Source organism: Coptis chinensis, chromosome 4, assembly GCF_015680905.1.
Source record: "Coptis chinensis isolate HL-2020 chromosome 4, ASM1568090v1, whole genome shotgun sequence".
In the NCBI taxonomy this organism is placed as follows: Eukaryota; Viridiplantae; Streptophyta; class Magnoliopsida; order Ranunculales; family Ranunculaceae; genus Coptis; species Coptis chinensis.
Genome location: NC_141459.1, coordinates 53,850,393 through 53,920,562, shown reverse-complemented (window position 1 = coordinate 53,920,562; position 70,170 = coordinate 53,850,393). Strand labels below are relative to the sequence as shown.

At 36.9% G+C, this 70,170-nt stretch overlaps 6 protein-coding genes, 4 long non-coding RNA genes and 2 pseudogenes across 16 annotated transcripts; 4 read left to right on the top strand and 8 right to left on the bottom strand.

Moving 5' to 3' along the window:
• Positions 1-859: 859 nt before the first annotated feature.
• LOC147504009 (uncharacterized) lies at positions 860-2,180 on the bottom strand. The gene is made up of 4 exons (XR_015220323.1): positions 1,924-2,180; positions 1,741-1,831; positions 1,565-1,663; positions 860-1,013 (listed from the first exon to the last, which is right to left on the bottom strand). It is a non-coding gene; the product is annotated as an uncharacterized LOC147504009 (long non-coding RNA).
• Positions 2,181-16,049: 13,869 nt separating this feature from the next.
• LOC147504008 (fasciclin-like arabinogalactan protein 4 pseudogene) lies at positions 16,050-16,870 on the bottom strand (annotated as a pseudogene).
• A 176-nt stretch (positions 16,871-17,046) lies between these two features.
• SVR7 (pentatricopeptide (PPR) repeat-containing protein) lies at positions 17,047-19,515 on the top strand. The gene has a single exon (XM_086557119.1). It carries the CDS (start codon positions 17,095-17,097, stop codon positions 19,141-19,143), a length of 2,049 nt encoding a protein of 682 aa, XP_086413245.1. The 5' UTR covers positions 17,047-17,094; the 3' UTR covers positions 19,144-19,515.
• Positions 19,516-20,753: 1,238 nt separating this feature from the next.
• On the top strand, positions 20,754-26,872 carry PHYC (phytochrome C). Of its 3 annotated transcripts, XM_086557116.1 has the most exons (6): positions 20,754-20,913; positions 21,044-21,164; positions 21,530-23,592; positions 24,229-25,042; positions 25,555-25,851; positions 26,381-26,872. In XM_086557116.1, the coding sequence occupies exons 3-6, from the start codon at positions 21,561-21,563 to the stop codon at positions 26,592-26,594; spliced, it is 3,357 nt and encodes a 1,118-aa protein (XP_086413242.1). In that variant the 5' UTR covers positions 20,754-20,913; positions 21,044-21,164; positions 21,530-21,560; the 3' UTR covers positions 26,595-26,872. The 3 variants fall into 3 exon arrangements, with proteins under 3 accessions (XP_086413242.1, XP_086413243.1, XP_086413244.1); XM_086557118.1 differs by lacking the exons at positions 20,754-20,913; positions 21,044-21,164 and having other exon boundaries at positions 21,859-21,998; positions 22,093-23,592; XM_086557117.1 differs by lacking the exons at positions 20,754-20,913; positions 21,044-21,164 and having other exon boundaries at positions 21,171-23,592.
• Positions 26,873-27,368: 496 nt separating this feature from the next.
• On the bottom strand, positions 27,369-34,246 carry LOC147504005 (Pyridoxal-5'-phosphate-dependent enzyme family protein). Its single transcript, XM_086557121.1, has 6 exons — positions 33,991-34,246; positions 33,808-33,882; positions 29,449-29,592; positions 28,108-28,497; positions 27,786-28,021; positions 27,369-27,715 (listed from the first exon to the last, which is right to left on the bottom strand). The coding sequence occupies exons 1-6, from the start codon at positions 34,201-34,203 to the stop codon at positions 27,493-27,495; spliced, it is 1,281 nt and encodes a 426-aa protein (XP_086413247.1). The 5' UTR covers positions 34,204-34,246; the 3' UTR covers positions 27,369-27,492.
• A 1,248-nt stretch (positions 34,247-35,494) lies between these two features.
• On the top strand, positions 35,495-36,144 carry LOC147504004 (uncharacterized). Its single transcript, XM_086557115.1, has one exon. The coding sequence runs from the start codon at positions 35,707-35,709 to the stop codon at positions 36,004-36,006; it is 300 nt and encodes a 99-aa protein (XP_086413241.1). The 5' UTR covers positions 35,495-35,706; the 3' UTR covers positions 36,007-36,144.
• A 212-nt stretch (positions 36,145-36,356) lies between these two features.
• ATSPO11-1 (Spo11/DNA topoisomerase VI, subunit A protein) lies at positions 36,357-43,414 on the top strand. 3 transcript variants are annotated; one of them, XM_086557111.1, is made up of 15 exons: positions 36,359-36,557; positions 36,636-36,735; positions 36,816-36,883; positions 36,974-37,075; positions 37,161-37,234; positions 37,521-37,537; positions 37,846-37,915; positions 38,001-38,037; positions 38,343-38,390; positions 38,476-38,534; positions 39,181-39,212; positions 42,374-42,479; positions 42,629-42,749; positions 42,847-42,926; positions 43,122-43,414. In XM_086557111.1, the coding sequence occupies exons 1-15, from the start codon at positions 36,497-36,499 to the stop codon at positions 43,161-43,163; spliced, it is 1,017 nt and encodes a 338-aa protein (XP_086413237.1). In that variant the 5' UTR covers positions 36,359-36,496; the 3' UTR covers positions 43,164-43,414. The 3 variants fall into 3 exon arrangements, with proteins under 3 accessions (XP_086413238.1, XP_086413237.1, XP_086413236.1); XM_086557110.1 differs by having other exon boundaries at positions 36,362-36,557; positions 42,847-42,910; XM_086557112.1 differs by lacking the exon at positions 36,974-37,075 and having other exon boundaries at positions 36,357-36,557; positions 42,847-42,910.
• Positions 43,415-43,796: 382 nt separating this feature from the next.
• On the bottom strand, positions 43,797-46,658 carry LOC147504002 (two-pore potassium channel 1-like). 2 transcript variants are annotated; one of them, XM_086557114.1, is made up of 4 exons: positions 46,466-46,658; positions 45,815-45,877; positions 44,788-45,728; positions 43,797-44,217 (listed from the first exon to the last, which is right to left on the bottom strand). In XM_086557114.1, the coding sequence occupies exons 3-4, from the start codon at positions 45,672-45,674 to the stop codon at positions 44,061-44,063; spliced, it is 1,044 nt and encodes a 347-aa protein (XP_086413240.1). In that variant the 5' UTR covers positions 45,675-45,728; positions 45,815-45,877; positions 46,466-46,658; the 3' UTR covers positions 43,797-44,060. The 2 variants fall into 2 exon arrangements, with proteins under 2 accessions (XP_086413240.1, XP_086413239.1); XM_086557113.1 differs by having other exon boundaries at positions 45,838-45,877.
• Positions 46,659-50,328: 3,670 nt separating this feature from the next.
• On the bottom strand, positions 50,329-50,738 carry LOC147504001 (uncharacterized). Its single transcript, XR_015220322.1, has 2 exons — positions 50,572-50,738; positions 50,329-50,477 (listed from the first exon to the last, which is right to left on the bottom strand). It is a non-coding gene; the product is annotated as an uncharacterized LOC147504001 (long non-coding RNA).
• An 873-nt stretch (positions 50,739-51,611) lies between these two features.
• Positions 51,612-53,459, bottom strand: LOC147504000 (uncharacterized). Its single transcript, XR_015220321.1, has 3 exons — positions 53,030-53,459; positions 52,731-52,803; positions 51,612-52,335 (listed from the first exon to the last, which is right to left on the bottom strand). It is a non-coding gene; the product is annotated as an uncharacterized LOC147504000 (long non-coding RNA).
• A 280-nt stretch (positions 53,460-53,739) lies between these two features.
• LOC147503999 (uncharacterized) lies at positions 53,740-56,881 on the bottom strand. Its single transcript, XR_015220320.1, has 3 exons — positions 56,674-56,881; positions 54,798-54,913; positions 53,740-53,822 (listed from the first exon to the last, which is right to left on the bottom strand). It is a non-coding gene; the product is annotated as an uncharacterized LOC147503999 (long non-coding RNA).
• Positions 56,882-59,896: 3,015 nt separating this feature from the next.
• On the bottom strand, positions 59,897-61,177 carry LOC147503998 (uncharacterized; annotated as a pseudogene). The gene is made up of 3 exons (XR_015220319.1): positions 60,935-61,177; positions 60,731-60,838; positions 59,897-60,579 (listed from the first exon to the last, which is right to left on the bottom strand). The product of XR_015220319.1 is annotated as an uncharacterized LOC147503998 (transcript).
• Between the last annotated feature and the right edge of the window lie 8,993 nt (positions 61,178-70,170).

Genomic DNA, 70,170 nt, shown 5'->3' with positions numbered 1-70,170 from the left:
ACTACAAAACCATATATGGAAACTCTAGACCCTAAGCTTGAATGACGTGAACTCGTGCATTTTTGCAATCACAACATTCAAATTTTAAGTGTCGACATCTTTAGCCTAGGTGTATTTATGCATATTCAAAACTGCACACATATAAAAAGGTATAATCCATGAAAGACTGAATTGTTTGAATGGTTCCAAAAAAGTACAACTCTAACACTCCCGAGTTAGAATGGTTCCAATGTTTTACCACAAATAAACACAACATAATCAACTAGAAATACGGAAAATCAGCTCTTCATTTCTTGCATTCTTCTTTTGGATCCCATTTTTCTTGTTGGTTTAATACAATCTCATATGTCAGGTCAACCCTCAATTGTCTTGCGTCTTCTACCGTTATATCTTCCATAGTTTTTCCACATATTATAGCCTTCACGAACATAATGACGAATAATCCACAATATGAACTGAAAATGCCAAAAAAGAAGTTTCAAATAAGAGATAAGAGATTAAAAAGACATTTAAGTTTGGGAAGTTAAGTTCTTACGATGCTCCTTGTTATGGGCATGCTCCAACTTTGATATTTTTCATCAAATCCACATCTGCCAATCTTAGCTCCTGACGCCTACATCTAATAGAGTCCACCACCCTCTCTTGCTGCATTAAATTAAACAAAAAATTACTAAAACTATGTAAATATATAAATATATATACGTAAATCTATATTTACATAGTAACTGATCTATGTAAACTTAAATTTACATAGCACTTACCAAAACTTCAGCATCTTCTAACGGAATGTATTTCCTGTTCTCATAGTTTTTTTGCCTTAAAGAGTCATAGTGTGTCCATTCCCAATTCAGAGTATCAACATAAAGCAAAGTCCAGTGATGACCGTCTTTGTACTTTCTTAACTTGGGACTATTTATGATGAAAAACAGATGGGCGACCTTGCTGTCCAACTGTTTTAGGACATCTCTAACATAGACCCTCATGCCTTGTTTCTGTTGATCTCTTAAAGCCAGCTACAATAAATAAGAATGCATCACTAAACAATAATATTTTAACACTTTACACGTTTTACTATGCACTCTGAAATTTGCATAGTAAGAGTGTTATGTGTTATAATTGTGTTGGGCTAAAAGTTATATTACTATGCAAACTTAAATATGCAGACTAAAACTACTATGCAAATATAAAAATGCAGAGTAACCACAGACTACATCTTCAGAGATTTTGTGAATTTAGTCTGCAAATATATAAATGCAGACTAACCATAGACTACACATTCAACTTCAAGACTAAAACTACTCTGCAAATATAAGAATGCAGAGTAACCACAGACTACATCTTCAGAGATTTTGTGAATTTAGTCTGCAAATATATGAATGCAGACTAACCACAGACTACACATTCAACTTCAAGACTAAAACTACTCTGCAAATATAAGAATACAGAATAACCACAGACTACATCTTTAGAGATTTTGTGAATTTAGTCTGCAAATATAAGAATGCAGACTAACCACAGACTACACATTCAACTTCAGTAATTAAATTACATGGAAGATGCTTACCCATGCAAATGATGAGAAATATAGACACTTTGGTGGAGAATATCCAATTAGCTTCACCACTTCCTTGGGGAGGTGGAAGAACACGTACCAATCAATAATCTACCATAAACAGTAAGAAAAATAAGTAAATTGCAAGTTTTTTCATTTCAAAAGATTTAAGTAATAAAAAGATTTACCTTATCACTGATGAAGAAGTTCAACATCATGTGGTTCAATTGTTCTCCCTATATTTTCAAATGTGTTTGGATGTCCATCCACGCAATTGTACTGCAACATACACGATCAAAAAATTTAGTGCAACTACATAGATGATAAGAAAACAGAAAAGCTTACATATACTTTGAAAAAATAAATTTTACTTCTGGTTTGCTTTTTTGAAGAAGCTTTCCACTAACGACATCTTCTCTTTATCAAGTAGCCTCCACAACTTGTTTGAATGTGGTTTTGACATAGGTTTTCCCGCGCGTAGTGGTGGAGTCTCGAAATCATCTACATCAATCACCGGTTCAATAACTTTAGTCTTCCTTTTTTGCTTCTTAATATCTCCGAACTCATATATCGTTGATGTTTTCTTCATCCTCTCCCTTTCCTTAACTTTCTTAAACATCGAGTTAGGTTCTCCCTCACCTTTTTCCTCCTCTCCATCTGATTTTGTGTCTCCGATTTCCTCCTCTCCATCTAATTTTGTATCTTTCTCTCCTTTCTCCCCATCTTTACTTGTTTCTCCTTACTCCTTGATAAGCGCCCAAAACTGTAATATGAAACCCCATTGAGACATATAAATTTGGTTAATTATGTGTTTAATAATCATGAAATAAATATATTTTGTACTTTTGCAGGTATTCGCAGTAAACATGAAAATATTGGTTAAACCTGCGTTAAAGCACAGGGAACGACGTATATATGAATTCTTCCAAATCAGCCAGGTAAAGCCTAACAAATCCGCACAGAAGCATCAAACTTCCGAAGCTCCTACCAGGACTCCGAATGCGACAAGTGAGCTGCTCAGACAATCAGGGCGATGAACTCTACGTATAGGCGGGAAGTTGTAAAATTGCCAAAAGACCGGACTGCCACTGGACTGCACGTGGACCCACTATGAGGGCCAGCAAGATTTGATGAGTCATCAATCATGGAGCATGTCAAGACAAAAATGTCAAATTATTGGTGCAAAGTTGACACTTTGCATGTAATTAATTAGATTAGGTGTTAATAGTGAAAAAAAAAAAAGGCAAGGTGTCACTTTGTTTTAAATGTGGTGGATAAAAATGAAGTAAATGTGGTTTGGTGTTTCACGTGGGAGGAAATGAGATTTCTCTCAAATGGAGAAGAAAACAAAACAAGGGGAGACAATCCATTTACTCCCTTGACTTCTTTTCCTTTACCATATATTATTTTAGTTCCTTAGCCTTAGTTTTTCTTTAGTTTTTGGGTTTAAAAAAAAAGCTTGTAATAGTTTTAATAGAGAAAACTTTGTTTTCTTCTAGTGGAAATAAAATCTAAATGCAAGTGAGTTTTTATAGTTAGTTTTCTTTTTGTTCTCTCTCCCTCTTTTTACATTCTACATTAGTCATCTTTTAGCCCAAGGACCATGAGCTAAACCTCCCCTTTGTGGGGAGTTAATAATACTCATGTGAGGGAAAATCTTTGTTATTTGGTTTAGTAAGTTGTTTAGGAAGAACAACTAGACCTACATCCTATCCCAAAATGATAGTTGGTGTAATGCCTAGTTAGGGATCAAAGTGATGAGCTTAGAGATAAGTCATTGCTTTGGTTCTACATGCTAGCATGTATGAGCTTAGAGATGAGTCATATATGTTAGGGATCAAGTTTTCTTTTATTAGGACTTGTCTAAGAGTTCTAAGAAGATTAGATGCACTTACTAAAATCAAATAACAAAAGTTATCTTCACATGAGGAGAATTAACTCTCCACTTTTGTTTTATTAAAATTTTATCTTGTCTTAGTTGCATGTTTACGTAACTTAATGTTTTAAATTTTTGTGTAGTAAAGAAACCATGTATTTAGTATTTATACAATCATAGCTAAACTTACTCATTAGTTTCCTAAAAAAGTAAAACCAAGTTGTAAGTGGTCCTAGAATTTAGGTTAGTTCAAATCCCTACTCCAAACAATATGAACACGAAGATCGTGAGTAAGGAAAAATATCTTTGAATTCGCACTTTGGCTAAAGAAGATATTCAAATCTCTAATATAGCAAAAAGGTGAATATCAAAATGGCGCCGCTGCTATTATAAAGACCCAAGGACCTATGCTTGCAAACTGGAATTGCTCCAAGGGGAAACCCCCCCACGCTCATCCTTTCATATATTTCTTTTTCTTATGTTTTCTTCATTTTTTTTTGAAATTTTCCGCATTTTTGCTACTGATCCAAGATAATCTTGGTTTTGGTTGTACTGACAGGTTCCAAATACTAGGACCTGGAAACTAGGCTACAACAACCACTAAGCTTACTGTAAAATATTTGGTCTGCTGTGCACGTTTCTTTTATTTGGTGGACGTGCTGGAAGCTTGCAGGTTCCAAATTTTCAATATTTTTGCATGCTTCACATGTATGTAGTTATTATGTCGTAGTTAATGGACTATATTTTGCGTATTAGTTTAGTAATATGCATGAATCATGTGAATACGCCTGTAAATATATATATGTGGTTTAGTGGTCATGAATTACATATTAATGTATATATACATACAAATGGTACTGTTTTGCATTACATGTTTAGCATATATATTACCGTATGAGTGGTTATTTGCATGTTGGCATATATAACTTAGGTGTTATACATAGTAATTAGGGTGTGTTTTGGTATTTTGGACATAACTTTGGCTACGGTTCTCTGAATCACTCGTGTGAGCTCAATTCGGAAAGATCTCAATGGCGCGCACGCTCTCACCACCGAGCAAGGTCATTTTCAAGGTCAAAATCAACTGTTTTCCCCTCCAAAATCATCATTTTAGAAAATTGTGTTGTTTAATAAGTCGATTTTGTCATGAAAGAGGAGAACATTCCAACGAGGGTTAAAATCTAAGTTGGGTAAGTTGTTTCTAAACCCTAAGGGCTGAAGCTGCTCTCTATATGACACTTGCAATCTCAATGAGTATTGACGAAATCGAATTATTATGCAATACAAAAGTCGTATTTTAATCTAGGTAAAATACGTCGCCTGTTTAGTTTACGTTTTCACATATTAGTATATATATATATGCGTCGTTATAATATTTTCACATGCTACCGTATCTAAATAACGTTATGAGTAATTCAAATTTGCCTCAGAATCAGATATATCGCCTACGCAATATCGATTTACAAATTAGCGTACATGTCACACCCCGAATTTCGATAAATCAGATAATATAAATGATATCCGACTCCTCGATATCCGAGATGTGACACCAACCTCAAAACCCAATCTATATCATAACCCTTAATGAATAATAATACATGCGGAAAACAAATCCAATAAAATACTCAAAACAATCCCCTCATCATTATGAATGCTTGTGGTCAGAATAAGTTACAAACTTCTTCACTTAATAATTCGGAAAAAAATAAATTAAACATATGTCCCCAACAAATTTCCACTACATCTCTGAGGAAAAATGAAACAACATCTTATTGAAAATAAATGCTAACATCAATCACGAACAGCCCGCCACCTTCTCGAACATCAGCTAACCCTGTCCAGGCTGATCGACTATGTTCATATAAGAACACACCCGATTAGCAAACATGCAAATCGGGTCAACATTATAAATAATGTTGGTATGAGTAGCCTTAGAAAAACCATTTAGACATACATAAAATTTCATTCTTTACATGGCAGGTAGTTCCTCCATCGAGGCGCCTTAGCTTAAGGTAGTTAGTTCCTTCATAAAGGCACCTTAGCTTCTAACTATGAGTAAATAACTTATAGCATCCTAATACTTACCGTTATGCATGCTCTATCACAGAGTGGGTCCTCTCTGCAAGAATAATTAGTTTAACCCACTCTCCTGCAAAGCAATTTGTGATAATCATATTATAAATTGAAACTTAACTTGCTAACCACACCAAAGGGAATAGTAACATATCCGTAACATTTATCAAGTGTCCCTAATAATACGTCGTCTCTATGTTTTACCTAGTTTTCCTAGCTACCACAATCGCTACCCAACGCCGAACATGTACATCCACATGCCTCCCCTTACATAATGAACCACTCCGTGCGTAACTACCCTGAGCGAGATGCCGCACACCAGGTAAATCCTCACACGGAAGCAATTATGTAAGTAATGCCACTATTCGGCATAAAATATTGCGCATCATCATTCTATTTTGCGAACGGAATATATCAAGCCACTATTCGGCTGCGCCAGAAGGGCCGCCCGAAGGCCATTCAGATTAACTGAAACGCCAGAAGGGCCAAATGACATGAGTTGTGGTAGCTAGGTTCTAGGATTTTCGTTACGTAGTTTATTCAAGGGTATATATATACACCGTAAAATCTCTCTATCTTCACGTGCCAATATTTACACAAGATCAATGTCAAATCTATATTAGATACTGACAAACAAGTTTATACAAGAGTCACCCACATCCTATCATCGGATGGGTCCATAAATTCCATCTATAACATTTTTGGAAAAGTCAACAGGTCAACAGTCAACCCAACAGTCAACGGTCCTAACCGGTGGTCCTTCCACCCGGTCTTCACCCAAACCCATATTTAAAAAGAGTTCAAACGCTGGTCCTAAGCGACTAGCTAAACTGACTCGGTTTAACCCGGCCCATAACTGACTTGGCCCAACTTGAACTTATCTAGACTCAACAGATCTTAGAACAGGGAGAATACTATCCGGTCCACTTAACATTCTATGGACCAGCCCACACAAACCTGGTAAACCGGCCCAACTAATTAGTCCTAAGTCCAAAAACTACACAGCGACCTGGAGCACTGGATCGCTCTCATGGTCATCCCTTCCGCAGCAACAGCTTCTCCTTCCAGCCACCTCCAAAAACCTTCACACACCACCCAAATCTATCTAAGCGAAAATGGAGTGGGTGAAAAACCCCACCACTTTGCTTCACCAAGCACCCCCGATTTTCAGTTAGAAAACACTTCAAAATTTGTTAGATCCGACCGCCATAACTGTTCTTGGGAGTTTTCGAACCCCCACAAACTCTCTACCACCACCATACCTCAAACCAACAACCCTCCCTACCAAAAACAGCTCAAACCCGCACCAATAAATTCACAGACAAAATTTTCTCAAGATGCGCGGTAATGGCGAAAATGGCGCTTTTGACAGAGGAGGTTAGGGGCTCAGCCCCTTCCCCACCACCTAATGGTGTAGGCAAGTACTAACAACTCTTCGTATATCTAACATGTACAGGAAAAAATCCATGGTTGTTCGAACAAAAACGGCATGAAAAGTAATAGAACGGTGGTTCTTCAAGAATCAAAATGTGGTCTCGTATGCGTGGTCTAGATCGAGAAACAATCAAGAATAACCACTCACAATAAGAATAATCTTTGCAGAGAAAAAGAGCAGACAATGAAGGATGAACAAAACATGGTTTTTTAAAGTCCAGTTACTGTGTCTATATACGGGAAAACCGAAAAAGATAAACTACTCACTTTATGTGTTAACAAAGAATGTAAAATATCGACGAAAATAATGAAAGATCCAATCCCAAATTAGCTCACAAATCCGTGTTCTTCTCCGCTGTTGGCTTGTGTGTGTTGTGTGAGGTTTTCCAGAAAAACAAGTTCCTACGAAGACAACCTATATTCTCCTTAATTTCCAAATTACTAAATATTCTTATATCCTAACCATGGAAATATTATTTCTATTAAAAGGATTATATATATGTTACTTAGGTTAATAACTTGTTTCCTTTTTATTTAAAGCTTTCCAAAAATTAAAGATAAATTACCCACATTCAAAATTCAAATACTAGTTTCATTTATTAACATTATACGAAATTACTATTTGGTATTTCACACGCTAGCACGTTGACCAGAAAAATACAATCAAATACAAAAATATTAAATATTGTTACGCAGATAATGTAAATATAAAATAGGGGTCTTACAATACATATACGTATTACTGATGTATATTTGCCTGTACGTATGGAAATATTTATCGATGATACAACCTTGCCTATTCGTATAGCTATACGTATGAGTAGAGTATCTTCACATGCTACTGCATCTAGTACTGTATGGGTAGATCGTATTTGTATGCTTGTATTTTCACCCTTGCATAAATCTTTAAAAAAAAAAAAATTAAGAATGACCTTGCATAAATTTTAATTTCATAAATCTTAATCATATTCCAATGGTGTCTAGGAAACTTGACAGATTGAGGTTACTTAATTAGAACCGTGCTTGCACGGAAAGCCTCCCTCATATCTCTCTTGTAACCTGACCGTTGGTTTATGCACACGTATTCCTCGCTTCATTGCTACATTAGCAGCAGCTTAGGCCTACGTTGTCCAACTCTAATACTTCAAGAGAATCATAAAACTCAAGTAATAATAAGTTCCTTCTGTAAATTAGATCTAATTTTATGCTTGCATGAGATTAAGGTCTGGTTCTACTAAAGAATTTGAACATACCTATCGTCGAAAAAAATACGTTAAGCAATTGCGCAAGTTCTCACCTAAAAATTGTTCTTCTTCTGTTAATTACCTTTATCAAGATCCTTCGTCGCCATTACCTTCTGTCGTAATGGCCGACGATCCTCCACCAACTGAAAAGCCCCTGTCGGACTTCTATACTGCATTACAGGAAGGACCTTCTTCCTGCATCAAACTTGAGGATATTGTCAGTGATTTTCGTATCCCGCCAAAAGTTTTTAGTTTGTTACCTGTGTATCATGGTTTGGATCACGAAAAACCGTACAATCATCTTCGTAGGCTTCAACAAGTGGCCACAACATTTCACCATCCATCCGTCTCTAAGGAACAACTCTTGCTTTGGTTGTTTCCATTCACTTTAGTAGAAAAAACGTCAATTTGGCTAGCAGGACAACAGCCACAATCTATAGACACATTGAATAAACTTGTTCAAGCTTTCATGCTTCAATTTTACACTCAAAAGAAAACTACTGAAATGCTTCAGAAAATTCATTTCTTTCGTCAAAATCCTCATGAATCCTTTACGGAAGCATGGAGTCACTTTACTGATCTTCTTTTAGAATGTCCTCATCACCAACTAGACAAAGCCGTCCTTGTTCGTTCCTTCTTTAATGGACTTTTTCATCATCAAAAAGAAACTCTTGATATAATGAACGACGGTTGCTTCATGGACAAAGGAGCTACTAAAGCATATACTTTTCTTGAAAAACAAGCAAAAAAAGGTACACACTGGGGTAACACTAAATCGTCTAGGTCATCAAAGGATACTGTTACAAAAGCTACATCTATTTTTGAGGTAAAACCCAATCCTGAATTAAAAAATTTGATAGAATCCCTAACTAAAAAAGTAGATGCTCTTGCAGTTCAAGTAAACGATCAACGACCAAAACAGGTTATGAACATTGACACCTCCCCATGTGTTCTTTATCTCAGTCCTGACCATCCTGATGCTTATTGTCCCTTGTTATATGCCTCCGTTTCTCAACCATCAGAAGAGGCATGTGCATTCAACATTCCTAATGCACCTTGGCGACAGCATCCGAATTTCGCTTGGCGCCAGAATAACCAATAGCTGGGGGCTCCTCCAGGTTTCGCTAATCCACCTGTTCGACCAACCAACAACTTTATTCCATACCGCCAAGGAAATAATCAACAATACCAACAAAGTCAGAATCAATTTCAAAATGCTTCGGATGCTAACTATCAAACCAACTGCAGCCTTGTCCCAACCAATCCAAATCCCAACTATAATCAACAACTTCTCAGCAATAATCGTGATCTAGTACTTGTTGCACAACCTGTGCCACTCGTTACGGATAGGACAAGTGAGACTTTCTTAGCTTACATGAACCAACAATCTCAAATTTTAACGTCTATCCAACAATCACTTCAACAATTGGCGCAAGAAAAGAGTCAGAAAAACATGTTTCCTGGACAAGCAGTTCCAAACCCTAAGCCAGCAAACACAGCCTTTGAACTCACCAATGCACCTGGTACAAGTACTCCCAACCAAGGTGAGGTGCACGCAATCACTACTCTTCGATCTGGAAAAACTGTAGACAATCAAATACGTATGCTAGATGATCAACCGAAGGAATCTAACGGTTCATATGAATCTATTTCCAATAATGAACCTACGGAGGATTCACCAAATACAACAAAGTCAACATCTCATAATTTAGGAAACAAGCAAGCGGGGACCCCTTTGCCAAATTCCGCCCTAAGGCACCGTTTTCTGCACACTTGGTAAAGAATAAACCTGATGAGAATTTTGCGGAAATTTGAGAAACTTTTCAGAATTTGACAATTAACTTACCTTTTCTCAACGCTTTAAAGTTATTACCAAAACATGCAAAATTTCTGAAAGATATGTGCACCACAAAAAGAAGAACCAATGTTCCTCAACAAGCGTTCCTCACTGAACAGTTTCCATCCATCACCGGACACAATGGTATAGTCAAATACAAGGACCCTGGTAGACCGACAATTCCATGCACCTTAGGTGACAAATATACAGCTACTGCACTACTAGACCTAGGAGCTAGTGTGAACTTATTTCCATATTACTTATTTAAATAACTAGGTCTTCATGAGCTGAAACCTACCACCATGACTCTACAATTAGCCGATCGTTCCATTAAGTATCCAAAAGGAATTGTGGAAAACATCCTTGTAAAAGTCCAAGACTTTTTCTATCATGTAGACTTTGTTATTTTGGATATAGAAGTTGCATGTGATTCCATTCCTATCATCTTAGGATGTTCGTTCCTAGCAACTGCTAATGCTCTTATTAACTGTAGGGATAGTTCCATGACCATGTCCTTCGAAAATCTTTCGGTCGAGGTAAATGTGTTCAAGATGATGAAACAAATTCCAGAGCCTGACATTGATGGTGAGGTGAACAGGGTTGATAGCATTGTGCAAGAGTATTTAACAAACACTTTTCCTGAAGATGAAGTATACCAATTTCTTTCCTTTAGCAATTCTGAATTTGAGGACGATGATTATACACAAGAAGTAAACGAGTTATTAGAGTCAATACCATTATTTGACCCTACGATCGTGATGTCCAGCGATTTGGATGAACATCAATCTGTTTACTCTATGGACGATGACTTTCCTCAAGAATCTTTAATACCCACTCCACCCGCCCCTAACTTAAAACCTCTTCCTTCATAATTAAAATACGTACATCTTGATACAGATGGTAGTTATCCAATTATTATATCATCTCAATTGACTGATGATCAAGAATCCCGTTTAATAGATGTCATTCAACAACATTGTTCTGCTATTGGATGGTCCCTCGATGACAGTAAGGGCATTTACCCTAATGTATGCACCCATCGCATACATCTTGAAGAAAATGCTAAGACGTCGCGTGAACCGCAACGTCGTCTAAACCCAACCATGAAAGATGTGGTACGGGAGGAAGTTTTAAGATTACTCGATACAGGTATTATTTACCCTATATCTGATAGTATTTGGGTGAGTCCAGTACACGTTGTTCTAAAAAAATCTAGCATTACAGTTGTGCGCAATGATAAAGATGAATGCATCTCCGCTCGTATTCCAATGAAATGGCGAATATGCATTGACTATCGCAAACTTAATGCAGTAACTCGTAAGGATCACTTTCCACTGCCCTTCATCGATCAGATGCTTGAATGGTTAGCCGGTCATGCGTATTACCATTTTCTTGATGGTTATTCAGGATATTTTCAGATAGTCATAGATCCTGCTGATCAAGAAAAAACTACGTTCACCTGTCCTTTTGGTACATTTGCATATAAACGAATGCCTTTCGGCCTTTGCAATGCACCTGGTACTTTCCAACGCTGCATGCTTCACATTTTTAGTGATATGGTTGAACGTTTTATAGAAGTATTCATGGACGACTTCTCAATATATGGAGATTCTTTCGATAGCTGTCTATCAAATCTTGAAAAGGTCTTTACACGTTGTGAAGAGAAAAACTCTGTTCTTAATTGGGAAAAATGTCATTTCATGGTTAAAAAAGGAATAGTTTTATGACATATCGTTTCAAAAGACAGAATCGAAGTTGACAAAGCTAAGATAGAAAAAATTGCTTTACTTCCTATACCAAAAATAGTTCGCGACATTCGCACATTTTTAGGACACGCAAGTTTCTATATGAGATTTATTCAATATTTCTCAAAGGTTGCTCGACCTTTAACCAATCTTTTGCTTAAAGATGCCGTTTTTTTACTTCAGTTTCAATTGCAAACAAGCTTTAGAGACTTTAAAATCCGCCTTAACTACCGCTCTCATAATTCAACCACCTAATTGGTCTAAACCTTTTGAATTAATGTGCGACGCGAGTGACTATGCTATTGGAGATGTACTAGGGCAACGCCGAGAAGATAAGCCAATTGTCATTTACTATGCGAGTAAAACCCTTAATAAAGCTCAACATAACTATACAACCACTGAGAAAGAGTTTCTCGCCATTGTATATGCCTTGGATAAGTTTCATCCTTACCTAGTAGGTTCTTCCACAATTGTCTACACTGACCATGAGGCGCTTCGTTACCTATTAGCGAAAAAAGATGCAAAACAGAGGTTGATCCGCTAGATTCTCCTCTTGCAAGAATTTACTCTAGAAATTAGAGATAAAAAAGGTTGTGAAAATGTGGTTGCAGACCATTTATCAAGACTTGTCAGTGATATTGATACTGACACCGAACCTATCTGTGATTCCTTTTCGGATGAACACTTATATTCCATTTTTTCATCCCCCTGGTACGCTGACATAGTAAATTACTTAGTTACCGAGGAAGTCCCTTCATCTTGGTCTCGTAATGACCGAAAAAAGTTCTTATTCACTGTGAAATTTTATTTCTGGGATGATCCCTACCTCTTCAAGTATTGTTCCGACCAACTAATCCGTCGTTGCATTCCCGACTGGGAACACAATGACGTGTTATCCTTCTGCCATGAATGAACAATCTTGTGGTGGTCATTTTAGTGGTAAGAAAACAGCGGCCAAGGTTCTACAATGTGGATTTTATTGGCCAACACTGTTTAGAGATGCACATGAGCATTGCAAATCATGCAACCGCTGCCAGCAGCTAGGACGCATTACTCAATGCAATATGATGCCCTTAAATCCCATTTTGATTGTGGAAATCTTTGATGTATGGGGCATCGACTTCATGGGTCTCTTTCCAAATTCTCATAGTTTCCTTTACATACTGGTAGCAGTTGACTACGTGTCAAAATGGATTGAGGCATTGGCATGTCGTGCTAATGATCATAAAACTGTCATTTTTTTTGTAAAAGAAAATATTTTCTCTCGATTTGGCGTTCCAAAAGCTATTATTAGTGATGGGGGAAAACATTTCTGTAATAAATTTTTTGAATCATTAGTAAAGAAATATGGAGTCACGCACAAAGTGGCAACTCCGTATCATCCTCAAACCAGTGGCCAAGTAGAAGTCTCTAATAGAGAGATCAAATCCACTTTAGAAAAAACTGTTAATCCATCTAGAAAAGACTGGTCTCTACGATTATCTGATGCCTTGTGGGCATATAGAACAACTTTTAAGACATCTATAGGGATGTCTCCTTATCGCCTCGTTTTTGGAAAACCTTGTCACCTGTCGATTGAACTTGAGCATCGTGCTCTATGGGCCATCAAAAGCCTCAATTATAATACTAATGTGGCAGGCGCAAAGAGAAAATTGCAGTTAAATGAGCTTGAGGAAATTTGGAGTGATGCTTATGATCTCCCGAAATCTTATAAAGTCAACATGAAAAGAGTGCATGACAAGCACATATTGAGAAAAGATTTCAAAGTTGGTCAAAAAGTTTTGTTGTACAACTCAAGATTACACATTTTTCCAAGAAAATTAAAAACTTGATGGTCTGGTCCTTTCATTGTCTCTGCTGTCACCCCTTATGGGGCTATATATTTGAAAAACGTAAATGATGGCAGCGAATTTCAAGTAAATGGCCAACGCATTAAACATTATCATGAGTTGCGCTCTCCATATGTCAAAGAGACTCTTCTCAAAGATCTAGTCTACACAGACTAATAGATTCACTGGTGTACTTCTTTCCATGTGATATAAACAGGGAAAGTATGCCATTAAGGTAGCCGGGACCTCTTCTATTTTCTTTTCTAAAATCCCTAGAGTGTGTGGTTGCAAGCGCCGGAACCTTAGTCTACAAAAACTCTACTTCAGAACTGAGTATAAATGTCTTCTGTTAATCGAGCAAACGTGCCTTCTGGTAAACAATGGGTACCAAAAATTTCAACTCCTTCTTTCTCTTCCCTTTTCTATTCTCTTCCTCGCAAACTTCAGCTCATCATTTGGTGTAAATCTCACCCATCTCAAATAGGTAATGGTCGTAGTACTTTTGTTTGAAAGCGACGGGCGAAAAGGATAGGGTGGTGTATGAATTGTCAAACACCTTTCTGTCCAGGTCTTGATCTACTATCCAATATGAGCCGGTATAAGGTATATTATTGTCTGACACCAGCTTAGCAGGATAAACTTCATCGTCGTCCCGTTGCTCCCACAGGTTGGGATTCGTCTTGAGGATCTGACATTAAAAGACTCACATTCGTATTGAGGATCTGACGTTAAAAGACTCACATTCGTCTTGAGGATCTGACGTAAAAAGACTCAACATGTATATACTCATTTTTTTTATCTGTCCCTTAGCACCAAGCATGGTGCCCAAAGAGAGTCGTGATATGCAACATCGGACATTTCCTAGTTCGTGCGGGCAATGGATTCCACCCAGGCCAATCCCGATCGATTTTCTATGTGACTGTATTTCGGGGCGGTTTGAGGCTATACCATATGTACTAAGGGTAATATTATTATTAGACCATTGCATATTGGTCAGGGATGGTACCGTCCTGAACCTTAGGCCCCCAAAACATAAAGGTTAAGCAACAGTCTGGTTGGATTGGGTTAGCCCTAGAGCCGACATGAAAGTTGTCTGATTTAAGTTGTTTGTGGTGTTTTGTTTTTTTTGAATGCTCGGTGTTGTCGACACGTTCCTCTCGACTTGTACATTTGTATATAAAATTTGTAAATAAATTAAAAAAAAAATGGGGGGTTGCATTCTGTTTTTACAAGATTCAACCCCCCCAAATAAAAATAAAAAGGTTTGAATATGCCTTAGCCATACTCCGTTGGATGGCATTTTTAATGCCGATCATTTTCACATCTCATTCGTTCAATTTGGAGTTAAAACGAAGCGAAATTTCACGTTTGAAATTTCGAGACACTTCAGGACATAAGGAGAATTTCTGGAAATCATTTGGGTTTGGGCCGAAAATTAGAACCCGACCCAAATCACGAGTCAAAACCCAACGGACTGATCCCAACGGTCAGATACCAACGGTCAGATTTTCCATTATAAATCCAACTCTCCTCTTCCACTTTCACTCATCCCCTTCTCTCACTCTTCACAAATTCTCATTTTCTTAAACATAATGAATCCAATCGAGCGATGGGAAAAGGAGCAACGCGAATGGGCTATCACAGTATTCGTGATAACAGTGTTTATCATTGTACTACTGTCACTCAGGCATAACATGATCCAGAATATCTAAATTTATGTAACCGACAACTCTCTTTTCTTCTGTCATTTTGTATATTAGTATGGTGTGTTAAATAATTCTCACACATTTGTACGGTTTACGTATTAAATGGAGAAGTTCCATATTAACTATTTGTGTGTATTAGTTGTATTTTTACCTATTAAAAAAAAATCAATCAACAACTAAGAAAACCATAACAAAGAAATTACCATCCAAATGAAAATTAGCAGCACCATCAGAAAATCTCTGTCCCACACCAGTCAAAATAGGCAAAGAAGCGACATTAACATATTTTTCATCATATGTAGCAGAAGACATAGAAGAACTAGAAGTACAAGAAGAAGCCTGAAAAGAGACTTTGGAACTAGAACCAGCGTCACACAAAACAAAAAATCCTCTTGACGATGCTGTTATAAAAAATGTATCAAAACCTTTAACCAAATTGAAACAAACAAGGGATTGAAACTCCGAGTCAGTATCTATCACAATACGCTTTGAATCCCTTACAAAAGACAGTTCTATAGACAATGGAGTAAGGTTTGGCCACGTTTCAGAAATCGTGCGCTTTAAATCAGCAATCATACCGTTAGTCCCGACACGAACACTCATAATTTGCATCTCGTACATAATAGCAAAAAGAGCAGTCCCATCCATGTCTACATTTGCAAAAAACAACAAAATCAAATTGATGAACATATGTAAATGTATTTTTACATAGTCAATATCACCAATGAAACAATATTTTCAGCAATTTAACTTTTAAATTCTACTAATATTTAAAGCAAATCTACCAGCTCCCATAACTTCAGTTGTTAATGTTGGTTGTACTGGATTAACAATTTACTCTAATGAACCTAATGGGTAATAAGAATGTAACACATGGAATTTCAACAAAATTTTTTTTTCTATTAGCTGGTAATGATTGAAATCTTTCTGTCATTGGTAAATCACCAAATGCTGAGTCAGTTGGAACAAATATTGTTATTCCAGCACCAGCCTCACTTCTTTCGAAATCATCTGTTACACCCGATGCCGTTAACATAGACGCCGCTGCGTTGAAATTCTTAGCATCCATTAATACTCTAGTAATATTTAGCCCTAATGGAGGTTTGGTTTCTGATGCCATTAAATCAAACCCGTAAGGGATAAGAAGGGAATTCACTGTAAAGATAGTGACATTATACAAAACAGTTTTGATCAGTGACAGAATGGTTATGTTTAGTGATGAATATGAAACAGGTGACCGAATAAAAATCGCAAAGAAGATGGAAAAGAGGTGAATCTCTTCAACGTCTAACCTTCTTTCGTCAATTGAGAAACAAAAGAGGTCAAATCGTGTAATCCAAGCAGATGAATCGGTGTTCTTCTTAGTCGAAATTATGATGAAGTGATGAATCTATAAAAAGGGTAAAACGGGTAATAAAATAAAATAGAAAATAGAAATCGGACTAGATTTTCCCTGTTATTGGAAAACAGGGAGGTTATGTGGTATGGGCCGATAAATAGGGATGTTATGTGGTATGGGCTGATAAGAAGGGGTTTATACTAAACCGGATTAAAACCAAGGGGCTGAGCTCCATTTCTTGCATAAATTATTGGTCTGTGCTCATAGTATCATTCAAAGTTTCAAACACAACCAAGAGTCGAACTTACAAGGGGATGTATTGGTTAAAAAGAGCCCACTAAAAGAAGCCCAAAATAGTAAAAAAAAAAGAGGCCCATTTTCTTCATAACGAAACTGAGCAAAGTGAAGATAAGGTCTCATTTCTCAAACCCAAAACCCCCGACACAACACTCTGCAAAAATGGCTTTCCACCTCTCTTCTTCATCACACACTCATCTCTACCTCGACACCCAACCCCTTCCTCCTTCTCCATCTCACTTCCTCCATTTGACTCCATCTCCCTTTTCAAGAAGACCCAACACCACCTTCAATCCTTTAAAAGTCTCTCTCCAACAAGACACTCCTCAAACTTCACCACCAACTCAAACTCCATCCAAAAGATCACTCTGGGTCAACCCAAAAAGCCCAAAACCTTCAAAGCTTCGTGAACAATCCTACGACACAAGGTACACTTCACTGGTTAAGTTCTCACACACTTTAAACACATGTAGTCCAACTGAGGAATCTGTTTTTGAAGTTTTGAATGAGCTAGGCCCTACACCATTGGAACAAGATGCTGTTATTATTATTAATAACATGGATAATCTAGAAACCGCGATTCTTACGTTACAATATTTTCAAAAGAGGATAGGAAAAGTTACTAAGGAGGTGATTCTATATAATGTGACTTTGAAAGTTGTTAAGAAATGTAGAAATTTCGATAAAGCGGAGTTTTTGTTTCGAGAAATGCTTGAGAAAGGTGTTAAGCCGGATAATATTACGTTTACTACTATTATTAGTTGTGCTAGAATGTGTAATTTGCCGGTTAAGGCTGTGGAGTTGTTTGAGAAAATGGGGAATTATGGATGTAAACCTGATGATGTGACTTATTCTGCAATGATTGATGCGTATGGGCGAGCGGGTAATGTTGAAATGGCTTTGAGTTTATATGATAGGGCTAGGACGGAGAAATGGCGTGTTGATTTAGTGACTTTTTCGACTTTGATTAAGATTTATGGTGTGGCAGGGAATTTTGATGGTGCTTTGAATGTTTATGAAGAGATGAAAGCTCTTGGGGTGAAGCCGAATTTGGTTATTTATAATACGTTGTTGGATGCTATGGGAAGAGCTAAGAGACCATGGCAGGCAAAAACTGTTTATAGAGAAATGACCAAGAGTGGGTTGGAGCCGAGTTCTTCAACATATGCTGCGCTTTTACGGGCATACTGTAGGTCGCGATATGGGGAAGATGCACTACATGTTTATAGAGAGATGAAAGAGAAGGGCGTAGAGTTGAATGTAGTGTTATACAACTCCATGTTAGCAATGTGTGCTGATATCGGTTATGTCGATGATTCTATTGAGATTTACAATGATATGAAGAAGTCAGAGACTTCTAAGCCTGACAGTTGGACATTCTCTTCCTTGATTACAATGTATTCGTGTAGTGGGAAAGTGGTGGAGGCAGAGAAGGTGTTGGAGGAGATGCTGGAATCTGGTTTTGAGCCTAATATCTATGTCTTAACTTCACTAATCCAATGCTATGGAAAAGCAAATAGGACAGATGATGTAGTGAAGACTTTCAATCGGCTTCAAGAGTTGGGCATAACTCCAGATGATCGTTTCTGTGGTTGTCTTCTCAATGTGATAACACAAATTTCGAAGGAAGAACTTGGAAAGTTAATCGTATGCATTGGAAAGGCTAACTCAAAGCTGGAAAATGTCGTCACATTATTAGTCAAGGAGGAAACAGTTGATGAGATTTTCAAAGACAAGGCTAATGAACTCTTTGGTGCCATTAGCAAAGATGTGAGGAAGGCTTATTGCAACTGCTTGATTGATCTCTGTGTTAACCTCAATCTGTTGGAAAGAGCTTGTGACCTATTAGAGTTAGGGCTTACTCTTGGGATTTACACAGCTATCCAGTCTAAATCTCCAACACAGTGGTCTCTACAACTGAAGAGTCTCTCACTCGGGGCAGCTCTAACTGCATTGCATGTTTGGATGAGTGACTTGTCTAAAGCACTGGACAGTGGAGAGGAGCTTCCACCGTTATTGGGAATTAATACTGGCCATGGGAAGCACAAGTACTCTGACAAAGGTTTGGCTAGTGTTCTTGAATCCCATTTGAAAGAGTTGGATGCTCCATTCCATGAAGCTCCTGATAAAGTTGGCTGGTTTTTAACCACAAAGGTTGCTGCTACGTCATGGTTGGAGTCGAGAAAATCAGCCGAACTTGTTGCAAGATAACTTTTACAGTTTACACTGATTATCAGGGAGTTCTGAGCAAGAGGGCCATCTCTTGCTTCCGCCACATTACATTTGGTTTATGCTCGTCTCTCAATCTGTAACTTTGTGTGTTATCTGTTTTATCTGAGATGAAGAAAAACTTCCGATATTATATGAATGACGACGGACCGTTATAAGGAGCTAAAATCTGCGTAGTGTGTAGAACCTATGTCTCTGAAATTATGTTGGAAGCTTTTCTTTGCTCCAAATTTTGCTGGAGGGAAAAATATTGAGAGATGCCACTTTCAGTGACTGCTTTTGTAATGGGTTTGGACGCTTGGTGTATTTCTCCTAATATTCTTATTAATTAAAGTTAAGAATTTCAGATGAACATTCATATGATGCTGGGTTCGGTATCTTGGATCAGAAATACTAATTTTCAATTACAACTTTCTATGTTTTCATGTATGCCCCTGCTTTAGTCTTCAATATTTTTCATATTGTTTGCTGCTGGAAACGGTTTTAAACTTCTCCTCTGGAATTTCTATGTGGTATATATGGCTTGAAAGGAACAGATTCAGGTTTCAACTTTCAACAGACTACATCCCCACCAAGTCCTCTAGTCTAGTTACTATGAGGCTTGCCGTGGCTTGCTAGTAAATTCTCAATAGAAGTCGACAAGATACATAGCCCAGGTGTTGGAGGTGCGGGTGTCATTTTCAGGAACTCACAAGTTGAACTTTTGGGAATACTAGTGCATGGACTAGGTGTTGTTACAAACTTCGAGGCTGAATGCAAGACCCGCCTCATCCTACCACGTTGATACTGTTTCCATTTAGCCACTACGGACGTCCGATAGTATGGGGTTTTCGGACTCTGGATAGTAGTTTCCCAAGCAGTCACCCATCCTTAGACTATTTTTGCCCGAGAACGCTTAACTAGTTGCAGAGTTTCCACGGAATCCGTAGCCAAATGTTCTGGAAAAAGCCCCGACATTAAAGTTTGGAAGATCAATTACTCGTAGTTAAGATCTTTGGACAGCCGCCTAAGCGAAGTGAAATTACACCATGGCGCAACCATCACTCATATCTGGGCTAGGCGCATTTCCATTATACCCCCTCCTTGGGCTATGCCTAGGGGTATCACACATAGTACTGGCTATGGAAATGGCAGTAGACAAAGGATGGAATAAGTTGTGGATTGAGAGTGATTCTATGACTGTGATTCTGGCGGTTAAAGGTGGGACTCTACCTTGGACTATAGAAGAGAGAGCAACATTACAAATAGAACAATGGTGGACTATAGAAGAGAAGCAAACTTTGGAGCCGACTTTGCAGCTAAAAAGGGTGCACTCATGAGTACAGGAGACTGCCTATGGACAGTATGGAGAACTACTAGGCTTGACTTCGTCACAGCTATTTTTTGAATTTCCTTTCGAGACATACAAAAGATTCGACTAGCCTCTGCTTGTAGAATATTGCTTTAACAACAATGTAACAACTAACAACAACACTCTCGATGTCACATTCTTTTATTTATAATAATATATATATATCCTTACTTGGACTTCACCACTTTTTGATTACTAAATGGTTCACTGGGTGAGACACTGAGGAGTGAGGGACCCAGGACCTTTCAGTATCTAATGGGTTTTGCCTCCCACTTAAAAAAGAAAAACCAACTATTCAGGTTGACACTTTTGGCATTGTCTAACAGTCTCTTTTTGGCTAAAAAGTGTTGAGAGCTCCAAAACTTAATGCCGATTTGTGTTGCTTGTAAAAGCCTAATCAGGTATAGGTCAACTGTCAAACATGTGAACGAGCTCAAGTTCAGTGTTTACTGTTTACTACTGTAAAAGAAAGCTGTAATGTTTGCTGACTTCCCCAAGTCATAACTAATTCTTTTTTTTTGTAAGTAACAGACGAATCATTTGGCTAGTTAGTGTTCACTCGTAACTTTTGGTAAAAGCCTGGGATTGATTCACGTGTTACTGGATGCACCCAGACAGTCACCCATCTCCTGCAAATTTGTCCTCTCCAAATGTGAGTATAATTGCACTAGTTTGAACTGGCTTATTTTCTCACATGTTCATTAGTAGTCATCATATTAAGGTGCTTTTCTCTATGTTTAACTTGTTAAATTCAACTCAATTATTTATGATGGGGTTTCAAGAATCCAAAGATAAAACCAACCCACACTCACTTTATAGCCTTTTGTTGGTTTTCGGTCTTTGGGGTATCTGAAATGGATATGCGTTTACTTTTTCTGGGCTCACTAGATTCCTTTATGTCTTTGGTGGGTTTGTTTTTATGAAATTCTAGTCACTATAGATAATATTATGAATTTGTTCCACACTCTTGAAAAAGTTGAGCTATACTTGTTGTTTGTTAATTCTTTCTTGTTGTAGAAGTTGTATTGAAGAAGAAAGTTAAGCATAGATGTCGAATAGAGCTTCTTCTTCTAGGAGCACTTCTCTTGCATCCAAACATAGTGCCCGCTTGGTCGCTCGGACGACAGCAGATGTTAAGTTACATGAAGACTTTGAAGAGTCTAAACACTTTTTCGATTACTCAACTTCAGTTGATATCAACATTTCAAGGGAAGACAGCAATGTTTCCTCTTCTACTGTATCAGCTTATTTACAGAAAATGCAAAGAGGAAAACTTATCCAACCCTTTGGTTGTTTAATTGCTGTAGATGAAAATAGTTTTGGTGTTCTTGCCTATAGTGAGAATGCTCCTGAGATGTTGGACTTAACTCCACACGCAGTCCCTAACATAGAGCAGCAAGAGGCTTTGACAATTGGAACCGATGTTCGGACTCTTTTCAAGTCTCCAGGTGCTACAGCTTTACAGAAAGCTGCCGAGTTTGGTGAGGTGAATCTCCTTAATCCGATATTAGTACATTGTAGGACCTCAGGGAAGCCGTTTTACGCAATTATGCATAAAATTGATGTGGGATTGGTTTTAGATTTTGAGCCAGTGAATCCTGCTGATGTTCCTGTAACTGCTGCCGGGGCTATGAAATCCTATAAGCTGGCTGCAAAAGCCATATCCAGGCTACAGTCTTTGCCAAGTGGAAATATCGCAGTGTTATGTGATGTATTGGTACAAGAGGTTAGCGACCTGACATGTTATGACAGAGTGATGGTTTATAAGTTTCATGAAGATGATCATGGGGAAGTTATAGCCGAATGCCGAGTACCTGAGTTGGAACCTTATCTGGGCTTGCATTATCCAGCTACTGATATACCACAAGCTTCGAGGTTTCTTTTTATGAGGAACAAAGTGAGGATGATTTGTGACTGTTCTGCGGCACCAGTCAAAGTAATCCAAGATAACAAATTGGAACAGCCTCTGAGTCTTGGTGGGTCTGCACTGAGAGCTCCACATGGGTGCCATGCACAGTACATGGCCAATATGGGTTCTGTAGCATCTCTTGTAATGTCTGTGACGATTAATGAAAATGATGATCAGATGGAGACTGATCAGCAGAAGGGAAGAAAGCTGTGGGGATTACTAGTATGCCATCACACAAGCCCTAGGTTTGTCCCATACCCTCTTAGATATGCCTGTGAGTTCTTGATACAAGTCTTTGGTATGCAGATTAATAAGGAAGTGGAGCTGGCGATTCAGGTTAGAGAGAAGCATATTCTCCAGACTAAAACTGTTCTTTGTGACATGCTACTTAGGGATGCTCCAATAGGGATTGTAACTCAATCACCTAATATAATGGACCTTGTCAAGTGTAATGGTGCTGCACTCTACTATAGGAGCAGATTTTGGTTGCTTGGAGTAACACCCACTGAAGCACAAATAAGAGATATAGCTGAGTGGCTTCTTCAGTACCACAATGCAAGTACAGGTTTGAGTACAGATAGTCTCATGGAAGCTGGTTTTCCAGGTGCTTCAGTGCTTGGGACTGCAGTATGTGGGATGGCTGCCATCAAGATTACATCGAAGGATTTCCTCTTCTGGTTCAGGTCGCATACAGCAAAAGAGATAAAGTGGGGCGGTGCAAAACACAATCCCACTGAAAAGGATGATGGGTGGAAGATGCACCCTAGGTCTTCATTCAAAGCTTTTTTGGAAGTGGTTAAGCATCGAAGTTTACCTTGGGAAGATGTTGAGATGGATGCCATTCATTCCTTGCAGCTGATATTGCGAGGATCCTTGCAAGATGAGATTGTTGATAACTCTAAGACAATCGCGATTGCACCAACCGTGGATACAAGGATCAAAATGGTGGATGAATTGTCTCTCATTACGAATGAGATGGTTAGACTTATTGAGACAGCTTCGGTCCCCATTATGGCTGTTGATACCTCTTGTAACATAAATGGATGGAACATAAAAACTGCTGAGATAACCGGATTGTTTGTGCAACAAGCTATTGGCATGCGATTAGTGGATATTGTGGAAGATGATTCAATGGAAATGGTGAAGAGCATACTCGAGTTAGCTTTGCAAGGTGATTTCTTCCATCACACCTTATATGTCCCTTCCAGAAATTCATGATATTTTTTAACCTGATCCTCATGCTATCTCACTCGATGTGGTTATTTCGAGGTGCTGGATATTCTTTTGTATATCTCATATCTCCCATGTTAAAGATATTCTGCCACTTGGTCCTTCTCTTGGGCAAGGCTTTGAAAGGGATGATAAACATCGTCCTTGCTTGGTCTTGTTCTTAACAAGCAAGCCCATGGTTGAGCTGTTTATAATATATCCCAAGCGCAGCATTTCCTATTTTACTTTGTATTCTTTCTGAATTCCACCAGAGTTCATAAATACCAGTACACCCATGGAATATTTTTGCAAATTGTAAATATGATATAAATATGGTTCTAATGTTCTTAACAACCAAGCTCATGGTTGAGCTGTTTGTAAATATGATATAAATATTATGATCCTTCTTAATTTATGATATAAATATGGTTCTAATGTTCTTTTCTAAGTTGCTAAGGTTTTATCAATGTTACTTATCGCTGCAAAGTGGCACACTCCCTAGTCTGTTGTTGGATTCTCACTCTTTTAGCCTTTATTCTGTTGCTTAAGGATCTTTGATTTTTCATGATCTAAGGATCTGTATGTGCTTCCATGGCAGGCAAAGAAGAGAAGAACATTGAAATCAAGCTTAAAACTTTTGGACCTCGGGAAAGCAACAATCCTATAATTTTGGTGGTTAATTCATTTTGTACCCGAGATGTGAATGATAATGTTGTAGGAGTTTGTTTTATTGGGCAAGATGTAACAGGGGAAAAGATGGTGGTTGATAAATTCACGCGTATCCAAGGAGATTACCATGCAATTGTGCAAAATCCGTCTGCTCTTATTCCTCCAATATTTATGACAGACAAGAATGGTTGTTGTTCTGAATGGAACGATGCGATGCAAAAATTGTCTGGTTTGAAGAGGGAAGATGTCATTGATAGGATGGTTGTTGGTGAAGTATTCAGTCTTCATAGTGGTTGCAGGGTGAAGGACCAAGACACATTTACCAAATTAAGGATATTACTGAATAGTACGATTGCAGGCCAGGATGGAGATAAATTACTTTTCGGATTCTATGATCAAACAGGAAACTATGTCGAAGTCTTACTTTCTACAAACAAGAGGATGAATGCTGAGGGTGAGATCACTGGAGTCCTTTGCTTTTTGCATGTGGCTAGCCCTGAACTTCAGCATGCTCTACAGGTGCAAAGAATATCGGAACAGGCTGCAACAAATAGGGGGAATGAATTGGCATATATTCGTCAAGAAATAAGAAACCCACTAAATGGAATTTTTTTCACACGCAATCTTATGGATGCTTTTGATTTGACTCTAGAACAGAAGCATATTCTGAGGAAAAGCACACTTTGCCTGGAACAGTTAGCCAAGATTCTGGATGATAGTGATCTAGTCAGTATTGAAGAAAGGTATGAATCTTGTATTTGATTGTTGGTATTTCCTTAACTTCATTTCAAAATGTAAAATGCATATTAAGCTTCTTTAAGGTCTGTTTAATTCAGTTATTCTACTGCGTGATTTATGGCAATACAACTCTTCATTTCCCAAGTTTCGGGACAATTTCACCTTATGGTTAAGCACTTAAGCATTGTTAAGACAAATTTTCAATAAGCTCACTTGAACTTACGACTTCCATAGTTCTGTTCTCAAAACTAGCAGAAAAGTCAGCAAAAGTAAAGTAGTTGAATGTGTGAAAAAAGAATGTTGGATTGGTAGAGTATAAATGGTGTAGTCCTTTCGGGTCAAATCATAAAGAGGCTGCTTTAATAATGTGAACCCCGTTCTTATTCTATGTAAAGAAGTCATGTAAGCAGAAAGTTGGCATTCGTATCAGTATTTTTCTGCATGCAGTTTGATTGATACTGAAATTGCTTTTAATACTTGTGCCATTGCAATTGAATTTTTTTCACTCCTCAAACAGCTACTTGGAAATGTTATCCGTCGAATTCAACCTTCAGGAAGCTTTGGATGCAGTTATTAGTCAAGGGATGCTTCTAAGCAGAGAACGACAGATGCAGCTCATTCTTGACTCGCCAAAAGAAGTATCATCCATGTACTTGTACGGAGACAATCTGAGGCTTCAGCAAGTCCTATCAAACTTCTTGACCAATGTGCTTCTTTTCACCGTGACATCTGAAGGATCATCCGTTGTGCTTAGGGTTCTTCAGAGAAAGGAGCGCATAGGTACTGGAGTACACATTGTTCATCTCGAATTCCGGTAATTCTCATATTTTTACCAGAGATCTTTTTCCTATGTTGTTCAATTTCACTAGTTTTTCGTGGCAAACACCTGTCAATCAATGTTAGTCCCTCCTTACTAACTTTGGGGGGCCTACATTGTGTTGGATACAGCGACTGTGTAGTTTTGATCAATTAAACTCAGTTCATTCCAAAATTTATAACCTTGTGACGAAAAATGGAATGTTTGGACTTGGGAGTCTGTTCTGCGAGACTGATCATGAGTACACAGCATGAAGAAATAATGATAACTATGTGCAGTGAGCAAACAACTGTAAAATTTCATAATATAGAAAACTGATGCAATCGTACTTGCGGAACTGAATTCGGTTTCTGAATTCCTTTTGGTAATCAGGTTTCTAAACTGCATAATGTAATTTTCAGACGAGATTATGTATCTTTAATACAAATATACAAGGCTTGCATGCATGCAAAGTTATATGCATGTCCACACTTGTTCAAATCAAGCCACTGCTCATGTTACTCAGTTTTGCCCCTTGTGTTTGCAGTATTGATCACCCAGCTCCAGGAATTCCTGGGGCTCTGATTCAAGAGATGTTTGATCACAGGGAAGGTGTCTCAAGGGAAGGTCTTGGCTTATACATTAGCCAAAAGCTCGTTAAAATCATGAATGGAACTGTACAGTATCTCAGGGAAGCAGAAAGATCATCATTCATCGTTCTTGTTGAGTTTCCTTTGGTAAACCGTGTTAAGCAGTCGTAACTGTGGATGAGAACCTTACCATTGCTTTAACCAATGTCTGACCAAGTTACGGTGGGTGAGCTTGGAAAAGTTTCCAAAATGGCTGGGCTCATTTCGTCGTTCTTGACCAGAGAGCGAGACTAACTTCAGATGGTTGCTCCCATTACTTACGTCAGTAATTTTTTATTTGTTGTAGCATTTCCTGTAAATTAGGTCATCCAGAGTTTCTAGATCACAATATATACGAGATTTGATTTGATTTATTTTTTTCTTTTCCTAACAAAATATCCTCCATAAAATGCATCTTTATATTCTTTGCAGTTTAGATGATGCTAAAAGTAGTAATGCTAGACATATCCACTTATTTGGACCTGCTATTTGAATCTATTGACGTGTCAAAAGTCATAATCATTGATTTACACTACAATGCTAAAAGTACTGAGTATACTACGGTATTTTCTTTCTATATTGACAGCAGTAAGTTGCCTCGCAAAATAGACAAAAGAGAGGTATTTTAAAACTTGGTTCGACCCATTGGCGAGAAGACACTGCTTCACAAAGTGGATCCGCCAGGGAATCAATGCACGTACTACTATGATCTACCCAGAGAATTTAGAAAAACGTATCTAAGGTGGATCTACACAATTTCTCCTGTATTTCCGTTTCTAAGATTATTTGACTGGTGTAATCTTTCAAGTCTTCGCTATAAATTATAAAGGGAATAAAAGAATCCAACAACCAGATGATACGTCAATAGATGTCTACTGTTGAGATGTGAATAAGCAGTTCACGCTGTTTCAAAAATTGCTTTGGTATCACTAGAAGTTAGAACTATGATACAGTTTTAGTGGCCCACTTGGTGAACCCTTTGTTGCACCAGTGGAAAATTAATCAATGTGTTATGCTGATCCACTACATCTTAACCAACAGTCAGGAACTCTAATCCAGTTGCTGAGGGTATCAACCCATGCTGAGACAGATAATGACTGTCATAAAACTTACTAAGATGTCTCATCCCACTGTCACATAAAATCGTCACAATAGTGTGCCCAGGACCTAGTGATTGTGCCACTCGAACTGCTCCAACACAGTTTATAGCCGAAGAACTACCAATAAAAAGCCCATCCTCCTTCAGCAGAAACCTGATAACATGCTCTTGCTTTAGACATGTTGTATACCAGATGGAAAGGGAAAGAGGACTGGAATACGAACCTGGACATTTCAACAGCTTCTCTATCGGTTCCTCGGAAAGCTCCATCAAGTTTTGCCAGCATAAAATTCTTGGTTAGCCTGTTAATTCCAACTCCTTCAGTTATAGTATCAAATGGATTCTTCAGTCTCCTTCCCTCAGCTTCTTCTCGGGTGTACATCACGCCCCTTGTCACCTTATTGAATAGACCAGAACCAGGAGGATCGATCAAAAAACACTTCGTGTCAGGATCCTTTTCCTGTCAAAAGCGTACATGAGATTTATGCGGCATTACCACAAAATAATCATAATTTATACCTTAAAAAGAACATTATTGTGACCAACCTTAAGATACCGGGAAATTCCAGCAATAGTACCACCTGTACCAGCAGCTGCCACAAAAGCATCTAAATGTTCATTTGTTTGTTCCCAAATCTCAGGCCCAGTCCCTTCATAGTGGGCTCGAAAGTTTGCGAGGTTCTCAAATTGATCAGCAAAGAAACCCCCTTTACAATAACTAGGGAAAACAGGGACCTGTTTCCCTTCCTCGGCTGGATGACTGTTCACAAGCTCCAAGTCTTTGAAATCAATTCGATTAACACTCCTTTGCCTTATTTCTGATTCCTTTGCTTCCACTGCTCTTCTCCTTGCTACATTCACATAATGATCTTTGTGTGCTATTGACACTGGCCTTACCCTCTCAACCGTAGCTCCAAGAGCTTCAAGTATTTGAGACTTAATACATTATGCAGTCAAGAAATGAAACATAAGCATATTGCAATTTTCACGAAATAAAACACTAAAAATAAAATTTACTTCATGTTTACTTTTTTCTAATGACTCAGTCACTCCTTAGTATCAATTATACACACGCTAAGGGAAGAACCCTCCCTATGTGTTAGATTGACTTCAATGGTTTACACTACTTCAACCTTACCCCTCAATAAGGTCACTAGCATAGTGATCCAGTTTAGGAAATACAGTTATCCACATCCAGTGGAGAAAATACCACATGCAACTCCCACTGGCATGTAGAATAATAAAAAAAAATCTACCAGGCGTCACTAAAGATACTAATACAACAAATGAAAGCAATAACACAACTCATACGTGGTCGCAGAATTCAGCGTGTAAAGCAGAATCAACAGCAGATTTCTCGACCACAAAGGCTAGTACTATATATGCAATGCGCCAATTTGTTTTCGGATCAAGAACCATATCTAGCAATGTCAGTTGGGCCCAAGGTCTTGGGATCAAATCCCAACTCCAGCGTTCAGAGTGGTATTACAGGTTTAAGAGAATATCTAGCGATGCCTATACATAAAAAGATTCATTTTTGGTTATTGACCAAGCAAAATAACTCCGACAACTTCAGGAGAAAAAGAGGCTTTTACTTATTACAAAGATGCATCGAATATCAGGCACTGTATAGTACCAATCTGTTCTGCCAAAGGTATTTTATATCAACTAGAGGCTGAGTGTTCAAGTTCAATCTTCACAGAATTGCATAAGGCTAATGCTGCTAATCTAGGAATGCTAACATGAACCACATAGAAAAGATATTGTGCGATTTACATGCAGATCTTCGTCTGATTAGCAGTCATATCAGAACTGCAGCACATTTCTATACGTAACTCCGTATATGGTGATTGAAAATATGAGAGAGATTCAAAGTAGATATATTACCTTCTCCATAGCAACGTCATCTGGGATAACAACATGGCATTTGCATCCATAAGCAGGAGCCACTGTAGCTAGACTAATAGCAGTGCTTCCAGCACTTCCCTCCGTAACTACGCCACCTTGAACAAGCTCACCAGAATCCAGAGCCTGTAAAAATTACAGATAAATGCTGATAACTGTTATGAAGATTATCTTATTTTTTGGCCAGTAAACAGTCAAATTTTATTAGAAAAAGGTGTGAAAGAGGAAATCAAACCACACCACAGCCCAGCCGAGGAGCATATGACATCAAGTTACATCACAACATAGCTCTTCCCATTTGAACATCATATCATCTAATCTAACACCCTTTTTACTGCACATTTGTCGATTAGGATTAGCGGCACACCTTTTTTTCAAAAGCTGAAGGGTGTGAGACAAGGGTCTTCTCTCTTCCCTCTCTTGTTCATTTTATATGTGGAAGCCTTAACCAAACTTGTGGCTAAAGAAGAGGAGAAAGAGTAACTTAAAGGTAAAAACTGATGCGGGCAGTGCCTCTCAGCTAAGGCCATTCGAGTAGTATCTGCATTTGTATCTTTCAGTTAGAGTAAAAGTATATTATTGTTAATGGAGAAGATAGTTTGGAGAAAAGAGAGAGAAAAAGAGAGGATCCGGCCTTAGTTAGTTTTCACCCTTGTACCACTGCAATATATATAAGAAAAAACAGGGTTTTACGTGATGGAAATTTCCTATAGCCCCTCAGGGCTCGGGAGATTCCCTTAAGTGAAAGCAATCTTCATGTTAATTTCAGTTAGAGTGTGGTGTATGGTTTGAATGACGGTCCCAAAGTCGAGGCCATTGCTGATATCTGAGCTGCAAAGTGGGCAGATTGCCTTCTACTTATCTTGGGTTGCCTCTTAGAGATTCTATGAAACCAAGACTCTTTGGGACCAATGATTGAAGGGTATAGTAGGAAGCTAGCGGTGTTGAAAAGAACTTTCTACCAAAGAGAGGGAGGATGGTTTTGATCAAAAGCACTCTTTCTTCCTAGTGGATATATTAATTATTCCTCTTCACCAGATCAGTGAGCGTCGCCTATGCCTCTGAAAAGCTGATGAAGGATTTTCTAAGGGCTTCTCGCGATTGGCGGATCCAGGATTTCAGATAAGGTTAGCACAGATTAAGATAAATATAAAGAGTGACTTGTTGTACTTCTTTTTTCATTGATTGACAAAGAAAATGGAACATGTACCACAATTTGAATCGAACTTCAGTAAGAAACAATATCAAAATTGAAATGGTAAACAAATCAAAATTGGTCAAACCAGAAATTGATTAATTCAATCAATTGTCATACAGCACACAATAAGTAAAATTTGTGGTTGAATATTTGTCGCAAATTCTCGAAGTTGCCAATTCATTGAGCTTTTTAAAGGACCAAGAACACTAGCAAAATGTATATTATTGGTAAAATCCAAACAAAATTACAAAGACCAACAAAAGAAAATTCGAGCAAACTTCACATTTAACAAAAATTGAATTGGAAATAGAATAGGAAAATGGGAAAATTTAGTTTTGGAATAAGAATCTTTTTATGGAACACCATTTTCACTGATCATTAGAAGGGAGTTCTTTTTTAGCAATATGATGCATGATAATGGATTAATTAGATAATTAGTTAGTAGCTCCTATTTTCTTCAGTTTCCTAATTCAATTTGGAATAGGATTTGGGATGGTTTCTCTTTGGACTCCAATTAGATTTAGTAATTGAGTTTAGTATATAAAGGCATCTAGGCCTTCATTGAATCATTGCTAGGTTCGGTTTTTATTGAATATTATTTTCTTCGTGTTTGATGGTTTAAACCCTAGTTTTAGGTGTTTGTTTTGTTAATCATAATTGATTTTTTTTTTATCGGTAAATAGATATATTTTATATATATATATGAAACAAAAATAATACATTTAGGTTAGGATAAGGTATCTAAACCAATACAAGAAATCTCCTCTGAGAATAAGCTGAAAAAGAAAACTCTAAACGATTACAAAGATCCACTCAAAACATGAGAGGCTCCCACCTACACACAAAATGCTCAAAAGGAATATTTTGCATGTCATCATCAACCTTTGTCCAAAGGAGAAGTCCCTTGATAGACATCACTACCTTCTCCATAGTCGCCTCGACTCCCCTAAAAAGTCTCTTATTCCTTTCCAACCAAATGCCCCACAACACGGCAACACCGCAAATGGTATCATTCCCCAAATAGGGCGTCCCTTTTGAGAATGGACGTTCGAGAACCAAGAAGCTAATACCTTTTTCATCGAATTAGGAAACACCCAATATACATTTGACAAATAAATAAAATGGTTCCAAACCCGCCAAGAAAAAGGACAATAAATGAGGGTATGATTCACCGATTCACCATCCGATAAACAAAGAGGGCAAAAATTGACAATCATAATCATAATCACCAATTCACAATCATAATTGATGTTTATCCATTGTTGAAGCTTCCACCAACAAATACATCACAATGTCGGTAAAATTACTTAATTGGAGATGAAATATGGAATAAAGAAAAAAAGAGGAGTAAACATGGGAATGGCAACATCACAAAGTTGAGAGTCCGTACAAGGCCCTCAACCCCCCTGGATCTCCTTGGGTTAAACAGTTAGATATCATCTTATCTCTAGGGATATAGTTTGCCTACCAATAGAGACGGGTGGTCTTGGTATTGGAACCTTCAAGAGCCTTTTAACGTATCTAATCGGATTCCCCTCGTTCACTATAAAAATTGATAATGGTTTGCACCAGAATGGTTACCTCTCCTAACAAACATAATCGCCTCTCACCACATCGATAAAGAGAAAAGAATATAGTAGTGTCTCCAGCTACGCCAATCACCCAATCCCCATGCACACAGGACATGAACTTAGGCTCTAGACACATCACATATCCACCTTAATGACAGCCTAATTTGCAATAACCACACCAACAATATTCACCTATCCAAAGAAAAGCCCCTTGCTAAGTTATGAGCACAAAGAAGACATATTTAAGCCTCAAAGATAGGACTAAGGAATTCGGATATGTCTTATAAGCTGTACCAAATATTAACCAAGCTTATTGGCCTAAAATGCCTAATTCCACAGCTTCTTGTGCCTTGGAAGAGACCCATCTTAAGCACGATAAGAAAAAAACAGTGGTCCTAATAACAGCATAATCAAAAAAATTAAAACAATTGCCGAATAATTTCTTTTGGTGGCCTAAAATGTCCAACTAGGAATCCCCTCAGAAGGAATAAGGGCTTCGAGAACTTCTTGCACCAGTATGGGTCTCTCCAGGCCTCACATTCCTCAGTGAATGTAAGAGTTAACTTGAGACCGGTGATTTGGAGTCCAAATGCCAAAGGATCCATTTACAAATCTGAATAAAACCTTACAATCTTTTCAATGTTACCCCTCATCTATCAGTTACCCTTCAATGTTTTGGGATCAAACAAAGGCAATTCTTCATCTAACCTTGGCTAAATGGTAGTGATGTTTCTCTTCTGCTCTCTTTTCTAAATATCTTTCTCCCTAGTTATTTTCTTCTAGGTTCTTTCTTCCATCCTAATCACCTATTCTACCTCCAATTTGATCACACTTCTCCTAATATCTCAGACAAAACCAAAAGTTACTCCTCTAATGAGTCCAACTCCATCATTCCCCTGGGCAGTTTAAGTGTTTCAACCTTGATGCTACCCAAGACTTCCTTTTCCCAACCTTTTTTTAGATTTAATATACTGAACTTTCTTTGTAAAAATGATGCTAGGCCTTCTTTTGCACCTAGCTTCTCGTCGCCATGTTATCCACCAACTCTTACTAGGATGGCTTGAGAAGCCACATTAATAAGATTTTACTTATCGGAAATAAAAAAGGAGGGGAGGACCTACTTGGACCCTTCCTGCACTCTTAAGATGTGGGTCTATGATCTAAGAGGCAGAAATGTGGTTTGGATTAAACCCGATTATTATTGTGTTATCCATGGAAGTCAAGAATTTATCCTAACAGACATGAATGGGATCTTCTTGATGATCAAACCTCATGAAATGCCCTCTAGTAAAAAAGAAGCTCCACCTTCTCATGGCGACTCACAAAGTCACTTGAATTCGTCATGTCTGTATTCACAAAACACACGCCAATTCTCATTTCAGAGAATCACCAACATTATCAAGCTCCTCCCAAAAGTCCCCAAGACTCCTCATACAACTCGTAAAACATTTTAGAATCGTAGTCTACAAAGTTTTCCACATCAATACATATACTATGGTTAACCCAGTGGAAGTAACATTATTAGAAATAATAACTGATAATAAGAGCTTCAAACTGAAATAGGTACTTTACCTCTTCAATGATTTTCACAGCTACTCTATCTTTCACACTTCCCCCAGGATTCAAAAACTCAGCCTTCCCCAGAATCTGATTTTTCCCAATGGCACGGAATATCAAAAACATAAAACAAGAGCAAAACTCACGGAATATCAAAAACAAGAAAAGAAACAAACTTTGGTTGAATGGGAAGCTTACTTCACAACCAGTTGCTTCAGAAAGACTGTTGATTCTAATTAAAGGAGTGTTCCCAATGGCACTAATGAGTCCACTTTTTGGTTTTTTTGTACGTGAGAGTTGTTTGGGGAATCTTCTTTTGGGTTGAAAAGTGTAGAGAATGTAATAAGAGAGTACTGATATTGAAACTACTGCAACAAGAGCAACTGTGCTTTCCATATTCCCAGGCGCCATTGTTGCTTCAACTCTGTTTAGCTTACAGAAATTGGGCCCATCACCCTGAGCCCACGAAACACTTCAGTACTGCAGACTGGCAGAGAGGCCTCTAAAGTTGCCTTCGTTTGAGCCAAGCTGATTTTGGGCTGTTGGCATCAACAACTTTGTAAATTCAGTTTTTGTTTCATTGCAGGCAGATTACTATGTAGCATAGTTTTCTAGGGAAAATGAGCTCATCTCTATGTAACAAAGACATTGCATTTCAATCTTTTTATGACCCGTAGACGTTGCTCCTTCAACTCAGCATGCACCTCGTGTCCCACATATGTTCCAATTATTATTTTTCAAATAAGGCCACCTCAAGATTCTAAAGATACACCGTAGCACTCTGAATTTAGACATCATTCACCACTTCTGAATAATGGATCAGTTTTTCACATTTTTCTTGTGCCAATAATGCATTACGGAAAAAGGACCAATGAAAGGAGCACTATTTGTGATCGAACTTGTTTGTATTATTTTGCTGCCAATAATCAATACGACAATCTCAAACCACTCTAGTTAATTACTTTGGAGAAGTTATTCTATTTTAAGAATAAATGCAATGGAAGAAGAAATCTAGCATTAACTAAGAACCAAGAATGTGTATTGGCCTTCTTTTGTGCTTTGTGCACCTAGGAAAGACTACGCAAATTAGCAAATAACACGGAAATGGAAAAGGGATTTATGCCTTTCCAAATCTTGAATCCATATAAAACAAATGGTAGACAAGCTACACTATACCAGTATAGCCCCACTTCAATGTCAATGACTCAAATGGAAAAAGGTTTAAAAAGGTTTAGTGGGAAAATATTATTCTATGCCTTTCGGTTTTCAGGTAACCACATGTTTCATCCATAGAATCCAAAACATTTGTTACCTTTTTACCTGGGAACATCACTGGAGAAGACAATTACTATTACTGTATTATTATTACATAGTGTATAACAGTAATTACACTAGGGAAATTTGCTTACGCAACTGTCATAATGATTCATTTGCCCTTAATCCTATTGCAAATTTGTTTCAATTTTACGTGTTTTTTTGATAACCAACCAGTAAAGTTACCTAATTTTGAATCTTCTTCTTAAAAACTTCTTGTAAAATCCGATTAAGATAAGCAATGAGAAATATTCCAACAGTATGAAGTATGATGATTCCAAATTAGAAGAATTAACGCATTATTCTTCACCTTGATGAAAAGGAAACATGTCCCTACCATTGACTTGTATCGTGTATATATAGAAATTCCGTGATACAAAACAATGGGCATTTTTGGGAAAGAAAAACATGGTTAAAAAAATATATACCATAGTACTGAAATTGATAAAACAAACATATGAAGCAGAGAATCTTTGGCTTTGCAGAAAGAGAGAGAAAGAGAGATAGCACAATCCAATTTCTTAATCAATGAACCATTCCAAAATTCTTTAAAGACCCACGCACGTACTCTCTTATCTTACTGATCTCATTCTCTCAACCATGGCTGTTCCAGAGAAACTTATGAAATATAAGTTTCATTTCATGTTTTCAACGCTCGTGTTACTACTCATTCTTTCTCTATTCCTCATAGCACCCAGATTTCTAACTATTCTCTCATATTTCTGGCCACTTTTTATGTCCACAGCTCTTTTTTTATTTGCTGTTTTGTTCTTTGGTCGGACTTCTCCATTGGTGTCTGAAATTTCTAGTGATAAACCAGGGGAAGGACTATTGGACTATGTTGCTGGGCAGCCTGAAGAACTAATACAAAAGGAGCAAGAGCAAGAAGAAGAGAAATAACAAGTGTGTTTTGCACTTTTGCATTATTTTAAGTTGTTATCTGTAATAATCTTATGTATTTCGTTCAAGGAACTGAATGGATATAAACCAATGTAAATTTCGGGAACAATTAATATGTCAATGCCCGTTATTTGATTTTGTGTAATGCGTAGTGAATATCTGATATTCCGATGGTGATTGGTAATGGGGGCCAAAGGTGCTCATTATGTTTATAAAATTATAATAATACAAACTTAATAGGACCCAACCCTATAAGTTATAACGGCACACCATGTCACTATGAGTGTATAACATATGATCGTTATCTATATTATAGAAAAAAATAAAAATAAATATGATCGTTATCTCAAATTTCCCGTATTTAAGTTCTCCTTTTTAAAAAATCAAGTTGGGCTTTTAGTTCGGCTTCGGGCTCCCGGCCCATGGGTAAGATTACCATAAAGAGCGGGTAGTTCAATTTCAAAACACATTATGAGACTAGCTAGAGAAAATGGAGGGAAGTCGATCAAGAAGATCAGTAACAAGGCATGCAATTCTCAAGAAAATTAGAGGTACCACCTCAATTAATCAATTAATATATTAATTCTACTGAGATTACAATATTGTCCCTAATTTATAAACATCCACAGAGTTTACAAAATCAATTATACAAGACCTGTCCAATGGTCGCTCTCCACTTGTCATTCTTGATCGTCACCATAATTACTGTACAAATAATACTGGAAACTGGTGAGTCTTTTTTTCATTCATTTCAATTATTAAAGCTAAATATCCACGTGTGTAATTACATTTTATTTTTGTGAATGTAGCTCTGATTTGCATAAGAGTAAACAAATACTAGTCTCGTTTCAAAGGGATTGTTACGCGCGCCGGACAGGTATATATATTTTTTTACTTTGTTTGATTGGAATTGGGATTCAGTTAAATGCAATTGGTATATATATATATTTTTTATTTATTGGTCCAGATGTTATGCTAAGGGTGTTACTAATTGTTCAAAAGCTTCTTCAAGAAAACAAACACGGTTCAAAGAGAGACATATATTACATGCATCCATCTGTGTTCTCAGGTTATAGATATAATCTATTAGTCAACAGCTTTACTTACTTCTTAGCTTCCTTTCATATATACACATTTTTCTATACTCTATGTAGAGCAAGCGGTTGTGGATCGAGCCATCAATGACATATGCGTTCTCTTGAAGTGCAGTCGTCATAACCTGAATGTGGTAGGTACTTTGATAGCATAGATGTTTGTTTAAATGCTTCAATCAAGTGATTCAAAAAGTATCTTAGATTAGTAATTTAAAAAACAAAAGGTTATATATGTTATGTTGGGCTGGTTTCTTACACACACGTGCAGAACTTATGTTTAACTGATCGAAGGTTTGTCGACATTATGTAGCCGGTATTTAGTTAAATATCTTCTCTTGAAAGAAACATGAAAGCTCAACTAACATATGGTTAAAGGAAAACAAGCTAGTTATCTGACATAATTTCTTTTACTTTTGGCAGGTATCTGTTGGAAAAGGGTATGGTCCTTAAAATTTGTGTCTTCAATTTGTAGAACAGGAATATACATGCCGTGTATAAAATCTTTTCTAATTGATGACTTTCAAGTCTCGAGTTTGTTGCTTCTACTCACTGTTGGGATGAAGAAACAAATTGAGATATATCTTTTTAGTTTGTATTTTGTACATTATGGTCTTCGTTCCCTTCTGTTTCTAAACCTACCACTGGGAAATCTTGTGTGTGTCTGTGTGCATTTTGGTTGTAGACTAATTTTGAAACTTTATGTTTCTTGCAATAGAATAAATTGATTCCTTAACTGCTGTTATAGGTTGGTGATGGGTTGGCTAAGATTCTCAGAAAGCGAAAGGAAGTTTGATTGCCTAAAGAGACCTTCCACTGTAAGTATGCACAACTGCATATTACATTAATAAGTAAAAGGGCTTCACTATATTGTGGATATCTAATTAACTGGTTTACTAGCAGGCCCACCCTATTCCTGTTCATGTTGAAGATATCAAAGGTATCAAACAATGGTTAATTTGATGGTCTTTCAATCAGAATTGACAGTTTTTTTATTCTCTTATCTACTTTACTGAGTAAAATATCAATTTTTGGGCTTGTTAAGTAAGTGGAAATAACAGCAGTACGAGGTTGTAAGTGTCCAAGGATATGTAACTAGGCAGAAATGAAGAAAATTACTTTTAAAGGTTTTGCATTTATGATTTATTACTTATATGATTATAATTATTGAAAGGTCTTGATCACCCTTCTGCTGCACAAGCTTGCTAGCATTGGTTTTTTGAATTTGATTTTATTTGCATATAGATATCGTTAGCGTAGCACATTACATACTGGTGGTAGAGAAGGAAGCAGGTAAGTTTCTGCAGAAGTGGATGAATTATATTATGAGTATTTAGAGGTACCAGTCCAGTGACGGACATTTAACCTCTGCCTGCAGTATTTCAGCGCTTAGCAAATGACAATTTCTGTGATAAACACCGGTGTATTGTAATCACGGTAAGCACATTTTTCATATTATCATTCACATAAACTAAATAAGAAAAGCATCACCAAAACCATTAATCATCTCTACTTTTGGCGATGTTCTCCACTGAGATATATCTTAGTACATTCCTCGTAGTACCCTATGCAGTTTAAATTTTACTAGTTGTTTTTCGTTTTTCCCAAATTTCGTCATCTCAACCTACAGAAAGGTGCCCCTGCTCGCTGTTTTACTTTTCAACTTAATGTAGACCTTCAATTGTTTAAATGATTTTAAGTTGTCTGCTGTCGACTTATCTGAATTCCTCTAGTAAAATTCTTCCTAATTTACCTTATTGGTTATGAAAAATACATCGATTTATCTACAAAAGGTTACCTTATGTGTTCTTATCACTCGTCAACCCTAACATCCTCTTCGTATTGTTCCTTCTAACACGTTTCTTCTTAGACGGTCAAATATTTAGTTCCACAGAATTATCCTGTAATGAAATTTGCGAAAAAAATTCAGCAGTCTTTTTCTATTTTCCTGCTTCCCTTTTCTTTCAATATTAGGTCACTTAACTTACTTGAGAAGCATCCCTGTAAAAAGTGTTACATGAACGAAAAAATTAAAATCTATCCACATGGCTTAAAGCTTATGTACTATGACCAATCACTACAGGGAAGAGGCTATCCAGATGTTTCCACGAGAAGGTGATGATCTTCCCTTGCTTTTCCTTTTGTTTCGTTCATATTGTCCTTCTTTTATTGATTTATTTTCAGCTAGTACCCTCTGTTACTGCATGCTCATATCCAAAAAAAAAATAATAATAATAATAATAATAATAATAATATGTGTTTGGATATGTTCATTTATGAAAAGAAAAAACTTTTCAAATACATTTCAGATGTTGGAAATATTTGAAAGTTTGTATAGCTTTTATCATGCTTGGGTTCTCTCTGAAAAAGTATATGCATGTGTGATGATTTTTCCTAATCTAGAAACACAAGTATTTTGTTAATGACCAAAGAACAATGAGAAGTATTGGATCAAGAAGAAGAAGAGATGTAGAAGATGATGAGTTGAACCACGTTTTTTAATGGTTGCCTACGTATCCTTTGTATAGGAATCAAACTCAAAGCGTAGTTCAACTATTCTATTTATAAGAATAGATGAGGTTTCCCAATTAGTGTTTAACTAGGAGACCGTCTCTTGTTAAGTCTCATATTGACTCTTCTAGAAGCCCCATGTTTCCCAAGTCAAATAGGTCTCCTTTATTGACTTAAACAACATAAAAACATGTTTAGGTTCGGAGTAGTAGTTAGAGCTCCAAGCCTAGTAGTTGAGTTCCGGATTTGGAGTCCATAGTTAGGAGTTGGTTATACGAACCTACTTCGCCAACTAGTTTCAAAGCCCATGAACTTGCTCCGAACTTAGTAGTTAAGTTCCGGATTTGGAGTTCATAGTTAGGAGTTGGTTATACGAACTGACTACTCCAACTAGTTCCAAAGCCCACGAACCTGCTCCGAACCTAGTAGTTGAGTTCCGGATTTGTAGTTCATAGTTAGGAGTTGGTTATACGAACTTATTACTCCAAGTAGTTCCAAAGCCCACGAACCTCCTCTTCTTGTCTCACTTCCGAACCTAGAAAGTGTCTCACTTCCGAACCTAAGAAGTAGGAGGATTTGGACTTGAAGTGTGTTCTGGTACTTTCTACCCACACCAAAACCATATTTGAGCCTTGCGAAGATGCTGCTATGTGTTACATATCTATTTGCTAAAATATGCACACACAGGTGCCTCCCTTTTTTATTCATGGGTTGTGAATCAAACCCTTAAGGAAAAAGGCCGGGTAAAAATATACGCGACGTTTTATGCATCGATTTTCTTTGTGGAATGTATCGGCAAAATTTTGCATTACTTCAGTGCAAGGAACTGTAAATTCGGACTTGCCATGACCATGCCCCGAACCTTGTACATTAGGCCGAACCTGGTGAAAACCGGTCCTGCCATGCCTTGTGATGATCCGGACTTGGACATTAGGAACTTGGTGAAATCCGGACATGCAATGCCTTGTGATGACCCGGACCTGGTCAAATCAATCGAGCTTTACCAACTCCACTCTGAGCCGGACTTGGGTAAGTCAACAACCCATGTTTCACAAAGATCCGGACTTGGGATTATATTTTGGAACTAAACTTCATGAAAGCCGGACTTGTCATGCCTCGTGTTTACCCGGACCTGGAATACTAGCTCATGTAAGGGACCGAACATGGTCACATGGCCCGGACTTGGGCAGATTTCACTAAGTCACCTTGACTCGAACTTGAACTCTTGCAAGTGTGACTCGGAACTGAGCCTTGCGAAACTTGAACTGTTGAACATGAAACTCTTTTAGGTTCAGGCACGTTTATATTATATAACCCGGAACTGTAACTATTTTTTTTTTTTTTTTTTCTTTAGGTCCAGACATGGACCTGAACTTGGGCTCACATCCCATAAGCCCATAACCGGAACTGTAACTCGTTTATGCTCTTTCTTCACTTGGTCAGGAGGTGGGAGCTGAAGGTGCAACTAGCCAATCCAGAATAGAGATGCTCAAGAAGTCCCTTCGCTTCCTTACTTTCCGAAATCCATTCTCTTTAAATATTAGAAACTAGAAAATAAACTTACTATCTCATCCGCATGTAAACTTAAGCACCCACTTCTACAAAGTCCTTGCTGCCACCAGAACCAATTTGGTTGTGTCCGCCCTTTGAAGCATCCCATACATCTCTTTAAGTTTGTAGCATTGTGCTTACATCCAACGTCTGTCAATCTCGCCGAAAAGAAAACAATAAGCTCGAATTTTGGCTCTAACAGTTTACCTTGGTCTAAAGATTCGATTGTTTCTTCTCTATGAAACCACCATTAATGGGTTGTTGAAGCTGCTTGGTCGCCACGAACACAACGCCTTTCTCTTTGCCGAAATTGAGGCTTTTGGTGTAAACAACTACGTCTTTTTCTTCAAAAACTTAACTGTCTAACTCGGTCTTGATCAGTTCCGGGTTTGCTAATCGAACCATAACTGACCAATCAGTTTTTTAGTTCTCCAATTGGTGAGGTAGTTCTGGATTTAGTACTGGACAATGCAGTTCCGGATTCTTCAATCCACAAAACAATTTCGGGTTTATTACTTGACAGAGCAGTACCGAACTTAGACTTCCCATAGAAGAAGTGGAGTTCCAAATTTGGAGTTCCTGACTAGTTAGGAAGTTGAATTCCGAACATGGAAAATTTCCGAACTAGTGAGGAAGTGGAGTTCCGAACTTGGACAAGATCCGAACGTGGAGTTCCAGACTAGTTAGGAAGTAGTAGAGTTCCGAACTTAGACAAGTTCCGAACGTGGAGTTCCAGGCAAGCTAGGAAGTGGTGTTCCGAACTTGGACAAGTTCCGAACGTGGAGTTCCAGACTAGCTAGGAAGTGGAGTTCCGAACATGGAGTTCCGAACTAGCTAGGAAGTGGAGTTCCGAACTTGGACAAGTTCCGAACGTGGAGTTCCTGACTAGCTAGGAAGTGGAGTTCCGAACTTGGACAAGTTCCGAACGTGGAGTTCCTGACTAGCTAGGAAGTGGAATTCCGAACTTGGACAAGTTCCGAACGTGGAGTTCCCGACTAGCTAGGAAGTAGAGTTTCAAACGTGGAGTTCCTAACTAGCTAGGAAGTGGAGTTTCGAACTTGGACAAGTTCCGAACGTGAAGTTCTAGACTTGCTAGGAAGTGGTGTTATTTTCTCCTTATTTGCATAAATATGTATACACAATGCAAATTCATAATTCTGATTACTCCAGTTGGGTATTTCCATCTGTTTATTTGTGAATGTTCTTCCAATCAGGTTTTTGCGGCTTCTTATAGAAGAACTGGCTCTGCCTGCCTATTGCTTGGTTGATTGTGATCCTTATGGTTTCGACATTCTGGCAATCTACCGGTTTGGTTCTATGGTATGGTTTTTAGTTAAATATCTGTGACAAAACTTGTAAATTTTTGTACATTTAGTTAAAAGAAATATAGTTTCTTTCATCTTCATATTTATGTTAGTTTTCTTCTCATGTTTACTTGAAACCAACATATCAAGCTGCTTTGCTTGTAGGAAATGGGATACGATGCAAAGCTTCTGTCTGTGCCCGAGATCCGCTGGCTTGGAGCTTTTCCTTCTGACTCTGACAAATACCTTCTTCCAGAACAATGTCTCCTTCCCTTGACAGCAGAAGGTAAGATGGTTAACGTGCAATATGATCTTACCTGTAACATTACGCTGTATTATATGTTTTAGCTGAGTCTTATCAATTGTCCAATTTTTATTTTCAGACAAGAGGAAAGCTGAAGCCATCCTATTGAGATGCTACCTGCAACAAGAAGTACCACAATGGAGGTTGACTTATTTATCTGTATGCTATGTTGACTTCTTTTGATTCTTTTAATGTCTGCGACTTTGTGCTTGCCGTTTCTATTTTGATCTTTCATATAATCCTCACCTTTTGCTCAGTCTGAGTTCAAAACTACCTAAAACCCTTATTTTCTTTGTTTTTTGTTTTTGTTTTTGTTTTAATTATTGTTATTATTTAATTATTATTTCTTGACAGGTTAGAGCTGGAGGCAATGTTGCAGAGAGGAGTAAAATTTGAGATTGAAGCATTATCTGTGTCTTCTCTTTCTTTCTTGTCAGATGAGTACATTCCATCTAAAATTGAGAGTGGGATGCACATCTAGACTCAGATATATTCCTGTGTCTAAACTTGCTATTTCCATTGTGTAAACTCTAAATTGATATTTGAATCAATGTATGTTACATGTTTTTACACTTTACTTAAGGCTGCCAATAAAAAGATATGTGCAGCTTAACTGCTTCTTACTGATGGGAAACAATACTTAACAATTCTCAATCTTTTGGTTGATTTCTGTTGCTTTAACATTGAAGGGCTCAAGCTGTTTCATGGTTAATTGGTTATGGAGCATCTCTTACTAGATGGTGTCAACTGGTTGACATGTCCAAAACTGCTAAAACCAAAGGACAACTTCTCTTGCGAACTACAATGAATTAAGACATGATTTGAAATCTTAACTTTATGGTCGATATCTTCAGTTTCTAAATGGACCTTTCACTCCTGAAGATGCTAAAGTTTCCTGCTGTTACTTGGTTGATGTTCTGACTTACGTTGAACTGTCAGTCTGACCAAATTTCTTCATTCCTTGTACAAGGAACAGTACTGTAGAAGAACACACTTTCCCCCCGTTAATCAATAACAAAGGTTGCAACATCCGAGAAATGCAGTACTGAAATTTCATAAAAGCACAGGAAGAAGAATAGAATCAACTATTTACTAGCCTAGAAACACTTTAATGCTCAATGTTAGTTACAACTCTCAGTGAGAGGCCGGAAGGAATTCTGTTTCTTGAAAGGCCGCCTTTACAGATTATATACTGGAGAAGTGATATATTCTGAGGAAACTAAATTTCCCAGAATTGATTCACAAGTGACAAGTCGTCAATCCCTACAAGATGGTGATTGGTGGCAATCAATTCTATGCTTGAGAGGACTGAGCGAGCGTTATGTCAGAAGCTGATAAGGTCCCAGTTTGATCAATGTCGAGATCCTTGAATTCCTCCATTATAAGTGCAATATCTTCTTGGCTGATTTTCCCCATCTCTTTCAACTTATATAAGATGAACTCAGAAGTACTGCAGAATTAGAACCAAGGAGAAAGATTACGGGAGACCAAACCAAATAATATATATATATACAGTCCGAATCTTAGAAGTACATACTTATTTCGCAAGTATAACTTCACTTAGAAAATAAATTCAAACTTAATTATTTGTAGATATCATCTACTCACTATAAACATCATCTCTACAAAATTTCAACTCATTTGGAAATTTCTACCCTAGGCAAAAGATTATTGCAAAAATACTATTACCTAGACCGTTAAATTTCTTTTTAAAGATTACAACAATTTTTATCTATGTTAGAAGTTTTCAAATAAGCTGAAATGCTGAAATTTTGTGGAGATGGTCTTTATGGTGAGTAGGTGATATCTACAAAAAATTGGGTTTGAATTCATTTTCTAGATAAAGTTTTACTTACGTACTTATTTTAACTTAAAATAAGTATGTACTTCTAAGATCCGGACTATACGCAAAGAAACTTTCAAAAACTGAAACACACGGGTAATAGGCCTTTAAGTGTCTTGAACCCTTAATTATTTTGTTCCAAGTTTTCGAGGTATATGCAATTGAAATTCAGCTTACCTCACTACCCCGTCATCATCGAAATCCGCTGCCTCAAGATCTACGCGTGTCATTCTTCGCTTGAGGACCCATTTAACCAGCAATCGTTGTCTGTGCTCAGTATTTAGCTCAGCAAGGTAGAGGAAGAACTGAGCCATACAGATGGTACTAGTCAGTATCCAAAACACAGCAAAAATACGCCCACCAAAAGTGGAAAAGCTCTTGTCGCCATACCCCAAACTAGTCATGGTGGAACAAACACAATAGAAAGAATCAACCAAGCCTAAATCCTCAACTCTTGATAAGAAGATTGTTCCTACAATCATAAGCACCAACAAAAGGCCCACAATCATAAGAAGTTTGTATTTCACTCTGTTTGTTTTGATCTCCTTCATTATATCAATTCTGCCAACTTGTTGGTGAAAATGTAGAGCTTTAACCAACAACATTTCTTGCTTCTCTACAAGGTAGTCTGCAGCCTTACTTAAAACAAGCCCAACGAGAGCCATTCCCGTGAAGACAAAGGCACAAGCAAGGAGTTTAGTGGCAATACTATTGGGAACAAGATCTCCATATCCAACAGTAGTCATTGTCACAATGCAGAGATAGGCGGCATCAAGAGCCCCATTTGTTTTCTTTCCTTTGATCTGACTCTTAAAGAGGTAGAAGCACAGGGTGCCCACACCAAGGTAGACTCCCAAGAACAAGCCAACTTGCCAAAAACTGGGATGGAATTTTGTAAAGATCGATTTAGGCAGATCTGTGCCACCATCTTTTCCTGGAAAGACAAATTCAGTAGGAGCACTTTTACAGCGACGATATCTTCTTTTGATATCCTTAGTTTGACTTGGTCGAGGAGGATCTATCAATGCTGTGATTGTCGGCTTTTTCGCATCATTAGAGTCCATTTTGATGAATTTTCAAATAGGAAGTTCACTCGTAGGAGGCCTTCAATCATCGAACTACAAAGGAAAACTTACTAACTTATAAAGTATCCATCTCAGATGGATATGTGATTAAAGTTAAATGTTGCATAAATTAGCCATACACTAATGGTTCAGCCAAATGTACCATTAAGGCATGAACTGCAGTTCATTTGCGCCCACCATCACTGAAAACAAAGAAAAAGGATACTGATTTAGAAACAGAAAATAAAAATAGCTGCAGTTCATTTTCCCCGGCCATCAAGATAAGCAATCCTGTAGAAGTTTCATGGTTTATGAATCTAAGTACCATTTTTTTCTCTCGCTAAACTATGAATCTAGGTACTAGTACTACTGTGGTTCTGTTATTCAAAGATATAAGATAATCAATTCATGGAAGCGACTGTAAGAAATCCTATATATATCCAGTTAATTACTCATCCAAAATTGTCTTAGATGTACGTTGGCGACCTTTGCCCATAGAAACAAAGAACTGTACTATTGACGAAAGAATCAACGCACAAGTGCACAAACACTTACTAACAAACAATATAGAATAGTATCACTGAAGCTTAAGACTAAAAAGTAAAAACATAAAAGATGGACACCACCCAACAGAGTTATTTCTAGCTCCAATACTTCTCCAGAATTGGCTTCAGGAAAAGGTTAACCCAAAGCAAAAGACTTACGATTGCGAATAAAAAAAAAGAGATATCCAACATAACAAGCATAATTATTCAAGCTCAATTAAGGAATTAAAGAAAGTTTTAGCTCGCCTGTGATTCTGTACGTGAAAGCTGGTTCACTTAGCTTATTTCCCTTGATAGGATAAAATGTTGTGTACTTGGTGTAAAAAGCATTTTGAAAAGGTTTTGTCCAAGTTACTCCATTTTCAAAGTGATCCACTAGAGGGAAAGAACACCTTTGGAATAGTAGAACATAATTGAAGGGAGACTGGTAGGAGGAACTTTTGCTATCTGTCTTAAACATGTCTGTCAAGTTGCATGTGCAAATATAAGAGATTCCGACACGGACGTGGGAGCTTTCGACAAGGACGTGGGCCTAGAGCACGAGCTGACTTGGTTTAGACTTTAGACCTTTTATCCTTAGTTATCCTATAGATTCCTCTCTATTTTTCAACTAGCCATTTGACGCGGCCTATAGCCGGACTTACTACATAGATAGCTAATGACTCAAAAGCCTAAAGTCCACTTAAATAAATAATGTATGTATATTAATAACTAATGATTTATTGCTTATAATATATTTTGTTTGAAAGGTTTATGTTTTTATAAATTTTTTTTTTGAAGGGTTTTGATGAAGGGGTTTATTGTAATGGCGGCTAAAGACAGGCTTAATAGTGTGGGCACGCCCGTTTAAAGGTGTTTATTTTTGGACTCGTTCAACGAATGGGACCGTTTTTATATGATTTTTTTCCATTTTTATTATTATCTATAAAAAATGTTACTTCAAAACTATATTAAAATGTGGGTTGTATACAAATGTGGACTTAAATCATAAGCCCATTTGGTAATCTGTAATACGAACTAAATTGACGCATACAGTCCAATTTCATCGCTTAGGCTCATAGTGCACTTCTCAGGGCTATAGTGCATCTTAGACATAGCCCATAATAAAGTTTGTTAACCCATTTAATTGTAGTTGAGTTTAATTTTTTAATGAAAAAGTGCCCTTGGTCTGAGTATTATTTATTAAAAACTTTTTATTGATGTATAAACTTGCACTTATTGAATCGTTAAGTTGTGATGGAAGAAGAATCAAAGAATTGGAACGATAAAATTTGTATTAATCGAACTATTATTTATCTACTACTATTTATCAACGTATGTGGAATTTATAGTTAAAATATTACAAACAAGTCTGCAACTTTGCATAATGTTGTTTGAATATGCTGTAACATTGTTTGAACAAAGCGTTAGAGTGTATTTTGTATATATGAATAATGTATCAAGCCAAAAAAATGTACGAACAACGTTAAAAGCCCAAAGTCTTATAAATATGTATGTATTTTATAAAAACCCAAACTTTGGCCCATAGTCCATTAATTGGTTGGAGTTTTGTCTTGGTGTAAACATCGAGTTGTCCATCAAATCGTTTTAGCCTCATTATTTATTTTAAAAAAAACCCAATGCATTTATATAAAATTTCCGATTTCTCGTTAATTATTTTTTGAATTAAGTTAAGTATAGTTGCATCCATTTTAATTAAGTTTTTAGGTTAGTTCAATGCATTTGACCCAGTTTCCAATTTTTTGTTATATGATATTTTTTTGGAATTTTTTTTCGACAGTTCTTTTAACACTAGGTGAAAATAAGACTCCTTTGACGAGTAAAACCCGTCAAAAAACACTGTTTTTGACCTACATCGCCCGTCTCAAGGCCCGTCAAACAATTCGCAGTCGTTTTTTTTCTTGACAGTTAGTTACCATCAATAACTTTAAATTTATTTTACGGGTGGTCAACATCAATAATAAATAGAATTGTTGACGGTCTATAATTGTCAAACTTTACTATTTCACTAGTCAAATTTGTCTGATTTTAATAAAATTTGGGATGCAAATTTGAAAATTATTGATGGTCTGCTACGTCAATTTTCTGTATACATAAATTTTCTTGACGGTCTATATCCGTCGTTTTTCTAAGCATTAATGTTTTTTTTTTTTAATTCTTATAATCTAAATTTCATATCCATTTTTCCTGCAAAAATTAAACTGTCCAACTCAAATCAACATTCTACCAAAATACAATAGAATCTTTCATCAAAACACCAAAATATTGTAGCAAAGTACATTACATGAATTTTAGTATACTCCATATACAAAACCATACATATTTATGTGTATGCAAAACCAACTAGATTTCATTACTAATTTCAATCTTCCTCTGCATCTCTTCAAGATCTTTCTCTTTCCGCTTAATACTCAGCTCGCTTTCATTTTCCTCCTCTCTCAGGTTGAGGATTCTTCGTCCCTCACTCAGCATCTCTTCTCGCTTCAGAGTGTTCTTTCCCACTCTCGCAGTTCTTCTCTTTGTTTAGACAAAGTTGCTTCATGCATTCCCGCCTAAACATAGTAACAATTAAAAGTTGGAAAACTTGTAAAAGTAATCGACAGAAAAAATTTAAAAGTATGAGTAGGTGGACGTGTTAAAGCATACTTTGTCAGAAGATCGGCTGCTCACTTTGCAGTGAACTTTCACGCTTCAACCTCTTTTCGTGTTTCTCTCCATCTCAAAACTCTTTCTACTAGCTTCAAAGAAGCTTAGCATCAGCAGCATGCAACTTTGATTCCACCTCCAAAGATTTCTCCTCAATGTTAGCAATCGAGCATTAGCTTTAGCCATCTTTGAATCAAGATTATATTTGGTTTCGGCTAGTTTAAGTCGATCTCACGCAGAGCCTTCTCCACGAGGGACAAGCAAGACAGAGATATAAAAAAGAAACCTTTCTCAAGGGGCATGTTTCTTAGCATAACAACTAAATTACTACTTCAAACAATATCCAATGTAATAGACCTTTCATAAAGCAAGAAACAATATGACAAAGATTGATGAACACTCATATGACAAACTACTCCAAAGTAGTCCAAATCTAATGACAGAAAAAAGAGCGAAAAATGGGAAATGTATAAATTGTATACCCATTTAAAGGAAAAAACAGTTTAGATAAACTTGCAAATACCTTCAGATGACAAGATCTTTGTCACAATCTGCACCAATTAACGCACTCCTCAAAGTTCTTTTGCACCCTACCAACAAAAGATGACAATCGGACAAACCGAAACTACTCTTACACCCATTAAATAAAGATTATCCCAAAGAATATCATAGTTGCATGCATCAGCAATCGATCATGCCACCGATTCTACCGAAAAGACTCACCCTTCGATGCAAGAATATTTACGCTGCGTGCAACCACTTTGCCGACCGTCTCTCGATTTCTAGAAAGTGCATTACCAACAACTACAAGAAAGAACAATTAGAATAAGTAAAACAAACTTAGAGAGTTCCAAGATCCGACATTCTATGATACAAAGAGCTGCCATCCGAGAGTTGACCATAGTCCATTTGAAAATAGCTCATTAGGAAAATGTATATTGGTTTTACTAAACCAAGCTAAGTACTTTCTGAATAACATTACCATGATAACTAGTCACAATATGCCCCTTTCATCCCAAACGACTCCGCAACCATTACCTTCCTTAGAATGGGCCAAGTGAGACAATAATTCACATTATTATCATGCAAAGACACGGAGGAAAACTACTAAGGAAAAAGTTGAAGCGTGTTGTGGTTTACTAATGCAAAATTGTGGTCCAACCAGTTTAAATTCCTGGTAAAATATTTCGTTATACACATGAAAGTCGTGGAAAGTACCTCGACAACACCTGTTACATTGAATTGAGGGCGTAATGTTACATCGAAGACTAGCATCATGCACGTGCGTTGCACGTCGGCAAAATTAATTTTTGGTGTTTAATAAAAAAACTATAAAGAAATTTCAAATCGTTAAGGAGAGTAAGTAATATAAGTGATTTTTTATCTCAACCAAGTCATACATGTGAATATGGTAAGATATAGCTTTATAAGCAAAGTCTAAGCAAAACGTTGGACATAATATGTATAACACAAAAATTTAACTTTTCATAAGTCATTAAGTCGGATACAAAATAAAAAAGAACAATCATTATGTCTAATATAAAAAATTATACTTTAGTAGAATCCAAATGGCTGCTACTGGAAACTGGATATATCTTCACCCAATTTTCTTCTGCATATAAATAACCATGATGTTGTTATTTATTCACACAGTATACAGTGTGGGATTCAAAAGAATTACGGAAAAAATAAAATAAAAATGTTACCTGATAATGAAGGTCTTTTTAGACGGTTCAATTTCCGTTCAAATTTGGAGTAATCCTTTGATTTTGGTATAGAAGACTCGAAATTGGTATCTTCCACAATATTTTTTTCAGAAATTGCAGCCTAATAAGAGTTTAGTAGATTACATCAAACAAACTTAAGAGGGGGAAAAAAAAAAAACGACAAAGGATTATCCAAAACCAACCACCATCAAAAAATCCATTGAAGAAATAAGTAGCATTATAGACTATGAACACCTGCATTGGTAAATTTAACTAAAATTTTCACTAACGAAAAAAAGTACTCAACTTTCATTTGAATCACATGAGAGTAGTATGTATTATTAAATTAAAAATTGACATACCTAAGTCATTGTCGAGATGTGTTACACTTCGACGAACCTCTCTGTGGAACACTTATATCGCGCGATGCGATATAATTCTAGCAACGGCACGCCGCGATTTTTCCCCGCAAACGGCAAGAAAAAAATTACATAAAATGGATAGCATCAATCACAGTGTACAAATTAGTTAGATTTAAATAGAGGGCCAATTATAATTAATTTGTAAGACCAATTCGTTGCACCGAGAGAAGACCATCATCAATTCCACACGCTTGTAATGCACATTAATCACGGGATCCTCCAATTTAAATCAAAGACAAAGAACAAAAAGCACATAACACAAAAAGAAGAATAGGGACTTAGCTAATTGAAGTTGAAGACAATAGGTAAGTTTCCCAATCGATTCTTCCTCGAATTTCAATACAATTCACGAACACATTATAGCAAAGGTTTAGTATGGCGTTGCCTTGTTGGAGCCGCTTTGGCATGAAGGAAGAAAAAAAAACAGAATATCTAAACTCAAATTGATTACCATCAAAGCCGACATTTTATATGTACCAAAAAGTGGACACAGGAAGTATTCACCAAAGTTTCAAGTTTACATTTCCTCATTGAGAAGGCAACAATTGAAAAAACTACACCATCTAGTTGGCCAAAGCGTAATAAATTTTAAATATCGAACACCTTTCCATATACAACAAAAATATTCTCACGCATCGCCATGGCGACATGCAAGCAGCAAGAAGACCAAAATGGTAGAGTATGAGGAGTCGCCACCTACTCTGGAAAAGGAAGGGGCATCAAATCCATTGGTACGAAGAGATGTTACATAACAGAAGTCAAAAAGCATATAACCAAACATAACTACAAATATTTGCATAAGGTAAAAATTGGGTGACTAAGCTACCTGATCCACTTCTTTACCATTGTTCCGAGAAGCTTAGCTTCTAGAGTTGCAAAAGCGGGATATAGATTATTGTTAATATTACCTTAAGAAAGGGGGTAATGGAAACAGCATGACACAGTTTTCTCAAGCAAAATAAGTTATCATGGCATTACATATTTATATTAGATGAAAATAGACACTTCAAACCACATTTATAATAACCAAAATCAGAAGAACATTTGCTCCAAAAAGTCTGACCAAAATCAGACAAATTAAGTTAAGGTAATTAAGAACTCAGCTTACGGATACCAACTACGTAGGGGTGATTGTCTAATCCTATCCTTTCTTGGAATTCACTAATTGCACGCCGAAAAAGTCGTTACTTAAATTTAGGCTACCAAACTTCATATATGTATATAGCTCTTATTATAAACTTCAACCACAATGTGATTTTTGCAAGGATTCTAACTGATGTCTTAATGAAAGAAATATAGTGGAACCATACCTGAGAAGATGCCTTGAAGAAGTAAAACAAAACTGAACAATTCAACACAGAGAACATTTCAATTTATCAATATACGAATATTGCAGTACTAATGACTTAATACTATTACATTATGTTTGATATTATGTAAGCCATGGATTCTAAAGGTGTCTTTGAATTTTCTACGAAAGCACATATTTTTTAGCAACTATTCCCAGTGGAAAACATTCCCCTCGACTGAAAATTGTGCCATGAACCAATGAGAGATGGGATATCCTCATCCACCCTAAAGAAAATCTTCCATACTATCCAACATTCCATAAAGAAGACGGAACACATGATTTTCTCATGCCATATGCAGATTTCAGTTCTAAAGCCAAAGATAATAAAAAGGACTCCACACTTCCTACCAATATCACAAATTTATTAATTCAACTCTAATTCATACCTTGGGCAGTGGAGTATACGTAGGCTCTGCCTCAAGTGCCAAAGACCCAAACCATGTTTTGGTTATTAATTTCCTGCAACAAATTGAACCAAATGCCATTACAAAAAAACCCCTAAATCCAAAAACAATAAACTCAATAATTAAATAATTAAATAAAACTAATTTATCACCAATAAAAAATAAACAGTCCGTTACTTCCGCAGTTGCACACACAAATCTTTGTGGACTCATCGCATTAAAAAGCTTAGTTAATTCATAAGTAAGGTTCACATAGAAATCTAATAGATGGTAAATAATACCTGAGTATGCTTGCAGATTTGGAGCTTAACAATGAAAACGTCTTTTGTTGTTGCAGATTATAGTAATACCACTTATTTACAGACTCTCATTATTTACAGACTTAAAACGGATTTGCCAAAAAAGGTTTTATTGTAAATATCCCTTAAAAAGTGGCGATCTACTCTTCTTCTTTTTTTTCTCTCTCTTTTAGTAAATTGAAACCTCCTTCTTCTCCAAGAGTTCATCCTCCCAGTCCCCACACCCTCACGCATCTTTCTTCTCTAGACAATATCATTTCGAAATTGTTAGCAAACATTTTCAAACGTCGTAGAAAATATCAAAATTACCAAACATTGTCTCTGTTCTTGCTTGGGGTTTTGTAGAAGCGGAAAAGAGAAGAGACGAAGAAGGAGACCGTAGAGAGAGTGGAGACAATCTTTTTAATGGTGAAACGACCAAAATACCCCCCCCCTGATAGCAAAAAGACGGTTTTGCCCCTGTGACGTACGTGAAAATACTGTTCATCAACCCCTAGATTTTTCTAATATAGTAAGATGTTGACGACAGAATAAGTATTCGTCTCAAAGAGTTTGACAATTCTATCCTATCATATAGAAATAAAAATTCACCTACCATAAACACACAGCCCAATATAGCAGAGTGAATCACGAAAAAGAAACATTCCAGAAATGAAGAAGATAGAACTGAGTAATTATTTAGAAAAAAAACCCTCACAAGGGAAGAGTCCATTGGATGGATAGACAGGCGGAGTCACTTCTTCAATTGTCACAGATGGATCCCCTAAAGCCAGTGCTGTAATTCAAAATTTACAAACATAATTAGAAGCGATCACGTATGTTTCACACCATATCTTTTGACACAAACTTAAGAAAATGACGACTGTTAGAGTTCTAGGAGGACATCTCCCGAGGGGCGGACTAGGGCCCCGACCAGAATATTTTTGGCAGTTTCTATTGTTGTAAACCCTGATTTTCATATATATATATATTGAAGTGATACAAGGCCAAACCTAATTAGGTTGTATCCTCCTTTTCTCCAAACTATTTCTCCATTAACATAAATATAATTTCACAACGACCAAAGTCAAAGCCTTAATACTCAAAACAGGATATCTACACATGCCCAATAGTAGAAGTCTAGTAGGGCTGAATCAACACCGAATTACGCTCGCAGATGAGAATGCAAAGTGTTGTCAAGCCGATCTACTTGAAGGTTCCATCATTCCATGAACGACCGGACATCGATATAGATAACGCCATTTCACATATGTAAAATGCGTTTTGAAAAATTGAGATTATGAAATCTCAAATAGTCTGTATTTCAAATCGAAAAAGAAAAGGAATTAAAATGTTAAGATGAGTAAACATTTGCAAGATAAAACAACATCTTGAGGGAAAGGCATGGCCTGAGACGAATATACCCACCCACGTAAGGATCTCCTTGAGACCCAGTCACCCAGCTTCTATGACTTGTCTCAAAAGTTAGTCTGGTAAATCATCCTCCTACAAAAATACTCCTATGAATTTCACCCATAGTATCGAACTGATATTATGGCAGAGTGCTCAGAGACATGCCTATATGTTTTCAGCACATGTCCACATTCCTCAGGCAAAACATGTGCATGTTGTGTATATAGTAGAATTTCTCAGTCTTCACAATTAGCTATTGATTGCACTCAAAGTTCTTACTTCTATTAAGGATGAAAAATTTAATAGATGGCCCAAAAGGAAACTAGTAGTTTGGAAAAGTTGTGAACCTGATAAGTACCTTGGGAAGTTGACCACAAGCAAACAAACGAACCCGCAAATAACATTCATCTTGTAGTAAGAGGAATTTTATTAGAAATCACTTCACGTACATCTTCACTGTGATCCCTGACCGGCCTAGAAGTCATTATAGGCATAAATTCTTAAGGACAGTTAATTGTTGATCTACAACAAAGTGGAAAGGACATACGAACTATACATTCACTTGATGAAAGCTGAAAACCTTGTAGACAAATCTCATGCCGATATAATGGAACTAAACATACATACTTACTTACGTACATGACGTATGATCAATAGACTTGTGTGAAGTTAATTCACATTTTTACAAAAATCAGCAGGGCATCAAGTCCAAATAAGTCTAATAACAAAATAAAAACAACCGCTACATCAAAAGTACTAGTGAACCATTGGTGAATATAGCTTAATACCAAGATCTCATTCCTATAGGGTTTTCTGCTTCTAGTTTCTACTTAAGCAGACGGACCAAGACATTGTTATGAAGGCATACCCACGTGGGAGGGCGAAATACCCAAAAGACATGGCTGCATGGCCTTCATTAACATCACATATCACAAGTGCCACCAACAAAAAACAACATGAATTCTAATTATCAGTACAAATGCCACTTGCATATCAAATAAGGTGTCATACTAACTAACTAATACGACTTGCAGCATGCACACACAAACGAGTAATATTGCATCACCAAGAACATACTAATTAAATTAAACTTGTGGTAGTGGTAGTGAAAGCCATATAATCAGAAATTTCATGAGTCGATATGCAACTAATTTTTGTTACTATGTTTATGCCCGCCCCCCCCCCCCCCCACACACACACACACTCTAAATTCCTTATTCTGCCCCTACATTAGACACAACCACCACACGAATAACATTTTCGACAGACCAACACCCTCACCATGTTGAACAAAACATAGTTTATAAAAACAATTGTTAGAATTGATGGACAACACCCTCAACATGACAAACCAACATCTTCACCAAAAAGTGCATCCAATTAAAGGATGAAAACTTCCATTATTCAGTAAAACGAATAACGAAAACTCACAATTTTAACAACAATAATTTACTCAAATTTTTTGATAAAGCACTAAAAAGTCACAACGTTATACAATATTAATTCGCAGTAACAATAGCATACCAATAACAACGATAATGATATGTGTTACATTTCTTAAAACAAAGAAGTCTTTTTAAACAAAGAAAAAGAAAAACAAACCTTTATGAGTTTATAAGATGCAAACTAACTAAATTTCCATCAAAGCTAACTGTAGTAGTGTATATGCAAAACGACTAATTTAAAAAGTTAGAGTTTTGACGCAACCCATTACAAGAATGGGAAAAAAAAAAGGGTTATGATACCAATTTATACCTCTACAACATACAAGTACAATATTCTACAAAAATAAACAACTACTAATTGCTACAAGATACAGCAAGTACTGATTGCAATACTACAAAAATGATATTTCACTCTAAGCTCAAAGCTAGTAACAGATATACCCCACATATGTAACAGATGAATTAGCTCATGGAGTTATAGGTGCCATAAATAATTGAAATAACTACAAAGAAATTGTACCTAAGTTCAGAATTATTCAAAAGAAGAGTAGGCGAAACTCCAGTCAAATTGTTTATCAACGGAATGATAGTTCTTTGAAATTTGTTTTGATTTTTAATCATTTATTTCTTACAAATTCAATAAATTGAACTGACTAAAACTCCTCAATCACTTAATAATTCACATCACAACAACAATGAAATATTCACAAAACAAATTTTTAATACACCCACATAAATTTATACTAATTAAAGAAAAAATAACATCTTTTTTGAATATAAGAAACAAACCGATGAAATTGAAGCTTGCTGATAACTACTCTATTTCTTTGAAGTTGCTGTAGAGATGAAATTGTTAGCTTTGGCGGAATTTGTTGTATATGACGGTGAGTTGCGGTTTTGACCAAATAAAAACCGAAAGAGAGAAAAATTGGAAAAGAGCGAAAATTTTGGGGGGAAGGTATTCACGCTTTGGGCTGGATTTCGGGGAAAATTTTCTTGACAAGCATGGGCGGTCGAGTTTTTGTTTGACGGTCATGGACCATCAATTTCATAAAAAGTCAATTTCATAAAAAGCCCGTCAAATATATTCTTGACGATTAGTACCACTCAATTCCTACCCGGACCATGAGTAAAAAAAACTATGTTTTCACCTAGTGGAGTAGTGTTATACAGATTTTCTTTTTAGACATACTATTGCGACTGATTATTTAGATAATGTTGGTTTGCATTGCAATACACATGAACATGTATCTCTATGTAAATCAATGATTAGGACTTTTGACACCTATCGGAAGATTAAACAATGCTGATTATAACTGTATCCTTTGTCCCAACTATTTTCTATTTCTTGAAATATATATACACCTCGTTCTATTCCTCCAATATATATACCGGATGATTGAATTTGGTAAAACATATTAAAAATAAAAGTTGTTTCATAATAAGCAATATAAAAAAAAATGCTATATAATAGAATAAAAGGTGAACGACGCGCTTATATATATTCAATATATTGGCATCTCAATTAAAGTACTGATTGTTGTTGTTTGGTGAAGATCCAAAATCAATGACTTTGTTCAAATTGAGAATCAAGGTGGTGACCAAAAGGATTGCTCAAAAGTCAAAACTCATACTTAGAAAAAAAAAAAAACATTTGACAATATAGACAATGAAATACAACATTGAATGACACTGACGTCTGATGCCCACTAAAACTAAGTGTTATAATTTGCAGTTTTTACATGTCTCGAACCAAAAAGAACTATTGGGGATATCCATGAAATACACCATTTTTTCATGTATTGCTTTGCTCTTCGTCAACATTAAATTCCTGTAGCACTAGTGAAGATTCTCCCAGAGTATTGTCGCCCTGAGGATTACCATCTCACCATCACTATTCATCACCACCATACTGTATGACATCAACTTCATATACGATACAGTGTTCTTCTTGTGGTGTTTGAAAAAGGCCAAGAACACATGCTTTGATGCCAAAGGAGAATGCAACTAACCACCAGTTCTTGATGATGAAAGAATCAACTCATTAACATGAAGTTTCAATTTGTGCTTTGTAACTCCTAAAAGATTCTCACTATATAGTCTACCATCATTTACATTGTAACAATGATTTCCTTATTTCAAGTATCAATTATATGGATTGCAGATATATAGACAATTATTCAAAGTACCTTCGAATACCACCTAAGTTGCATAACGAATGCTTGTAGTTTGTTCCATTACCACCAATCAAAGCAAATAATCAATCGCAACCTTCATGTTGAACCACCTAAAATAGTTCAATTTGAATGTATTAGTGAGATAGACTCATATTCTACATAGCTCAATGATTGCACAAACTTTCTGATACTTTCATCCATTCACTTCTCTCTCTTAATTAGTAAGGTAAATGTTCCAGATGGAGAGCCAAAACATTCAATAACCCATCAGATAGTGCTGCAATTTCATGTACAGAGTACGGGGTACCTAGAATGTAAAAATGATTTTCCTTTCATACTGTTCATGTACCTGGCAAACCAATTCTTTAATTAAGTCATTGTTTTTCATAAGTATGGTGGGTTAAGTACTTGTTAACCCCAAACCTAAACGAATTGAATAGAGGTTTGGTTCAGGTCACTCATAAGAGTTAATGAGCGTACTTTGAATCGTTATATTATATGAATTCCATTATGTACCTCGAAAAATGAAAGGGGGCTATTGGAATAGAAGTCACAACCACCCCTGTTTCTACGTACTGCAATGTAATAAACTTAAAAAGTATGAGCACTAAAAGTGAAGAAATTAATAAATTCATATAAAATGAGCATATGTAAGTGTAGTTTGTAAATCACGACATTTGGTAATTAATACAATTGATTTGTTGAAATAGGTGGAGTGAGGAAATGCCAAAGGCATCTCTTCATGTGTGTTGAAAGCACACAAACATGTCTAGATAAATGTACCAAAAAAAGAGGAAAAACATACTAGTGAAGGTTCCACGTTTGTGCTTAAGATACATTTCAATGATCTCATCGTTAGGAAAATTCTTCTCTGCGGAATTTTTTGGCAAACACCAAGTTGCCAATTTTCATGTTTCTTCTGCTCCTTATTTTTCCTATTCTGACCAATCAAAACAGAAGTCTTATTATAGGTGAGAAACGAATAAGGTGTGGACTGAAAAGGAAAGATATTTTGATTTTCTATAGGACCACTAAAGCTTCAGTTCCACACTTGGTACTACCAATCTTTGGTTGGTAGTCCATCTTTATGAACAGTCATATCATATATACGGAACAACAACAAAAAATATATATGGAGCAACAAACAGAAAACAGAAATATCAGACTAAGATTTATTAAGTCTAATTGGAAAACTGCTATTGAATCAGCACTTTCAATGGTTCGCGACTCCACTGCTATTGATAAGGGCTGCTATTCTCATCAACTTTTGAAACATCACAACTCATTATTTCTTTATGTAAATTCGCTTGATATTTTTGACGGGGTTTATAAGTTGTGATTAGAGTTGCAGTGTGAACCCATCTGCTCCACCCCGTATGTCCTACAACTATAATTAATTAAGTGTGGAAACATATTAAATTGAAATGAATTAAAAGAACTCATAAAATAAAAAGAACCTATTTGGGGAGCCAAAGAAGTTAATGGGTTGAGGACTCCGACACTATTGGCAAAGAGAGCCGCCATTTCTCCTCGTAAATCACCCTATTTAGTTTTCATCCATGGGCTATATTCTGATTTACCTACCAAATTACCAATTAGTTTTAACTATATTGATTAGCAAAGTCAAAATTACCAATTAGTTTTAGCTATATTGATTAGCAAAGTCAAAATTTTCTATTTCAGTATCACCAAAGTCAAATATTGATTGGAATTATAAAATTTCTGGGGTATGCATTTAATTTGATGTAAATTGTTTGAACACTTTGGAATTCAAAAATAAGTATACACATGTTATTGAAGTGATGACAACATGACATTTGTAAAGAAAAATGTCAAAAACTCTCCATAAGGTAGAATGCCTAATCACGTTTTTACATTTTTCTCTCTCTATACATTGTTCTTACTTTTGAGAACTGGAACAACATGAAATGTGTGTATGGTTTGCTTGGGTTCACAATCACTGAAGGGAAGTTGGGATGATTTACTGCGTCAGGGAAACCTTGTGTTTCCAAACATAGTGTAGCATGAGGACCGTAAACAAAACCGCCTTTCCCCTTTACATCTTTCAACATGTTTCCTGTATAAAACTGCACACCTGGTTGATCACTCCACAGCTTCATCAACCTGCCTGACTTGGGGTCATGAACTTTTACCACCTTCTTCAGTTTGTGGTCATTAGGCCCATCGACTGCATAGTTGATATCGTACCCCTTGGGGACTTTGTCGATCCTGCTACCAACAGTATGTGGTTTGAGGAAATCAAAGGGTGTGCCCTTAACTGGGTCAATCTTGCCGGTGGGGATAAGCTCGTCGTCTGTGGGTGTGATGTGTGAGGCGAATAGCTAGACTCTGTTCTTTAGGATATCATCGCTGTTATGACCACCAAGGTTCCAGTAAGTGTGTAGAGCGAGATTAATTGGAGTTGCCTTGTTTAATGCTCTTGCTTTCATGATCACACTCAATTTTTGGTTTCCATAGAGCATGTAAGTTACAGAAGCAGCAACAGCACCAGGGAATCCTGTGTTACATGGTTGATGCATTAGAACTTTAGAAATAAGAAATGTACATTAACTTTTAAGTTTTTACTAAATCCAAAACTAAGTTGAGTTTTTAAACTGACAGAAAGAGAGTTCAGAACTAAAATATCTGAACCTCAGTCCTAAGCTTACCTTGTTCACCATCAGCGCTGCGGTATGCGAAAGTGATATAAGGAGCAGGACCATCTTGTTTGAACTTCTTCACTTGCCAAATCACGTCGCCAAACCTTATCTTTCCACCTTAAGTCAAAATGAACATTGCATATCAGATAATTGGAAATGGCATATTATTGAATCTAAAAAGAGTGGAATGGAAGCAAGGACTTAGTGAAGTACCATGAAGTATATTTTTGCCTTCATTGGCAACTAATTTGTAAGTGGTGCCATTTAAAGTAAACTTTGCCCCTCCAATCCTATTAGCAACTCGGCCAACAGTTGCACCGAAATACACCTTGTCAGTCTGCATCAAAACGATGCGTAGATAATTAAATTTTCAGTAATATGAGAAACATAATCAAAATTCCACAACAGACATATGAAATGTTGCAATTGTAGGTCACTCAGTGTTTAACTTATTATTAATTCATCTGATAATTTTCCTAGAGTGTACCTAGTCTTTGATTAGGCTTCTCTCTTTAAGCTTTAAGGCAGGGCAGCGGCATTGGTTGACTTTCTTTAGTTAGGAATCGATCCAGTTGCTTCTCCGGTCTTGGTGGGTTAGGTTAGTATGGGGAATTATATTCTGTTTCAGAAAGAACTCTGAGTGGAAAGAGATAAGAAAGAAAGTCAAAGGACAAAGGAGGGAGAGAGATAAAGAATAGAAGAATACAGTTATATCCCCGACCGGAGAAGTAGAGAGTCAACCAAGGATTGGTTGGTCTTGCACAATAACTGATTCTAGCTATTCTTCTTCAATTTCAATAAGAGTTGGTGAGTGAGTCTAAAATTAGAAGCTCCTGGGGGACCTTAGATTCTTTCTTTTGACGGGAACTCACTCACTTGAGGCGGACTCAATCACTCTTTTTGGTTGGAGGATCATTCGGTCTTCACTCTCTTGCTATTACCCGAAGGGAGCGCAGCAACCAAGGTGCATATTATCATATAGAAAGAGGCGAGGCATAGCGATTCGTACTACCGGAAAAGTTTCACTAACCGGCAGGCAATAGAATCAGCCGATAGGGGCAAGCAAGCATAGTGAATCACATAAATAAGCCCCTACCCGCCAGTGTGCGGATAGATAGGGCGTGTGAAGCGCAAAGGGGATGGATGTTTGAGCGGTTGAAAGAGTCGGTCTTGAAAACTGAAGTATTGATAGGAATACCGGGGGTTCGAATCCCTCTCCATCCGAGAGGTCATAAGTTCTCTCTTGCCTTATCTATAGATAATAATGAATCGGATTAACTTGACTAATATGATAGATGGAATGGTAGTTTGTGTTATGATTTAGTTAGGACCTTGTCTCCCTTTTGTTATCTACCGCTCTCCTTGTATAGGTTGGGAAAAGGCCGGGTGGATTACCTTTGGGAGCTAAGTCGAAGATCTCGGTGGTCTTGTGAGTGGTTGATAAACTGCGATTGCTGTTTTCTTTAGGAAGTCCCATAGCTGTGAGGCTTAAGAGACAAAGAAAACGGTGGATACTTTTCTGGGTGGAAGGTGACGACCCTAATGAATCGACTATCAAGGGGGCTGTTAGCTACATCATCACTCAAATTCTTTCCCCTAAAGCAAGCATGCAATCTCACATCAAGAAGAGCCTCTCTCTAGGTTTCCCTTGAGATTTCACATTACCATTATTTACACAAAGAGGTTTAATATTCATTAGAGATCTTACCTTTATAAGGAAAATCTAATTGAGAATGCACGAACCTCTAACACGATCACTTACCTAGTTTAAGAGGCATTAAACCTACCACTTTGCAAATACAATTTCACCTTACATCTCAGTAGTACCAGTAGATTACTATTTTGTTTTCTACATATATGATATATCTACCCAGTCCAGTCCACATGAGAAGAATTTACGGAATTCTCTTCCATAAAACTCATAAGCTACAAAACATAGGAACCTCCAAACGTCTTTTGGGGAGCTTGGTCCAGTTTTAAGCCATATCAAGGTAGTCTCAAGTATTCATCTCAGTAATGATATCATTTCTTTGTGTGTAGAAGACCTTGTGACCATCAATATGAGCTCATGTGCTAACAAATAGGAGATAACTATATAAGTATGCAACTGTCAAGAGAACTTCTTATCTAACGAAAGAAAGTGAAACCACACTTCTAATTCTAGTATATAATTAACCACCATGCTTTGTTGCACCATTGACATAAGAGGAAATAAGATTACGAATACACAAACCAGAAAGTACTACAACAAATAGAAAACTACAAGGTTTGAAGATATGGTGACAGAGGGCAAAGTAGAAGTCCCGATGGACTCGAAGAAACAGTTTGGAACAGGAATCAATCTTTCTCGAGGATGATGGAACCTCGCAAAAGCGACACCATATTTACAATCACCGGTCTTCATGTAAAATTGCGGCATTCGGTTGACCAGGTCTTTCGGGGAATACATTATCCCTCTGCAAATTATAAAGCCCTTGAACTTCGTGACTTGTTTGACTTTGTTGAGGAGTACCATAATATTGATTGTTTCCCGGTGTTTCTTTGGCCGACGTTCAAGAAGATATTGAACCAATTTGTCCCTGTATCAAAAGCAATGTAGGGATTACTGAGCAAAGAGAGAGGTTGGTAAAAATTATGAAATTAAAAAGGGATGGTGACCATCACTCATGCCAGATTAAGACGCAAACTATCAATAGATAAAGGGATAGATGAAAAACATAAAATAGAAAAGTTTTGATTGAATCGATTTCAAAACCCCAAAAACACAAAATGAAAAAAGAAAAAAAATTACAAATCATTAGTCTGGCAAATTGTGAAAATAAATTTTGTTGATTTAATTTGTTGTTTTAGGCAAAAAATAAATAAAGAAAGAAAATAAAAAGTTATTTGAGTGTACATGTGAAACTCACACCAAGATGTTAAGCTTCCCATTGAACACTGATGAGGTCTCTTCCATTAATTTCTCTCTTTGGGCTCACACCGAGACATCACAAACTGATCCAGTTACTTTATATCCCAACTGGCTCCACTCATGCGGATGGATTGATTGGACTGGGGTTTTGACGAAAAGTCTTTTGCTCTCTTTCTTCTTTCTTCTTTTTTTCTTTTTTCGATTAATATGTAGCAAAAATGTCTCCATACCGTTGATTACAAAACCAACAGTGTTACAAAAATAAGTTTACAAAGTGAGAATTCTTTGTCACAATTCATAACACACCAGTACCCTGGGACTGGGAGTCCCAAGCATGAGGCTGAGGGACTTTGGAAAAAAAAAAATCCTGCATTGAGTTAGATATATAGACATAGAACTGGCATTTCCACCAGCAGCAATAATTGCAGCAGTCAATGGACACATTGCAGTCCCTGCATTCCCCAGAAAAAGTTGAACTTCCTCTGTTGATTCTTTCCCAACAGGAAACTGTCCACCACATCCTTCAACAACAGCTCTGTTATTAGCACTGTCTACTTCTAGGTGCAGCCCGAGAGTCTTCAAAGCACCAAGCATATAATGAATATCATCTTCACTGTTTCTCGTATCTATCTTCATAGCATATATGCATATTGATCTAGGCATACAAATGCATACTGACCAAGGAATACTAACATTAAAACTAATCACAAAAAGAAGGCACATGAAAATAAAGAGAAAAAAAGGAATTCAGCAAATCAACATATAATAATACAAATTTAGAAACTAACAAAATTATGAAACTGTAATTTCAATAGAAAATTTCAGTATCACCATATCACCAATTATTCACACATGAGACACGCTACGGCAGCTTCAAATAAATCTAAATAATTTGAAGTTATGTTGTCGATCATTTTTAACACATTCGTATATACAACCCTATCTCCTTTAATAAAAAAACTCTAGTACGTTTCCCTCGAAACTACCATGCATCACCTCTGCTTGCAGATACTAACCTGATTAGTTATATCTATCATCATAAACAACCAAATAAACCAAGCAACAACTAAAATCAGTTAAGCCGCATATGTTCATTTGGCTTAGTGCAGCTACTTAACAAATCAAACGCCCAATATTTTATATGTTGCATAATTCATAAGATTTAAGCGGTCAAACGCCATGATAAGTGCTCAAAAAGTGCAATTTAACCTTCGATTATGCCTCTTGTTTAGCCGTCTTAGTGGACTAATAGTGTTTGTAAGTTATGTTTTATGATTCTACAGGTGAAAGAGAGAGTTTTGTGGAATATTAGAGAAAAAGGGGTAAAACAGAGCAATTCGGAGCATTAAGGATCACATGGGAAGCCCGTGGACAATCATGGAGAAGGCCGAGGAATTGAAGTTATTAAAGATGCGACTTGGACCTATTTTAAAGCCTATTTGGAAGCCCAAGGCCAAAGGATTCGTTGTTTGGACCAAAGCCCGCAAAAGATGATAGAAGGATAGAGCAGAAAAGACAAAATAGACTTATGCGTCTGGGACGCATGGATCGAGCGTTCAGACGTATTGCTTGCGTCTGAGACACATGAATAGTGCATCCAGACACATGGATCGACATTGTAGCCAATTCCTTCTCAGTTTTGGAGACGAAGTTGGACTCTGAAAGAAGTCTATTTGTATTAGGAAACAAATGACGGTTTGGAATGCTTCTAGAGCTCATTGTAACCTCTATAAATAGAGGACCTAAGTGCCTCATGTAATTTGCCAATTCAGTTATACTCTTGTCTCCAGAACTTGAGGCAGAGAGAGATTAATAATAAAAGATCGGTTTTAACTAGCTGAGTCTTAATAAATTAGTCTTTCTAGTCTTATGTTCTTCGACTCTTCTTTTTCTCGTTCTTCGATCGTGTTCTTCTTTCTTTATGGAAGGCTAATCTTCTCTTTCAAGGGAGAAGATGAAGCCGATGCTTAGGGTTTGTTGATTCTTTTGGTTCATGGTGTTCTTCAATCAGGTTAGTTCTTTATGTTTTTAGTTATTAGTTCCATTGCCCAGACCAGGGGATGGAAGTATAGATTAAGGTTTTTATTTATTGCAATCGAATATCATGATAGTTTAGGATTGTATTTATTGGAATTGAATATTTGTTAGTAACATGCTTTTATTTATTGCAATTGAATACAATGCTAGAATAAGGTTTTATTTATTGTAATTGAATATTATACTATTATTCTCTACTTTTCTTTTAGTTGTGTAGTGTTTTAGAGTAAAAGAAGTATTCATTATGTTTGCCTTAGATGGTGATTCATTGAATAGCTGCCCAAGCTCACATAAAAGGAAAGAAGATACTAGTAATATGAACATAGGAACAATCTTAAGTAGAGTTATTTGTTAACGATGTTTCGTCCAAGAGGGCATCGACACTCGCTCGATTGCCTAATTGTAGTCTACTTGTGAGAACAACCATGAAGCAGAAGGTCATAGATCAAAAGTATTGGTGAATTCTAATCTCTTGAATTCCCTTTCTTATAAATTCTCAATAGTTTAGTTAGTTTAGTTTTGTTTAGCATTAGAATCTATAATATCTATAATCATAGCTTTTAATCCCTCAAACCCCCTTTCCAGTCCTGTCCTTCATATAAACATACACTTAAAAGTGGAACGATACCCTACTCATCCTTTACTTATTGAGGGATAATTAGGTTTTGATATGCTTCTATTTTGTTCAACGACCATACATCCATCTACATCATCTATCTACATCATCCACATCCATATCTCATCTATATACACAAAAAAAGGCTTGTCAAATGGCGCCGCTGCCATTTTAAGTTGTTTATGTTTAACGTTTTCTTTCAAGATTAGAAGTTTGGATCTTGAGGTAGTTTTAGCTGCATCATCCATCCTTTTAAGAAAGAGAGAAACATGAAGGACATCTCGAAGACAAGATCTACCATCTAGGTTAGTCGAATCTTCATTCTTAGTATAGTTGCATCGTAGTTTAGTTTTATTGCTTTCTTAGTATAGTTGCATCGTAGTTTAGTTTTATTGCTTTCTAGTATAATTGCATTTATGACCTTTTCAACAATTAAAGTTGTAAGCCAACCCAGCGAAACATCAAAGTCTAGTGTTTCTTGTCTGAATCTTGACAAACGGACTATCGTCTGTGGGTCGTGGTACTTAAGCAATCCAAGTGATTCACCATAACCCTAGAAGAGACGACTTTTAGACAACGAAATGAGATACTAGCTGCAAAGCCCAACCAAGTTGAAGGAAAGTAGTTTTGCATATTAGCATAATTTAGAATAGTTGCATATTAGTTTAATTGCATTCAAGCATAGTAGGATAGTTTTCATCATCTTCGTATAGCAAGAATACTAGACAGGATTGATACAATGGCCGCACGCAATGATGGAGGTGTTGTGGACCTGAATAATCCTGAAGCTATCCCACACATGCAAGCACAACAGAGGAAGAAGCTGAGCAATTTCTATTCGCCAATCATTGGAGACCCACCAAGCAGTATTGTTTTTCCAGAGACAGAATCATACCAGTTTGAACTTAGAGCATCAGTAATCTCTATGCTTCCAAAGTTCAATGGTTCAGACAATGTTCAGCCATATGTTAACATGAACAAATTTCTATCAGTCCTCAATTCTTTCAAGAACCAGAATATCAAGGATGAGAGTATCAAGATCATTCTATTCCCGCTCTCACTCGAAGGTAAAGCCTCTGAATGGTTAACTGCATAGCCGATCAATTCAATAGATAACTGGGAGAAGTTGAGAACAAAGTTTATGAACAAGTTCTACCCACCCCAGAAGACAGATTCCATGCAGCAAGCCATCAACAATTTCAAAGGGAAGGTGACTGAAGAATATCATCAAAGTTGGGAGAAATTCAATAATCTGCTAGTCTCATGTCCACATCATGGATACGACAAGAACACACTGGCTCATTTTTTCTATCGAGGACTTTCGATGATGAACATGCAGATGATACAGTCAATGCACAAAAGCAAGTTTACATCAATGGATGGAGAGGAAGCTTACAACTTTCTCGAGAATTTAGCTGAAGAAACACAACAATGGACTACTAGCAACGAGGATGTCGCTAGCATGAAGGGGGAGCCAAAGCAATTTGGTTACCAAGCACATGAACAATCAGATCAAGAATCGGCATACATTGGCGGCTACCTGCCACCAAGATTGAAACTTTGAGTAAGAAATTCAATCAGTTCTCTATGAATCCCTCCAAGATAAACAAGTCTCAAGCTAAATCTCTCCCAGTCATGCAAGCTAGCCAATACTGTGAAGTCTGTTCGGGCACTTTGTCACACCCCGAATTTCGACAGAATTCGAAAAAACAATATTTGTTCCTGACTCTTCGATTTTCAAGGTGTGATGCACTCTCAACTTCCAAAAACCCATAAACAGTTTAAATATGCGGATGATTAAAAACCAATAAAAAATTTAACTTAAACAAAAGTCCTCTTCATTACAAAAATTCACAAATAAGATTTGGTTAAAAATCTCTTTTCAATAACTCTTTATTTAAAATTACAAATGAAAATACAAATAACATTGTCTCAACTGAAAATCTATATCACCTCAAGGGAAAACAAAACCTATCTTGAAATGCGACGCTAACGCAAAACCACAAGCAAAGAACCAACCTTCTTCAACACTAAACCTGTCAAGACTTATCAACTATGTTCATTTAATGAACATACCCGATAAGCAAACATGCAAATCGGGTCAGCATTATAAACAATGCTGGTGTGAGTAGCCTTAAAATACAATATATACTTATACATATATTTACATACTAAATAAGGCAGTTAGTTCCTCCATCGAGGCACCTTAACATCCAACAAATAATATAACATCCTTAAGTACAATAATTAAGGCAGGTAGTTCCTTCACTGAGGCACCTTAACTTCCAACTAACCATATAACAAACTATACGCATAATAAATAAGGCAGGTAGTTCCTCCATTGAGGCGTCTTAGCTTCCCAACCATAATACAAAGGCATTTAGTTCCTCTACCGAGGCGCCTTAGGTTCTAACTAAACTAAAAACCAACCAAGCATATTCTATACTTACCGTATTTCATGCTCAATTATAGAGTGGGTCGTCTTTGCACAAGTAATTAGGTTGACCCACCTTTCTGCCAAACCATATACAATCATATATTTAAAGATATATCATTAACCAATATATTACCATAATTATATTATTTAAGGCTTTCTTTGCGTGTCCCTAAAATCACGTCGTATCTATGTCTTACCTAGTTTTCCCTGGCTACCACAATCGCTACCCAACGCCGAACATATACATCAACACGCCTCCCTTCACATAATGAACCACTCCGTGCATAGCTACCTTGAGCGGGATGCCGCACACCAGGTAACCCTCACACGAAAGCCATTATGTGAGTATTGCCACTATTCGACATAAAATATCGCGCGTTTCGTTCTAATTTTTGCAAACGAAATGATCAAGCCACTATTCGGCTACGCCAGAAGGGCCATTCAGATTCACTGAAACTCCAGAAGGGCCAATCATATCACAAACGCCCATCACTAGGGCCAAATCACATGAGTTGTGGTAGCTAGGTTCTAGGATTTTCGTTACGTAATTTATTCAGGTGTCATACCTTAGTATCTCTTAACCATTTCACTCTATCATGTGCCAAATAAATTATTGCACTAAGCCACCATATTTGGAAATATCTCAATAATAATTCTTGTTCTATCTCATGCCAGTATTCTTAATTGTACTGAAGCTCAACGTTTCTCGTTATAATACAATCCACATGATCACGTGCCAATACTATTCATTGCACGATATCCAAGTATCTCTATATCAAATCTCGAAACTTATTATTTCACGTGCCAATCATATATTGCACTATACCATATGGAATATCTCAAGCTTTCATACATACTACAATTTATTTAAGTAGCAACTCATAATAATAATCAATCATGTAATGTATTCATCCCATATATTTATGTGAACTCAAGTCACCATCAAAGCACGCATAATTATTCGAGTCCAAATCACAAGTCATGTCAAACTGATCAATCATCAAAAAGCCCAAAACTAAAGTCCATGAATTTGAGTCCATGTGTAGTTTAATTCTCATAAAAACGTATATATCTAAGTCTTATAAGAATTCCCCGCTTGTTACGTGCCAATATATTATATGCTTTACACACTACTCACGTCAAATCTTAATTAGATAATGACAAACAAATTTATGCAGATTTCCACACCATTTTAGCATTTGCTTTGTCCATACAATTTAATATATAAAAACGTAGCACAATTAAACAGTCAACAGTCCACAATCAAAGCCCAAAACCAAAACCCAAAAGTCTACAGATTTAAAGACCCAATTGGACCCATTTTTAAGTCATATGGACCGGCCCAAAACCAAATTAGAAACTGGTTCAAAACACCAATGGGTTCGGCCCAATGACTAAATAGAACCGGCCCAAGGAAAACTAATTGGTTTTGGCCCAAACAACTTAAA

What these genes read in the sequence shown, in the direction of transcription:
- SVR7 (XM_086557119.1), top strand. Translation starts at nt 17,095, where the DNA reads ATGGCTTTCCACCTCTCTTCTTCATCACACACTCATCTCTACCTCGAC.
- PHYC (XM_086557116.1), top strand. Translation starts at nt 21,561, where the DNA reads ATGTCGAATAGAGCTTCTTCTTCTAGGAGCACTTCTCTTGCATCCAAA. An exon ending in CTAGTCAGTATTGAAGAAAG is followed by an intron (nt 25,043 to 25,554) that starts GTATGAATCTTG and finishes CTCCTCAAACAG; the next exon opens with CTACTTGGAAATGTTATCCG. An exon ending in ATTGTTCATCTCGAATTCCG is followed by an intron (nt 25,852 to 26,380) that starts GTAATTCTCATA and finishes TTGTGTTTGCAG; the next exon opens with TATTGATCACCCAGCTCCAG.
- LOC147504005 (XM_086557121.1), bottom strand. Translation starts at nt 34,203, where the DNA reads ATGGCGCCTGGGAATATGGAAAGCACAGTTGCTCTTGTTGCAGTAGTT. An exon ending in GAATTTCCCGGTATCTTAAG is followed by an intron (nt 28,022 to 28,107) that starts GTTGGTCACAAT and finishes CGCTTTTGACAG; the next exon opens with GAAAAGGATCCTGACACGAA. An exon ending in GAAGCTGTTGAAATGTCCAG is followed by an intron (nt 27,716 to 27,785) that starts GTTCGTATTCCA and finishes GCATGTTATCAG; the next exon opens with GTTTCTGCTGAAGGAGGATG.
- LOC147504004 (XM_086557115.1), top strand. Translation starts at nt 35,707, where the DNA reads ATGGCTGTTCCAGAGAAACTTATGAAATATAAGTTTCATTTCATGTTT.
- ATSPO11-1 (XM_086557110.1), top strand. Translation starts at nt 36,497, where the DNA reads ATGGAGGGAAGTCGATCAAGAAGATCAGTAACAAGGCATGCAATTCTC. An exon ending in AATTCTCAAGAAAATTAGAG is followed by an intron (nt 36,558 to 36,635) that starts GTACCACCTCAA and finishes AAACATCCACAG; the next exon opens with AGTTTACAAAATCAATTATA. An exon ending in TCATGTTGAAGATATCAAAG is followed by an intron (nt 38,038 to 38,342) that starts GTATCAAACAAT and finishes ATTTGCATATAG; the next exon opens with ATATCGTTAGCGTAGCACAT.
- LOC147504002 (XM_086557114.1), bottom strand. Translation starts at nt 45,674, where the DNA reads ATGGACTCTAATGATGCGAAAAAGCCGACAATCACAGCATTGATAGAT. An exon ending in GATGATGACGGGGTAGTGAG is followed by an intron (nt 44,218 to 44,787) that starts GTAAGCTGAATT and finishes CTAATTCTGCAG; the next exon opens with TACTTCTGAGTTCATCTTAT.